Source organism: Neoarius graeffei, chromosome 9, assembly GCF_027579695.1.
Source record: "Neoarius graeffei isolate fNeoGra1 chromosome 9, fNeoGra1.pri, whole genome shotgun sequence".
Taxonomy (NCBI): domain Eukaryota; kingdom Metazoa; phylum Chordata; class Actinopteri; order Siluriformes; family Ariidae; genus Neoarius; species Neoarius graeffei.
In genome coordinates this window covers 76565967-76638055 of record NC_083577.1, presented here as the reverse complement: position 1 = coordinate 76638055, position 72089 = coordinate 76565967, and the positions used below count along the sequence as shown (strand labels likewise).

Here is a 72089-nt window from a genome sequence, read left to right as displayed (position 1 = left end):
CCAGCATATTCCAGTGTCTGATAAATGACATTCTACAGGACATGTTAGGCAAATATGCCATAGCCTACATCGATGATCTCCTCATCTACTCCCCAGACGAAGCAACCCACGAGGGTCACATTAGAGCAGTTCTCAATCGCCTGCTCAAGAGCCACCTCTATGTCAAAGCTGAAAAATATGAGTTCAACCGGAAATGTATCTCCTTCTTAGGCTATGTCATCAGTGCTGAGGGGGTTACTATGGACTCTTCCAAGGTTTCAGCGGCCACCTCATGGCCCACTCCCAAGTCCATCAAGGACCTACAACGTTTCTTGGGTTTTGCAAACTTCTATCGCCATTTAATTAGGGGTTTCAGCACGACTGCCACTCCCTTAACCACCTTGCTCAAGAAGGGACCCAAGCGGCTCCAGTGGAACCCCGCGGTAGAAGAAACCTTCAGTCGTCTGAAGCAAGCTTTCACTTCAGCCCCAGTGTTACAGCATCCTGACCCTTCAAAGCCATACATTCTTGAGGTAGATGCATCCGACACTGGAGTAGGGGCCATTCTGTCACAACATTTTGAGGAGAAATTGAAAACTCATCCTAGCCTTCTTTTCCAGAAAACTCTTGCCTGCAGAAAGAAATTATGACATGGGTAACAGAGAGCTGCTTGCCATCAAACTTGCCCTTGAAGAGTGGTGACACTGGTTAGAGGGAGCTACTCATCTGTTTATCATCCTCACGGATCATAAGAATCTGGAGTACCTCAAAAGAGCCAAGAGATTAAACCCTCGTCAGGCCAGGTGGGTGCTTTTCTTTACTCGCTTTGACTTCACCATATGTGACCCCTCACCGAATCCAGGGACACATGTCGGCCGAAACGAAGCCAAGATAATCGCAAAAGAAGCATTTTTTTTTTTCGAAATTTGTGATTTTTGTTTTTTTCCATCATGTGCAAGTTGAGATCTTGAAGAATGCAATCAGTATTTCAGATAATAGATTGTTTTGTTGGAAAAGCATACATTTTTTTGTTGCAAATTGTCTCGTTTTTGTCAGGACTGTAGCCTGCTGGGGGGTGTGGGTAAATTACCATATGGGCCATTCACATGATGATTTAAGTCTTTTTTTTTTTTTTTTTCGCGAATCAGCTGTATGATACGGGCTGAGCGCATGGCTACTTAGCTGCATACAGGCATGTAATTTCACTATGGAATGAGGAAGTTAAACAGAGCGCAGAGGAGCTGAAACACCGCGAAGCAAACAGACACATGGTATTTACATCGGAGATGACCATTTCTAGCAAAAAAAACGCAACCTCGTTTTCCTGATTGAATGGAATACTTGAATGATCGGATGATACACGGACCGTTCTAGGACTACATTCCATCGGAGGCATTGGTGTGTGCAAGGCGCCGTTTCTCTTTCTGATGGGGTAAGTTTATTAATCTAAGGCTGTGTGGTTATTTTTGCATGTAACGGAGAGTGTTGTGGTTTGGTTAAGCCCAGGTCACAACCGGACATACGATTTTTTGGCCGTGTGATTTTTGGCGTTTCCCAAATCGCTGCGTTTTTTTTGTTGTTGTTGTTCACGGAGAAAGGCGTGTTGGCCATCAGTTTGTCTTGCAACCTGAAAAAAACGTAAGCGCCCGTAGAGTTTGTTTGACATGACAAAGAATCTCTGCGGCCGGTCTGCGGCTCGAAAATCCGCACATCACACGCGCGCTCTTGTGCGTTTCACGCGCGCTCTCGTGCGTTTTTTGCATGTAGACCGGCCATAGGAGCACGTACTGTATGGTCGGTTGTGACCGAGGCTTTACATGAAACTAGCGTTGTGTTAGTTGTGTCATCATTGTGCTATCTTTCTTTCTTACAGTGTAATTTTTCAACCACAAAACACTAAAGTATACTTTAGGACTTATTTTTGTACTTCATAATTGTTTTGGGCATACTTTGCATGGAAGGAAAATTGACGTGGTGATCTTTGTTTACATGAAAGTAGCATCATGCTAGCTAGTAGGGGGTAGGGCTTTCCTTAATGTCATGCAGATGAGCACCATTATGTGCCCACCCTACACCCAGAGTAGCTGAGATGGAAAACTTTGAGGGCGATTTTCTCCCTTTTCTGTTTTAAGAAGTATACACTTTCAAAAGGCCACACATTCTTCAAATATTGTCAGATCTCCACATGGAAGGCATCATCGGAAAGCTTAGAAACTGTACTTTCTGAATATGTCAATAACTCAAAATGCCCAAGGGCAGACATGTGTCCCTGGATTCTGTTTTCTGAGACATATCATTCTGTCCAGGCTCTAAGAACACCAAAGCCGATGCACTATCACAAATCTTTACCCCACCACATCAAGACTCTATCACATACTCAATTCTCCCACAGCAATGTTTTGTACAGTCTATCACCTGGGACCTCGATAAGGAAATAATGGAATCCCAACCTCAGACTCAACCTCTCAATCTCCACCAGGGTTACTATATGTACCAAATCACCTCAGAGGTAGACTCATCACGTGGGCTCATGCATCTCCTGCCACTGGACACCCCGGCAGTCAGCACACCCATCAGCTGTTGAAGAACAAGTATTGGTGGGAGAGCATGATCACAGACATCAACCATTTCATTGCTTCATGCTCCATTTGTGCCCAAGCCAAAGTGCCAAAACCCCACCAGCAGGCAAGCTCTGTCCCCTTCCTGTGCCTCAGAGACCCTGGTCCCACATAGCTATTGATTTCATCACCAACCTCCCCCCCTCTCAAGGCAATACAACCATTATGGTCACCATCAACCATAGCCCTTAAACTTATCCTGTTACCTGGCATCCCCACAGCAACTCAAACTGCAGAATTACTGTTCCAGCATGTTTTTAGATATTATGGCCTTCCTGAAGACATTGTCAGTGATCGGGGCCCTCAGTTCATCTCAGACTTTTGGACATGCTTCATGGAAAGACTGGGGATATCAGTAAGTCTCACATCAGGGTATCATCCCTAGTCAAATGGTCAAGTTGAAAGAGCTAATCAAGAAATCTGCTGCTTCTTGAGGATTTTCTGCATGTGCAACCAGGGGAACTGGGCACGTTTCCTTGCATAGGCTGAGTATGCACAGAATTCCCTGAAACATTCTGCAACTCAGTTAACACCATTTCAGTGCATACTCAGCTACCAACCACCCTTGTTCCCCTGGGACAATGCACCCAGCCATGTACAAGCAGTAGAAGACTGATTTTCACACAGCCAGATGATATGGGAGGAGGTCCACCAATGTCTGGAAACCGTCAATGCCTGGTATAAGGAGTATCAAGTCAAGTCAACTTTATTGTCAAATATGCTATACATGCTCGACATACAGCACAGATGAAATATCAGTCCTCTCTGACCCACGGTGCAAACTGGCAATGCAATAAATAAAAATAGAATAATTGAAAAAAACAAACAATATAAACAGTATAAACACACTAGATAGGAACTAGACATAGACTAAACACTCAAACAATATAAACAGTATAAATAAACAGTATAAACACTAGATAAGAACAAGACAGACTAAACACTCAAACAGACAATATAAACAGTATAAACACTCTAGATATGAACTAGACTAAACACACTCTCTCTCTCTCTCTCTCTCTATATATATATATATATATATATATATATATATATACATATACACATACACACACACACACACACACACACATTATATATAAATTGGTACAAATAACCAAACAGTCAAGGGCACTTGAGGTATAGCAGGTAAACATGAAACATGAAATAAGCAGTATAAACAAACTAGCAGCTGTTAAGGTGAGGTAGTGCAGAATAGTGCAAATGAGTGAGGTAAAGTGAGATGTGCGGTCCCTGAGTTCAGTGCATTAATGAACGAGGTAAAGTGAGATGTGCGGTCCCTGAGTTCAGTGTGTTAATGAACGATGAGATGTATGTATGTATGTATGTATGTATGTATGTATGTATGTATGTATGTGTGTTGGGGGGGAAACTGTGAGGATGACATGTCAGATGCTGAAGGGGGGGCAGGGGGGTGTGCAAGCAGAATCTGTGGCAGGGGGCAGAGGGGGGAGGAGGGGCAGAACAGGGAGGGAGTTGAGCCTCCTGACCGCCTGGTGAAAGAAACTGTTCTTGAGCCTGCTGGTTTTGGCCCGGAGACTCTGCAGTCTCCTCCCCGATGGCAGCAGGCTGAAGAGGCTGTGAGAAGGGTGGGTGGGGTCACCTGCGATCCTGATGGCTTTGCGGGTGAGGCGGGAGTTATAAATATCCATAAGAGAAGGGAGAGGGACACCAATGATCCTCTCAGCTGCTCTCATGATGCACTGTAGAGTCTTGCAGCAGGAAACGGTGCAGGCACCATACCACACGGTGATGCAGCTGGTCAGGATGTTCTCGATGGTGCCTCTGTAGAGTGTATGCATGATGGGGGCCGGGACTCTTGCTCTCCTCAGTTTGTGGAGGAAGTACAGATGCTGTTCGGCTTTTTTGGCCAGTGATGCAGTGTTGTTGTTCCAGGACAGGTCTTCAGAGATGTGCACACCCAGAAACTTGGTGCTGCTCACCCTCTCCACTGCAGCACCGTTGATAGTTAGTGGAGCATGCTGGGTGTGCTCTCTCCTGAAGTCCACAACAATCTCCTTCATCTTCTCCACGTTCAGATGGAGATTGTTGTCCTTGCACCACATGGCCAAGCGGCTCACCTCACTCCTGTAGATTGTCTCATCACCATTGTTGATGAGACCCACCACAGTCGTGACAAGCAGCAGGCAAACAGTCCAGACTTTTCTCCAGGTGACAGAGTATGGGTGGCAAATAGGAACCTCAGAACCCAACACCTGTAAGAAGCTCCAGCCACAATACATTGGACCATTCAAGGTCATTCACCGCATAAAAGAGGTCTCATACCATCTGGAACGCCCCCTCACAGCAGGCTAGCACCCACATTTCACGTCTCCAGTCTAAAACCTACGATCCCAGGGCCCCTTGCTGCGAATGCACCAGTCCAGGAACACCCAGCTCTTGACATAGAGAGTGAACCAGTCTACCAGGTAAATAAGATCCTCAACTCAAGATGAAGAGGAGGACAAATCGAGTACCTGGTAGATTGGGAGGGTTATGGCCCTTAAGAACAGAGCTGGGTCACTGCCAAGGATGTTCTAGACCTGCTCCTCAAGCAAGAATTCCACACCCTACATTCTGACAAACTAGCACCCAGAGGTAAGGAGCCTCCCAGGAAGAATGTAGCTCCCAGAGGGAGTTCCTTGGGGGGGGGGGGGGGGTTCTGTCAGTAAATCAGCTGAGAACGCTTTGACTACAAACATGGACACCTCGAATTACAATCCCCAAGTCTCACAGCGCCCCCTGTCTCCTGACTACTGATCTCAGCTGACACTCATTTCCCTAATCACTGCTCTCCCCATTTAAGCCTCACACACACGCCACTTCAGCGCGAAGTATCGTTCTGCTCCATTCAGTTCATACCAAGCCAATTTTTATTCTGACTGCCTCTATATTTCTGACCTTTGCTTACTCTCTCATGTTTTCACCCTTTTGTCTTTCCTCCACCACGTTGTTCGCCGATCGCCCAACCCTCATTTGCTACCAACCACGACTTCTGTCTCTCAATTTGGATTTGTCTACAGTTTACTTCACGCCTTCTTCTGCACTTATGTAAGTGCCTGCACTCTGACAGCAGTCTGTTAAACCTGAATAACATCTGCCAACAATATCATGAGGGACATGATTCACCCTAGCACTGGCATGAAAGATGTTCAGAGATTACCTACAGATTCACATCACTGGGAGGTTCAATGTTAACATTTAAATCTGTAGAAGTTCTATATATCTGCATAGCAGCAGCGCAGGCCTTCTGGAGAGGTACACCTTCAGGTAAGACCCATTCGGATGTTCCTTGTAAAGTGACATGTCAGTATAGGTGTCAGAAGTCCAGCCTGTTCATAGGCGAAGCTGAAAATCATCCAATGAAACCAATGGTTAGACAAGGGAGTAGCCCTGTCTTACCCCCAAAGTCGCCAGTCTGTGGTTTGAATGGTTGCTGTCCAGTTCAAATAACACAAGATATGCATTGGGCACAGCAAGCAATGGTCTACAAATTCACCTTATTGAAAGCTACAAGATCAATAAATTGATTCATGAATTAGGCAAAATGATCTTTAGTAGAAAACCTAGATATAACTATAAAGTAATTACAGTGTCTTCTGGCCTCCAACATATACAAGACAATCTTAATGCCAGAGCATGCATCTTGAGAACTCTTAGGTAGCAACAACAGAATTATCACTGATAGCCACTTCAAGTCAACTTCACACATAGGTTCATAATTAAAATCCTTGAGAGACTCCAACACAAGATGGAGGTCTCGCATGGAGATCCAAGTGAGACCAGTGCAGACCAGTGCAGATGGAGATAGTTTACCCCATTTAGAAAGACAGAAATAAGCCTTTGGGACTCCAGAAAGATGCTATATACAGTGCTACAGTGGTGCTTGAAAGTTTGTGAACCATTTAGAATTTTCTATATTTCTGCATTAATATAACCTAAAACATCATCAGATTTTCACACAAGTCCTAAAAGTAGATAAAGAGAACCCAGTTAAACAAATGAGACAAAAATATTATACTTGGTCATTAATTTATTGAGGAAAATGATCCAATATTACATATCTGTGAGTGGCAAAAGTATGTGAACCTTTGCTTTCAGTATCTGGTGTGACCCTCTTGTGCAGCAATAACTGCAAATAAATGTTTCCGGTAACGGTTGATCAGTCCTGCACACTGGCTTGGAGGAATTTTAGCCCATTCCTCCATACAGAACAGCTTCAACTCTGGGATGTTGGTGGGTTTCCTCACATGGACTGCTCGCTTCAGGTCCTTCCACAACATTTCAATTGGATTAAGGTCAGGACTTTGACTTGGCCATTCCAAAACATTAACTTTATTCTTCTTTAACCATTCTTTGGTAGAATGACTTGTGTGCTTAGGGTCATTGTCTTGCTGCATGACCCATCTTGTCTTGAAATTCAGTTCATGGACAGATGTCCTGACATTTTCCTTTAGAATTCGCTGGCATAATTCAGAATTCATTGTTCCATCAATGATGGCAAGCCGTCCTGGCCCAGATGCAGCAAAACAGGCCCAAACCATGATACTATCACCACCATGTTTCACAGATGGGATAAGGTTCTTATGCTGGAATGCAGTGTTTTCCTTTCTCCAAACATAACGGTTCTCATTTAAACCAAAAAGATCTATTTTGGTCTCATTCATCCACAAAACATTTTTCCAATAGCCTTCTGGCTTGTCCACATGATCTTCAGCAAACTGCAGATGAGCAGCAATGTTCATTTTGGAGAGCAGTGGCTTTCTCCTTGCAACCCTGCCATGCACACCATTGTTGTTCAGTGTTCTCCTGATGGTGGACTCACAAACATTAAGATTAGCCAATGTGAGAGAGGCCTTCAGTTGCTTAGAAGTTACCCTGGGGTCCTTTGTGACCTCGCTGACTATTGCATGCCTTGCTCTTGGAGTGATCTTTGTTGGTCAACCACTCCTGGGGAGGGTAACAATAGTCTTGAATTTCCTCCATTTGTACACAATCTGTCTGACTATGGATTGGTGGAGTCCAAACTTTTTAGAGATGGTTTTTATAACCTTTTCCAGCCTGATGAGCATCAACAATGCTTTTTCTGAGGTCCTCAGAAATCTCCTTTGTTTGTGCCATGATCCAACTCCACAAACATGTGTTGTGAAGATCAGACTTTGATAGATCCCTGTTCTTTAAATAAAGCAGGGTGCCCACTCACACCTGATTGTCATCCCATTGATTGAAAACACCTGACTAATTTCATCTTCAAATTAACTGCTAATCCTTGAGGCTCGCATATGTTTGCCACTCACAGATATGTAATATTGGATCATTTTCCTCAATAAATAAATGACCAAGTATAATATTTTTGTCTCATTTGTTTAACTGGGTTCTCTTTATCTACTTTTAGGACTTGTGTGAAAATCTGATGATGTTTTAAGTCATATTTATGCAGAAATATAGAAAATTCTAAAGGGTTCACAAAATTTCAAGCACCACTGTATGGTGTGCAATAATAGTTGCCATATACAGCTTCAGGGCAAAAGAACACTTACTGCTTTTCAGAAATCCCTGAAGATATTAAAGGTCCTATAACTTGAACAATGCAAACAGAAAAAGAAAAGATATATAATAGGTGGTGAGGCCAATCATGTGCCAGAGCATCCTAGAGATCCCATCTCTGCCAGGGAGAACCACAGCTAGCAATGCATTAAAATGGCATGAGGAAAGAGCCTGGCCAAACCGGCCCAAACCTGGATCTGGGTTAACAACTAGATTTATACTCAATTCCTCTTGACTTATGTACAGTCTTGACACTACAGTATGTCCCTTACAGAAAAACCACATGAACTTCACATGTGATTTCTCACATGTGAAATATGTGGAAAATGGAGTCACTAGGAGTCACGGCTGAACAGTTTCCACCTTAGGTGTTTGAGGTGAATCCTGGGAATCACCTGGAAGGACACGGTGACAAAGAAAGAAGTCCTCCAAAGAGCCAAGGTCCCCAGCTTGTTTGCAACACTGTCCCTGTGTCGTCTCCATTGGCTTGGCCATGTTAGAAGACTTGACGATGGCAGAATTCCCAAAGACATACTGTATGGCGAACTAGCTGAAGGAACAAGACCAAGGGGGCGCCCACATCTGAGATACAAGGATGTGTGCAAGAGGGACATGAAGGCCTGTAACATCTCAGTAAATGAATGGGAAGATTTGGCAGAGGACAGGGTAGCCTGGAGAAGCAGTATAAGGAAAGGTGTCCTGGAATCTGAGATAGCGAGAGCTGAGAAAGCAGCAGAGAAGTGGAGATTGAGGAAACTGGCTATAACAGCCCAGGAGTGCTCCACCTTCACCTGTCAGAAGTGCGGGAAGGACTGCCACTTATGCATTGGTTTGTTCAGCCACAGCAGACGTTGCAACCCTACAAGTCCACAACAGGCGAGATGACCCATCGTCTAGTAAGACGGACGGATGCCGACGACGACATGTGGGAATGTTTTACACATGTGGTAACATGTTTTCCACATGTGCTCTACATGGTAACACGTTACAAATTTTGATACCGTGTATTCCACATGTGGTAACATGTGATCACATGTGAAATACATGGGAAATTCATGTGTAAGGGGTCTGATGCATCATTTTCAGTCTTGGCAGATGAATAACTCTCATTGAGTCCAGTTGTCATTAAGCTCACCTGAGGAGGTCCTGCACAAGGCAATGTGATCCACTTAAAAAAAAAAATCCCTGATGATTGATGTAACTGACTGTCAACCTCCAGGTGGATCAAAGCTTGGTAATGGCTGGGAATCATCAAGAATGATTACCTTACAAGAGGTAAGGTAATCATTCTTGATGATACATACTCTGCTTGTATGGCAGAGCATGTAGCACAGGGTGGCATGGTGGTGTAGTGGATAGCACTGTCACCTCACAGTAAGAAGGTTCTGGGTTCGAGCCCAGTGGCCGATAGAGGAGTTTGTGTGGAGTTTGCATGTTCTCCCTGTGTCTGTGTGGGTTTCCTCCAGGTGCTTTGATTTCCCCCACAGTTCAAAGACATGCAGTTAGGTTAACATGGGCATGGCCTTGGGCTGTAGTGCCCTTGAGCAAGGCACCTAATGTCACAGTTTTGGCTGAGATGGGGATTGAACATCTTAGACCACAAGGCCACCCTCGGGAGGAGAGAGATTCAGGACAGAGATGCAGAGAATTAACGTTTTCAAAATGGAAGTCTTTACTGAGAGCACCAGATCAAATTACAAAAAATCCAAATAAATCTTTAGCATGTATAACTCCAAATCCAATAAGGCAAAAAAGGTCAGTAATTAAAATGCACAAAAAAATTAGGAATCCAAAAAAATGGCAAAACAGTTCTTGGCACAAAAGTTCAAAGTTCAAAAATCATACATAATTGGCAGTCCATGGTAATCTAAACGATCAAGTCCCAGGTTACAAAATCCAACAGAAAAATCATAGGCTTCTAAGTGTCCAAAAAATAAGTCAGAGTTCAAAGTTTATGTCCAAAGCAAAACAATCCTCTTCTTAGCAAAAACAGATGCAGTGGTCAAAAAAGGCAGTTCAGAACAGTGGAGCAAACAGCTATAGTGAAAAACAAGAACAAGTACTCACATGGTGGCTCACAGGAGAACTCAGCAGCGTGAAAAGAAAACAGACTCATATATAGGCCAACCAATCAACTACTCACCATCAATGATTCAATTAACCAATAGCATGAAGACAAGTGTAACCCAAGAAAAACAAGGGTAAAAGAAAATACAATGCTGAATGGTGACATCTAGTGGCCAGGTAAATGAACAGCAGGCTAAAATGTCCACAGAACCTCCCCCCTAAGATCGTCTCCTGACGATCCCGGGCCGATCAGGACGCAAGCGATGGAAGTCTCTAACCAAGGAGCAGTCAAGTATGTCTCTGGACGGCACCCAGGAGCGCTCCTCTGACCCATACCCCTCCCAGTCCACCAGATACTGAAGAGACCCACGGACACGGCGGGAATCCAGGAGCCAGTTGACCATGTACGTGGCCTGGCCATCGATGAGCCGAGGAGGAGGCAGTGGCCGAGGAGCAGGAGACAGCGGTGAAGTGACCACTGGGCGGAGACGGGAGACATGGAAGGTCGGGTGGACCCTCATGGAGTGGGGCAGCTGTAGAGTGTAGGCCACAGGGTTGACCCAGCAGAGCACCTTGAAGGGACCAATGAACCTCGGCGCCAGCTTCCGGTTCTCCACCCTCAGAGGAAGATCCTGAGCCGAAAGCCAGACCCTCTGGCCAGGTCGGAAGGTGACCAACCTCTGACAGCAATTGGACTGCTGCTGGTACTGTCGGGAGGCTTTCAGCAAGGCACGTCTGGCTCTACCCCACGTACGCCGACACCGCCACACAAACTGCTGGGCAGACGGGACCCCTGCATCCACCTCCTGTTCAGGGAACAAAGGCGGTTGGTAGCCAAACTGACACTCAAAGGGCAACATACCTATAGCTGAGCATTTCAGCATGTTGTGAGCGTATTCAGCCCATGGGAGTTGGGAGCACCAGGAGGTGGGATTGGTCGAGACCATGCATCTCAAGGTGGCTTCAAGGTCTTGATTCAGTCTCTGTCTGCCCATTAGACTGGGGATGGAAGCCAGATGAGAGGCTCGCAGTTGCCCCAATTAGCTTGCAGAAGGCTCGCCAGAAGCAGGAGGTAAACTGGGGTCCACGGTCTGAGACAACATCCTGGGGGAGGCCAAAGACTCAGAACACATGGTCACATTAGTCTGGCAGTTTCAGAGGCAGAGGGCAATTTGGGCAAAGGCAAGAAGCGACAGGCTTTAGAGACTCTATCAATAATAACAAGAATGGTGGCGTTACCTTCAGACGTAGGCAGGCCAGTGATAAAGTCAAGGGAGATGTGCGACCAAGGTCTGCGAGGAATGGGCAAGGGGTGGAGCAGGCCCTGGGTCCTCTGGCGTGGATCCTTTCCCTGGACGCAGTTGGGACAGCTGGCCACGAAGATCTGCACATCCTCCTTCATATCTGGCCACCAGAAGCGATGCTGAAGGAACTCCAGTGTTCGAGATGACCCAGGATGGACTGCCAGTTGGGAGGAGTGACTCCACTGGAGAACTTGACCATGTGCAGACCTGGGAACAAACAAGAGACCTGCAGGAACATTATCAGGGCCAGGGTCATTGCGCAGTGCTTGCTGAACTATAGATGTTATGCCCCAGCGGACTGGTGCAATGAGCCGTGAACTTGGGATGATTGTCTCAGGGGGGCTCTCTAGACTGCCTGGCTGGAATTGGTGTGAAAGTGCATTAGGTTTGAGATTCTTAGAGCCTGGTCTGTAGGAGAGCATGAAGTCGAATCTGTTGAAGAGAGCCCATCTTGCCTGGCAAGGGTTAAGCCGCTTCGCCTGCTGGATATATTGCAGATTCTTATGGTCAGTCCACACTAGGAAGGGATGATGAGCCCCCTCTAGCCACTGTCTCCACTCTTCCAATGCCAGCTTAACTGCCAGGAGTTCCCGGTTGCCAATATCATAGTTCTTCTCTGACAGACAATTTGCGAGAAAAATCGGCACAAGGGTGGACTTTGCCATCTGAGCATCTCTGGGATAAGACTGCTCCAACCCCTACATTCAAGGCATCCACCTCTACAATGAATGGTCGAGTGGGGTCAGGATGACGGAGGATGGGAATGGAGGTGAAGCACTGCTTGAGAGCCCTGAATGCCTGGCCAGCCTCAGGAGTCCATGAGAAGGGGGAGTGGCATTTTCAAGTGAGCGCAGAGATGGGGGCAACAATGGAGCTGAAGTTACGGATGAACCTCTGGTAGAAATTTGCAAAGCCCAAGAATCTCTGCATCTCCTTGATTGTGTTGGGGACAGGCCAATCCTGTACTGCTTCCACCTTCTTAGGGTCCATGAGAATCCTCCCCTCAGAGACGACATAGCCGAGAAAGGACACCTTGGGAACATGAAATTCACATTTCTCAACTTTAACAAAAAGGTTGTTCTTGAAGAGGCGACTGAGAACCTGTCGGACATGCTGGACGTGCTCAGAGGGGGTCTTAGAAAAAAATCAAAATGTCATCTAAATAACCAAAAACAAATCTGTCCAGCATGTCATGAAGGACATCATTAATTAGGGCCTGGAACACAGCAGGGGCGTTTGTGAGTCCAAAGGGCATGACCTGGTATTCATAGTGGCCAGTTGGGGTGTTAAACGCAGTCTTCCACTCATCTCCTTCACGAATTTGGACCAGATGGTAGGCATTGCGAAGATCCAATTTGGTAAAGATGGTGGCACTTTTCAGGAGTTTGAAAACTGATGACATTAGTGGCAGGGGGTAACGGTTACGGATAGTAATCTTGTTGAGTCTTCTGTAATCGATGCAAGGCCTCAGGCCTCCATCCTTCTTGCCCACATAGAAGAAGCCAGCTCCAGCTGGAGAAGAGGAGGATCGAATGAAGCCTGAGGACAGTGACTCCTTGATGTACTGTTCCATGGCTAGGCGTTCTGGCACAGAGTGAGAAGATGTGACCCCTAGGTGGACAAGTGCCAGGCAGCAGGTCAATGGCACAATCATAGGGTCTGTGAGGTGGTAGGGCCGCTGCTTTTCCTTTGCAGAACACTTCTCTCAAGTCATGATACTCGGGAGGCACTCGGGACAACTCAGGAGGGGCTTGGGACAACTAGAGAGGCTTGAGAAACTTGGGACAGGTACTTGAGACAAGACAGCTGGCATGGCAAGTGGGGCCCCACTGGAGGATCATGTGTGAGCCCCAATCTAGATGAGGGTTGTGGCGAGTCAGCCAGGGGAATCCAAGGACTATGGGAAACTCTGGGGACTGGATTAAATGGAATGACAGTTCCTCCTGGCGACTGTCGATCCGTACATGAACAGTAGAGGTCATTAGATCTACAAGACCCCCACCCAAAGGCCATCCATCTAAGGCAGTCACTGACAGAGGGGGATCCAGGCCAGATGTGGGAATCCCAAGATGTTGTGCTAGAGAGAGATCCATGAAATTGCCAGCAGCACCAGAGTCAATAAAGGCCTGGAGAGAGTGCAGCTGGTGATCCCAGGAGAGAGTTACAGGAACAAAGAATCCAGTGGACGGGAGATCAGGAGACGATGTCACCCCGTCACAGATCTGGGGCTGGACGGGGTTTGGCTTTTCCCAGGAGTTCTGGGCAGGTGCTGCGAAAAATGTACAGGCTTACCGCAGTAAATGCAGCAACGCTCCCTCATTTGCCTATCATGTTCTGCCTGAGACAGTCGAGTTCCCCCCAGCTGCATGGGCTCCGGTCCTCCATCAGAGGAGTCGACTGCTGGGCTACTACAGACTGGAACTGCTTGCTAAAAGGAGCTTTTCGGGGCTTTGTTTCATTCCTGCAGCCGATTGTCCAACCGGATGACTCGAGAGATCAATGACTCGAGGTCTTCAGCCTCCTCCCATGAAGTTAGCTCATCCTTGATGCGGTCAGCCAATCCACTGTAGAAGGTAGCGAGCAAGGCCTGCTCTCCCTAGCCGCTTTCCGCTGCTAGGGTGCAGAACTGAATGGCATAGTCCGCTGCCTTGGTGAAGTTGGAGAAGTTTGTTGGCTGCTGTGCAACCGCTGACTTCTGGGGAGAAGACCTTCAACATCTCCTTGGAGAAGGACAAGAAGGAAGCGCAAACAGGGCTATTGCTTTCATAGAGGGCTGTGGCCCAGGCCAGGGCTCTTCCAGTCAAGAGTGTGATGACGTAGGCCACTCGGGAATGCTCTGTTGGGTAGGCAGCAGGCTGGAGGTCGAAGGACAGACGGCACTGGGTTAGAAAGCCCCTGCAACCTTTAGGGTCTCCACTGTACCTCTCTGGGGCAGGCAGGCGGGGCTCACAGCTGGGCACAGGAAGAGACCCTGTTGGCTCGTTGGAAGATGTGGCTGTAGGGGCTGAAGGGGCTTATTATGTAGGTTGACGAAGTTGGAGGGCCTGGTGGATCTTGGTCAGCATGCCAGCTTGTCTTCCCATTTCAGCCCCCCACTGGGCTAAGACCTCTTCATGACGGCGCATGGTGTCCTCTTGGCTGGTGATGGCTGCTACCAGGTGCTGGAGGGTGAGTGCCGGGTCGTATGCAGGGGCAGTTGCTGGTAAGGGGTCAGGCACTGGAAAGAATCGGATTCGGGAAGTGGTATATCCTCTGCTCCATCCATTGCTGGCTGAGTTCTTCTGTCACGGTTTTGGTTGAGATGGGGATTGAACATCTTAGACCACAAGGCCACCCTCGGGAGGAGAGAGATTCAGGACAGAGATGCAGAGAATTAGCATTTTCAAAATGGAAGTCTTTACTGAGAGCACCAGATCAAATTACAAAAAATCCAAATAAATCTTTAGCATGTATAACTCCAAATCCAATAAGGCAAAAAGGTCAGTAATTAAAACATACAAAAAATTAGGAATCCAAAAAATGGCAAAACAGTTCTTGGCACAAAAGTTCAAAAATCATACATAATCAGCAGTCCATGGTAATCTAAATGATCAAGTCCCAGGTTACAAAATCCAACAGAAAAATCACAGGCTTCTAAGTGTCCAAAAAATAAGTCAGAGTTCAAAGTTTATGTCCAAAGCAAAACAATCCTCTTCTTAGCAAAAACAGATGCAGTGGTCAAAAAAGGCAGTTCAGAACAGTGGAGCAAATAGCTATAGTGAAAAACAAGAACAAGTACTCACATTGTGGCTCACAGGAGAACTCAGCAAAGTGAAAAGAAAACAGACTCATATATATATAGGCCAACCAATCAACTACTCGCCATCAATGATTCAATTAACCAATAGCATGAAGACAAGTGTAACCCAAGAAAAACAAGGGTAAAAGAAAATACAATGCTGAATGGTGACATCTAGTGGCCAGGTAAATGAACAGCAGGCTAAAATGTCCACAGAACCTGGCACCTAATCCCCAACTGCTCCCTGGGCACAATTTCAAATTGAAATCTCTGAACATGCAGGGGGAAAGCATCAGAAATATGTGTTGTGGCAACAAAACCATAAAAATAAGCACTGCACATGATGTGAAACAGTCCTGTGTCTTCATTCCTTGAACAACACTTACCACTTATAAAAATTGGGAGGGGCTTCAGGAACCAGTTCAACCCTTTCAAATCTAAAAGTGGATAGACACTAACCTGTGTTTTCTCTCCCTCTCCCTCCCCCTCTCCCCCCAAATCTGTCCTGCTGAGTTACATGTTGGTCCTGGGATCGAGATGCTGACCTCTTCTGCTCCTTGGACCTGCTTGATCCATCCTGGTGCCCTGTGTCTGGTTGGAGTCTCATCGCATCACTCCTGTGGAGGACGGCCCCATGAGGACAGTTGAAAGTCACACCTGGAGGACGCTCTGGACTCTTACAGTCATGCTTTTATGGCTGAGGACTATAGTTGACTTGCTAACTTTAGGACTGCAGTTGTCATGAACAGTTTTGCACTCAAGTTTCCATCAATGAAGAGTTTAACATTGTAGCGGTTCGTGTGGATGGGTGGAGCACAGAAGATGGCAGGACAGAGATCGGGTTGACAGAGCATTTTATTGCCACACATTTCAGTCTAACAACTGGTATGCACTTTACAGACACACACATACACTCGGCATCTGGTTAGGGAAGAGCTCCCCTGCTCTCTGCTCTCCCTCTTTAAATAGGGCGCGGTCACTGGGAAGACACACACAAACACAGGTTAATTGACATCAGGTGTAGTGATTCTGCCAGTTACCTTCCCTGACTCCGCCCTCCTGTCACAGACTGGCGCTTGACCACGCCCCCGCTGCCACATAACCCCACCGCCCGACTCAGGCCGGGCGGCCGTCCGGCCTGCAGCCGACTCCCCCCCCCCCCCCCCCCTTGACGGGAGAGGAAGTCCACCATGTCCATCTGCACCCCCGGCCTGTGGACCACCTTGAAATTAAAGGGTTGGAGTGCCAGATACCAACGGGTGATCTGCACGTTGGCATCCTTCATGCGGTGGAGCCACTGGAGGGGCACATGGTCCGAACAGAGGGGGAAAGGGCGCCCCAGCAGGTAGTAACGGAGGGCGAGGACTGCCCACTTGATGGCCAGACACTCTTTTTCTATGGTGCTGTAGTGCCCCTCATGCACCGACAGATTCCTACTGATGTATAGGACTGGGCGGTCCTCCTCCTCCACCTCCTGGGACAAAACTGCCCCCAGCCCTCTGTCTGACGCATCGGTCTGCAACATAAAGGGGAGAGAAAAGTCAGGGGAGTGTAAAAGTGGCACCTCACACAGTGCAGCCTTTACCTCAGAGAAAGCCCGCTGGCATTGCTCCGTCCACTGGACCGGATCTGGTGCCCCCTTTTTAGTCAGATCAGTCAGCAGGCTGGTGACGTCCGAATAATTAGGTATAAACCTACGGTAATAGCCAGCCAGCCAGCCCCAGGAACTATCTCACTCCCTTTTTGGTCTTGGGCCTCGGGCAAGCCGCAATTGCTGCCGTCTTATTAATTTGGGGACGCACCTGCACGTTGCCCAAGTGGAAGCCCAGATACTGTACTTCCACCCGCCCAATCGCACACTTCTTTGGGTTGGCTGTGAGCCCCGCTCACCTCAGCGACCTAAGGACGGCCCTCAGATGTTCGAGGTGCCTTGGCCAGTCATTATTATAGACGATGATGTCATCTAGGTAAGTGGCCGCATAAGTGGCGTGGGGGCGGAGGACCCTGTCTATCAGCCGCTGAAACGTAGCGGGCACCCCAAACAGCCCAAAAGGAAGTGTGATGAATTTGTGTAATCCGAACGGTGTGGAAAAGGCCGTTTTTTCTTGGGATAGTGGAGTCAAGGGGATCTGCCAGTATCCCTTCATCAAATCCAGTGTCGAATAAAAGAGAGCTGTGCCTAGTCGATCGAGCAACTCATCAATCCGAGGCATTGGGTACGCGTCAAATTTAGACACCGCGTTGACTTTTCTATAGTCCACACAGAAACGGACCGACCCGTCGGCCTTGGGTACCAAGACCACCGGGCTGCTCCAGTCACTGTGGGACTCCTCGACGATGCCCATTTCGAGCATGGCCTCGAGTTCTTCCCGAACCACCTTTTTTTGTGTTTGGGTAGCCTGTAAGGGCAGCTATGCACTACCACCCCCGGGGGCATCTCTATGTGGTGCTCTATGAGGTTAGTGCGGCCGGGCAGGGGCGAGAACACATCCGAAAACTCGGTCTGCAACTGGGCGACCTCCGTGAGTTGGGTCGGGGAGAGGTGGTCTCCACAGGGGACTGGAGGGATACATGACGCCAATGCCCCTTTTTGAACCTCCAGCCCCAGCTCTGCCTTCTCCGGAACCACCGACACTAACACCATGGGGACCTCCTCATTCCAAAGTTTAAGCAGATTGAGGTGGTAAATCTGTAGCGCCCCACCCCTGTCCGTTCGCCTCACCTCGTAGTCGACGTCCCCGACTCGCCGTGTGACCTCAAAGGGTCCTTGCCACTTGGCGACCAATTTGGAGCTCGATGTGGGCAACAGTATGAGTACTTTATCTCCCGGTGTGAACTCTCTAAGGCGTGTACCCTTGTTGTACAGGCGGGTTTGCCGTTCTTGGGCCTGCCGCAAATTCTCCTGGGTTAGGTGGGTGAGGGTGTGGAGTTTTGCACGCAGGTCCATAACATATTGAATTTTGTTTTTGCTTTGTGAAGGTCCCTCCTCCCAATTTTACCGCAGCACATCTAGAATGCCGTGTGGCTTACGCCCATATAATAATTCGAATGGGGAGAACCCCGTGGAGGCTTGGGGGACCTCTCGCACTGAAAACAGCAAGGGCTTGAGCCACTTATCCCAATTACGTGCGTCCTCACGAATTTTTTAATTATATTCTTGAGGGTGCGATTGGACCGTTCAACTAAACCGTCCGTTTGTGGGTGATACACGCTGGTGCGGATCGGCTTAATCCCCAATAACCCATACAGTTCGCGCGGTGTCCGTAACATAAACGTGGTGCCTTGATCAGTCAGAATCTCTTTCGGGATTCCCACTCGGGAGATAACGCAGAAGAGCGCCTCCGCAATACTGCGTGCTGAGATATTGCGCAGAGGCACTGCTTCCGGGTATCGCATTGCATAGTCCACCAGAACTAATATAAAGTGGTACCCTCGCGTCGACTGATCTAATGGCCCGACGAGATCCATCCCAACTCTTTCAAACGGGGTCTCGATTAAAGGTAGAGGGTGCAAAGGCGCTTCTGGAATGGCCGCTGGATTTACTAACTGGCATTCGTGGCATGCCGTACACCACCTACGAATGTCGCCGCGAATCCCCGGCCAATAGAATCGGGCCATTATTCGGGCTAGTGTCTTATCCTGCCCTAGGTGTCCAGCCATGGGATTAAAGTGAGGCGCCTGGAATACCAATTCCCGCCGGCTCTTTGGAATTAAAAGTTGCGTGACTTGCTCTTTCGTCTGAGTGTCCTGCGTCACTCGGTATAATCTATCCTTCATAATAGAGAAATAGGGGAAGGACGGGGTGGCGTTCAGCGGGAGCGTTTGACCATCAATTACTCTCACTTGGTCAAACGCATGCCGCAGAGTCTCATCTCATGACTGTTCCAACGGGAAATCCGAGAGGGATTCCCCGAGAGAGAGAGGAGGAGCCTGTGGCTCCTCACTCTGACGCGGAGATGACATAGACGGCTCTGTGACAGCTGCTCCAGCCAAGGCGACACCAGGACCTCCCCCTGCTGAAGTATGGCAGGACCCACTCTCCACTAAACGGCTCATCAACTCCCCGAATCCCGGCCAATCAGTCCCCAAAATTATCGAGTGGGTGAGGAGAGGATTAACCGCTGCCTTGACTATGAATTTTTCCCCTCGGAAAAAAATGTGGACCGATACCAAAGGGTAGCTGTGAACATCCCCGTGCACACACAACACCATCACCCCTTGTGCTCCCCCCAGTACCTCGTTTTGCACCAGGCTTTGGTGAATTGAGGTTTGATTACACCCAGAATCCACCAACGCCTGATATGTATCCCCTTAAATACTCACCGGTATGCGATACGCTCCGGCCTGATCGAGGGCGGCTTCTGGCGTGTCGGGGATCCGAACCACCATGCCCACCTCCATTGCCGTGCACTGCTGTTGGAGGTGGCCCGGCTCCCTGCAGCGCCAGCAAACCGGCCCGGGCTTCCTCTCTGCACCAGTGTTCTGGGGCTCACTCACCTGAGGGGGGGAGAGACAGACACAGAAGGGAGAAATGGGAGGGCACCACGGGTGCGGCAGGCCGGCTGGAGTGGTGCCAGCCCCTGCCTCCACGGTGGGGGAATGGGGCAAGGACGGGACACAGGAGGAGGGGGAGAGAGAGAGAGAGGAGGAGAGAAGAGAAGAGGCTGTCTGCTGTCCTGCTGCCGGAACAGCCGCCAAATGGTCCTCCGCCAGCTCGATGGCTTGATCCAGCGACGCCGGGCGGTGGCACTGGACCCACTCCACGGTTCCTGTTGGCAAGCGCGAGATGAACTGCTCCAGCACCACCTGGTCGACGATCCCCTCGGCGTCGCAGTTGTCGGCCCTCAGCCACTGCCAGCAGGCGTCCCGGAGTTGCTGGCCAAACGCGAACGGCCGGCCGACTTCCTCCAAGCGCAAAGTGCGGAAGCACTGGCACTGCTGTTCGGAGGTGCGCCCCACACGCTGGAGGATGGCCCAGCAAAGGTCCGCGTAGGCCAGCCGGCGGTCGGCGGGGAGCTGTAGCGCGGCCAGCTGCACCTCTCTCGTTAGCAGGGGGAGGAGGCGCGCCGCACGCTGATCCATCGGCCACCCCGAGGTCTCCACGACTTGCTCAAAGAGCGTGATGAAAGCCTCGGGGTCATCCTGCGGGCCCATCTTTGTCAGGGTGAGGGGGGACGGGCCCGCGGTGGAAGCGTCGGTAGTCCCCGCCGACACGAGGAGGTGCCAGAATGCCCGACGATCCTCTTGCTGGGCCAATGCTAGGGCCTCGAAACGCTGCTCCTGCTCCTTACGGAGAGTGACTAGCACCTGGTGCTGGCTTTGCTGGGCAGTGGCGAGGGCATGGATCAGGTCGGCGAACTGGGAAGACTCCATGGGGCGGTTCGGCATCGGTGCTCTAGGTCCCGGGTTTCAGCACCACTGTAGCGGTTCGTGTGGATGGGTGGAGCACAGAAGACGGCAGGACAGAGATCGGGTTGACAGAGCGTTTTATTGCCACACTTTTCAGTCTAACAACTGGTATGCACTTTACAGACACACACACACACACACTCGGCGTCTGGTTAAGGAAGAGCTCCCCTGCTCTCTGCTCTCCCTCTTTAAATAGGGCGCGGTCACTGGGAAGACACACACAAACACAGGTTAATTGACATCAGGTGTAGTGATTCTGCCACTTACCTTCCCTGACTCCACCCTCCTGTCACAGACCGGCACTTGACCACGCCCCCGCTGCCACAAACATCAACGAAACTGACTTCATGTTAAAACTGTTAATATTACAGTCATGCTGTCTGTTGTTGCCTAAATGAGGATGGGTTCCCTTTTGAGTCTGGTTCCTCTTGAGGTTTCTTCCTCATGTCGTCTGAGGGAGTTTTTCCTTGCCACCATCACCACAGGCTTGCTCATTGGGAATAGATCAGGGATAAAATTAGCTCATGTTTTAAGTCGTTCAAATTCTGTAAAGCTGCTTTGCGACAATGTTTATTGTTAAAAGCGCTATACAAATAAACTTGACTTGATTTGACTAATATCATTCAGAGGAAATAAGTTGAATAGAACTCCTGATTTGAACTGTGGGGTCTGTTTTTCTCTGCTCAAAAGAGAGTGAACTTTCTTGGTTTCTAAAACCAGTGGACTCTTTACTCACTATAGACCCATTTCAAGCTAACAAGCAAGATTACAATATACATAAAATATCAAAAAAGGATGAAATCTAAAATGTGGTTATGTAGAATAATAAGCTACAAAGTGAAATATAGTACAAAATGAAAGTGTGTGATCTATAAATAATTCTGTTATACAATCTGATATGCTAACTAAGGATGGAGTTCAATATCCTGATGGCTTCAGGACAAAAACTGTCCCTGAGCCTGCTGGTTCTGGACTGGATGCTCCGGTACCTTCTGTTGGATAATAGTAGGGTAACCGGTCCATGGCTGGGGTGGCTGGGATCCCTGATTATCCTTAGGGCCTTCCTTCTGCTCCTTTGAGTGTATTGGTCCAGTATGGTTGGCAGTTTGACCCCAGTGATGCACTCTACAGCTCTTACCACTCTCTGGATAGCTTTGCAATCCTGCTCAGAACTGCTCCCATACCAGGCCATGATGGCCCAGCCAGGATACTCTTGATGGTACACAGGTAGAAGTTTCACAGTATCCTGGAGTACACGTTGAATCTCTTCAGTCTGTGGAGGAAGAAGATGTGCTGTCTGGCTGATTTCACCACAGCATCCATTTCAGGTCCTTGCTGATCTATACCCCAAGGTATCTGAAACTGATGACCCTCTCCATTGCCATCCCCTGTATAAAGATGGGTCTGTGTGTTCTCAGTTCAATAAGAGATGTTAGTTGTAGGATTGTCCATTCAGACACATGTGCAGGGAGCACAGATCAGAGCCCTTTCTATAAGATAGAAGTAGGGTACGCAAACTCTTAACAGGATTATAACACAAATATTGACAACAGGCATATGTACTATACAAGGCCTGCTCATCTTTTTATTCTTTCATCTGCTCCTATTAGGGGTCACTACAGTGGATCTGTTCTGCATATTTGATTTGGCTTAGGTTTTACACCAGATGTTCTTCCTGACACAACCCTGCCTAATTTATCTGGGCTTAAGTATGCACTGGGCTTAAGACTAACACTAAGTATGCACTGGCTTGTGCAAGTGGAACCTGAGTGGCTGGGTATTTTTTACCTAATCTGCATGTCTTTGAACTGTGGGGGAAACCAGAGCACCCAGAGGAAACCCATGGAGACATGGGAAGAACATGCAAACTCCGCACAGAAAAGCCCCCATCAGCCATGAGGTTTAAACCCAGAACCTTCTTGCTGTGAGGTGACAGTGCTAACCACTGCACCACTGTGTTGCCTTACAAGGTCTGCTCATAATCTATAATATTAGCCAGATCTCATTGCACAGAGCCAGTATGTAGATGAACTTGGTTCCACCAAGAATAGTGGGCTTGAATGTCATGATGTAACTTGAAGGTCATCAGCAGGATGAATGCTCAATGATGTACAGTGCTGAGGCTATGCTGAGGAATGTAGGACTCCAAGTAACTCAGTTTCTGGATCATTGATTTCTGCTTAGCCATGTCTGCTGCCATGGCAGTTATTCATCTAACAACTCAGATTGCTTTCTGGGTTTTTTGGGGCTCTTCCTGGATGTCTGAGCATGGGTAATTGCAAAGAAAAGGCTGAGGACCCTGGGTCAGATTCAATTCTGACAAAGGACTCGACTTTCCCAGTCAAAGGAGAGATTGGCATTATTGCATGTTCACCATAGGAGGAGTCAGAAACAGTGTCCTTAGTATGGTCATTGCTAAGATAGTGGGCACATGAGCTGATGTCCATCATTGTTTTCCAAGTGAGTCAGGCATTGTCTGCACAAACATAAACCCTGTACCATGGTTAGCAGTTGCCAAGTACTCTGTAATATGTAGACTATTGGGTAATTCAACTCAAGTAGAGAAAAAAAAAACAGATGTCTGCAGAGGGAATACTTTCTGCAAATTAGTGATAACTCCAGATAAAAACAGGAGACCTAGCATTTAATGGTGTGGAGTATGAATTGTGTATATTTGGAAATACCAACTTTATGATGCTTAGCTGCATGTTAGCCTTGTTAACTAGTAGAACATGCCAGAACATGGAATATTTTCATGGAGAAAACACAGAGGGAGGACCAGCTCAGCAGGAATAACATGCAGTATTGTACCACTCACTCAACACGGAATCACTCATCTCACTAGATGCAGTCCAAAGTAAACAATGTATAACATCACACATTAAAACAGGGGGAAAACCAACTCACTGAAAATACATTTTAAATATACCACACTAAGTAGCACAGAACAGGTCATGACACTGTGCAAAAGCATTCAGTTAGAAGCAGGCAACAGAAATGCAAACAAACAGTGAGTGCTAAGTGTCCAGCATGGGATAAAACTCAATTCAAGGAAAGCAGACATTATGGTGCTCAGTAGCATTTTAAAATAATGCTTGTAACAACAAAAAAATAGAACACCCTCACAAATGAAGAATGAAAATAAGAAGGGGCTGTCCACAACTTTAAAGGACGGGACAACTGTAGCACCCAACAATCACTACGTTTACATGCACGTCCAAATCGAGCTGCTGTTGGTAATCGAGCAAAGGGTCCCAGCAGGGGTGCCAGAGAAATCCAATCCTACATGCACAAGTGAAATCGGGCTATTGTGCAAGGTGCATTGTGCACCCGAGCCACACGTGGCGCTACACGCCCCATCGTGTTGGTACACTTCCGGTTGTCGTCATGAAGAAGAGCTTTAGTGTTGCCAGATACTGCTGACGTTTTCCAGCCCAAAACATGTTCAAATCCGCTAAAATGCACTTAAAACCCCCAATCTGGCAACACTAGCAGTTCCGTGTTCAAGCTGTTAAGCTTGCTCTAACAGACTATGGCTACAAACTATCTGGCGCAGACCACTGTTTTGTAAGACAACTTATTTTGCACAATAATATTTTTCTAAAGTCCATTTTTTGCTTACAAAATTTTTTTTTTTGCTTACAATTTAACTTATGTCTTAATAAACACACAAAAAGTTAAATTGTTTTGTTTTTATTGACATTCTTCAGATGTTGGACATATATATATATATATATATATATATATATATATATATACACACACACACAAATACAATGACTTGTTTATGTACACAATTCACAGCTATGCAACAGCTGTACAGATGTATTTGGTGATACAGTAAGTGAGCTACATTTTAACAGTGCAAACAATGCCACAAAAAGAAAAGATTCATGCCGTTGTCATGATTCGTTGTCATGCCGACCGAGGCTGTTGTGTTTCCCGCTTGTGGTCTCGTCACTCGTCACTTCCGGAAGTAGCTCGACAAGTAGCTCGATAGGGTATACATGCACAAAGTAGCTCGGCAGAAATCGCATAAACTAGGTCGTGTAGCTCGATTCCGAGAAATAAAGTTCGGTTCAATTTCAGCCGAATTAAGGTGTATACATGGCATTTTGAACTTCGATTTCAGTCGAGCAACGGCAGAAATTCGATTCTCTCTATGTGCATGTAAACGTGATAAAATGCTGCTAAGCAGATAGCTCCAGACCATATTCATGTAGGCATGCAGGCAAAAAGGTAAAAGGGATGTTTATTGTGTCATAGCAGTATTTATTGTAAATATTGTGTTTTACACTACCCCTGGCAGTTAAGATTGGTAAAATAGCACCTTTTTTTCTGAGTGTCATAAATGAATACAAATCAATTAATCTTTTATGTTTAAGAGCGCTAAGGTCACCTTTTCTGGGGATTTTGTGTTATCTCCCTTACACAGACAGGTACCTGAAACTTCTGTATACCATTCACATAAATGACTCCTCTCACAAAGAAAAGATAACACCATTTGTCCTTCACACAGACTTCTTACACATTTGTACAAACTGAACATTTGTTGACAAATTTAATTGTGTGCACAGACCGATTTAATTATTATCTTTTAAAGGCTGCACTATAATTCACTTGGAGTGTATCTGCCAGCTCTTTGCTTCACACTGACTGACAAAACAGAACAGTTGGCTCCTGTTCTCTGTTACTGGTTTTTTTTGCCCTCTCTCTCTCTCTCTCTCTCTCTCTGACTCTCTCAACTCACTGAAAAAGGTGTAAGAAGACAAAGGTTATCATTCAAGGAGCAAGAAGGTCAAGTTAATATATTGTTCATCACCTAAAATAGAAACTACACTGACAGTGTTGAGGCACCTTGTCTGTCAGTTGTTTAAGAAGCTATAATATATACTTCTGTCTTTTCAGTGCCTGTGATTGCATGGCCAGCTCACAGGTCTTGAATCAAACAACAGGGCACTGAAACCATAATGAGGAAAATGGTTACAAAAAAAAACAGCATCTTCTTGCAACTTAATGTTTGAGTTGTAACCATTGCAAAATAAATAAATAAATAAATAAATAATGTAATTTGCATTCTACAATGGAATATGTTTAATGCCTAACATACACTTAGTGGTGTTGCTGTTGTAATAATTATGGTGTTTATTCTGACCATCAAGATAAAGTTTCATGTGAGAGATGCAAACGAGATCCATGCCAGGTTTATAGCTGATAGCGTTTGGTCAAACTGTTAGCTTAACCCTTTGCTGAGAGGGGAGCTGCTAGTATGTGGGTTTTGGAAATGAAGGCCTTCCACAAATTCCCTTCTTGCCTGAGGAAAATTTACTACATAATTATACACTATGAAAAACCCTCCCATGTCTTCTCTGAGCCTATTTGAGTGTCTCTGCAGAATTGTGGACACAATGAGGTCCTTGACTAAATCAAAAATTTTACCCACCCTCTAATCAAAAAGTGGGAACCTAGAACTACATTAGAACTCTATCTGCTCCGAAATGAAAACCTCAAAACTAACAATTTAGGTGTAATTCTCAACTCAGTCAACGTTTTTATTTTGGCTCAGGACAACAGAACGCTGTTGTTGCTGGTCGGTATGAAACAAGTCACGCCGTTCCACTGAACGAGGTCATGGAGAGCAAAAACAGAATGTGGCTACAACTGAGTCCTGGTTGTGGTTGAAGCACAACTACCTTTCTAAATGTGTGATTCCAACATAGACACTAACAATACTCCCATTGTAGTGTACATAACACATATTTTTGGTGGCGCACCATGAAAGAAGAGAGATTGCTAGAAGAAGAAAAAACAGTCGCACATAAATAGTGACACTACCATGAATGACAGCAGGGCATGTTGAGCATGCATCAATTGAGTTGGGCAAGGTGCCTGACTTTGCAGAAAGAAATATTTTGAAATGTGAAACACAATAATCAGACTAGCACTACATCAGTAAAGTGCTAATACTATTTGGTTAACAGTAATGGTTGGGCACTAACATGGTGGTATCTATGCACATTAATAGTTTACGTAGTAAAATATATTTAAAAAAAAAAACAGTCCTGCCCCCCCCAGAAAAAAAAATGGGCGATTCAAATGAATTGTGGGTGGTAAAAGAGAGCAACTGGACTTGCTTGAAGATTCTTGAAGACGTTTCACCTCTCATCTGAAAGGCTTCTTCAGTTCTGTCTGACTGGTAGGGAGTATCAGGTATTTATCCTCTCATGGATGAAAAGCTCATCTAAGGAGCCATTGAGTCACCCTGTCTGAGTCAATCAAGACTGAGAATCTTCACAGACATGATTCAAATTAATCTTTTTTAATGTGATTCTTTTTAATAGAATTGGAAAGAAATTAAATATTGTATACATTTATATCCAGTGAAAAGCTATGTGCTTGAGATCATTGTGTGAATAACATTTTTGTAATGACTGCAATAAGATTATAGCTACAGAATACAGTTTGTATTGCAATTCTTTTGTGAAAACTTATTTTATTTCCAGGTATTCTGTCAGAATAGAAACTTCAAAATTGAAACATCACAAACACTCCCCAGAGCACAGAGGACTAGTACTCACTGTATTTTAAGTATTGTCTGGATAAAATGTACAATGATGATTCATATTATGCTTGATAATGTGATGTGATGGTTCATGGCAAGTTCTAAACAATCAGAGACCATTCATTTGGCTAAAGCATCTACATTTCTATTGATGATTGGAGTAAATGAGAAACATGAAAATATTATAAGTTAAAATGCATTGCAGTTTTACCTATATGGTCAAGCTAGGCCAATAGAGAAGGAAAAGGGTGGCAGACTAAGGAATAACTAAGAGAGGGAGAGGATTTGAAAGAAGAATGACCAGTGTGATTGTAAAGTCCTTGGCAGCTGCAGAGTTTCATTCATCAGCCAGACTGTTTAATCCCAGGAGATGGGCCTGGATGAGTTAGGCAAACAGGGATCCCTGAAACCCAGCACCACGTCCTGCTCTTGGGGCTTAACACACTAGCTGTGCCCAGATCTTTCTGCAAACAGGCTGCCATAGGCCACTAATGGAAATATAATTTATGAATATTGCCAACTGCTTGCTCTTAACCAGTGTCCAAAATAGAGGGTTGGGGTTACTTGGTCTCCCTTCCCACTCTCACCTTTTTGTGTCTTGCTACATTTTAGACTGCAAAGAGAAGCAAACATTAAATAATTGAAGAGCAGATGTTTTAGCCTTGAAACTTAGATGACTGAAATCAATTCTGCAACTGCAGGTTTTATTATGGAATGTAATGAAAGTTGATCACCAACAATCACTTCTAGTCTCCTTGGGTTTCCTTATTTGACCAAAGAGACAAAAAGACACAAAACATAATATAATATAATATAATATAATATAATATAATATAATATAATATAATATAATATAATATAATATAATATAATACATTCTGAGTGTATGTATCAAATCATAACTTTATTACCTGTGTACCTAACGGGTTTTAGATGTGTTGCATCTGAGGTCATAGAGCCTCCATAAATTCTTTCAATAAGCATGTTATTGCAAACAGCAGGGAGATTTTAAAGTTTAAACTCGAAGACAAAACATGGAATGGTTATACATATTCACTAACAATCTGATGGACACTTCTTTTGCTGACATCTAGTGTTTTTGGCTCTTCGTTTGCCTGTTCTTGTGTATGTGAGCTAGCAGGAGGGAGTCATCTATGTGGGTGACTGTATACAAAAGTTGAAGAGCATGAAAATAACATTTTCAAGTAGAGTAAATATTCCAGAGACACAAGTAATCAAAATGACTGACACTGGTGGCGCCTATATCAAGATTTAAATAGTGTAAAGTTGTTTCTAATTAAGCGGTGTTTGTCAGGTCCCCTTACACAAAGGAGATTAAGTGAAAGCATTGAATTACATTGAACACTACATACATACTACACTGAATTTAGTTTGTGCTGCATTATGTCAGAAGGCTATAAAAACCCAAATGATATTTTCTACAAGATTATCCACTAGAGCTGACATTTACACTGGAAAGATATTCTCTCGGAGTAACATATTTGGTCCACAAGAACATGTAGTATCCTGAAAGTGCATAATATATTTTTTTGTCATTTAAAACTGTAGACGTAGACAAGAACAGGTGAGTCTCCAAAATAACGAGCAATGAGCTTTTGTGTCAAACCATTAGGCTCATGTATAATTACACAAATATACACACAGTGTTGGTCTAGCTGTGAACTTAGGCCAGTAATTGTGACCGTTTTCCTCCTCATTAGCAAGTGGATTATATTTCCAGCATGTTTCCAATGACTTCTGTAACCTGTATCCTCTGAACTATTTTTTTCCCCCCAAGTTAAAGAACTGGGAAGCAGACCAGGGCAATTTGACACCTCGCATGACCTGAAAGGAGTCCATGTTCAAATTCAGAACTGTAGCCTCAGAAGGAAGGGAAAATGTAGAAAAAATGCCTAGCATAAAAAATACATAATCAAGCAGTCAGTATCATTATATATATATATATATATATATATATATATATATATATATATATATATATATATATATATATATAATAGATCTCACTTCAGCGTTTTAGTAAGTTCACAGTCAGAAAATTGTAGCATCTAGGTCACACGACAAGACAGAAGATGTGATGCAGATCGAATAACTATTATCATGAAGTTTCTCTAATGTAAAGTGCTTGTTTTGAATGTACATAACATTTTAATAATAATATTCAAAACTTTAAAACTTACTATTTGCTTTTGCAGTGTTTTGAAATACTATGTTGACTATGGCATCGGATAAGTGACATAGTGGTCCTATTTCTATGAAAATATTGAGTGTGGAATACTTTCAGAGGCCCACTTTTACAGCGTGGAAAGCTTCAAGAATCGTCGACTCCACCACCAGCAGCTCTAATCATTGCTAACAGCTCCTTCTACTGGGCATCCAGCAAACTACCCAAAACTCTTATGCACTGAATACACATCTGCCTTAACTATAGACTGGCAAAGCCAGTAGGACAATGGGAAAACCCAGCATGAGAGGTATTTAGGAAGTTACTTGGGAAGTAAAGATGTTAAATGCATAAATATTTTTGACTCAGGAATACAGGCTTGCTGAAAGACAGCACTGAGAAAGACAGCACACTTGACCTTCTCATAAGCTTCACATGTAAAAGTCATCACTGAACAGTCTGTACGGTAAATGAGGGGCAAAAGGGTAGACTTCCGAATCAGGGCAGCTGCTAGAGCACATGCAGAGCGGTTTTTTAAATTATTATTTTTATTAATTTTTTTTAAGGCTGCAACACAGTAATAGCCTATTTCCAGCGCTATTATCCTATTGCTTTTGAATTAATCATTAACCACTCAAATAGATTCTCAGTGAGGGAAATTATGCTTTGTTTTTGTCCCTTTCATATGAAAGTAGATAAATATAGAAACAAGAAATAAATCTATATTTTAACACAACTGATACAACTTTCTCTGTTCAAGACTGCTTTTCAGTACTCATCATCTTCCACACTACCAGTGAAGGAATTTTCTCAATCAGGGATGACAGGCTCATGCAATATGTAGCCACACAAAAGCAATTCAACTTTTATTCTACCCTGGTGCGCCGTGTGCACTTTTACGCACCTTGAACGAATTTGCACTGCTTCCCATGCACACAGATCACTCATCATCATCATCATCATCAATATAAATGGCTTTTGGATTAGATATTTAGCATTGCCCTTGGAGATTAACCAAGACACGTGCATGCCGAGGCTATAATTCCTGAAAACGAAAAAGGGAGGAAAAAAACCCACGGTCTCGTCATTTATTAGGGCGTCGGGTCTCTTTGCGTTTCGAACCCCTGTAAACTTGGTATCACTTTAGCCATCAGCGTGAAAGGCGTGATTCTGTTGCTGGAGAGAAAGCGAGAGGGAGGGAATAAAACACGGTGGCGTGTTGCCAAGATGTGGCAAGTGCGCCTCCCTCCAGCGCCGCTCGGTTTCGGCCGTTTTTAAAAAGGCAGGGCGGCCCGCACTCGCTCAGTGTGCTCGCCAAAACTTGTGAAGACGCAGGGAAGAGATCAAGAGCGCAGCCGCAGAAGATAAAACGGCTGCGGGTTCTGGACAGGCTTGCGCGCACGCTGGACCTTACTGGTGCTATCATTATAAACGGAGAATGATCAGAATAGACAGTCTGTTGTAACGTTGTGCAAACAGATCTGCGGATGCTTTTAAAGTGCAACATTTAATGACCTTTCTTTGTGACTTTGGATGCGGACTTTTTTTCTTACAAAGTTTCTAATTGTATTGTAAAATCCGATGACCTGAAGCAAAGGTGCGTCGGAGAGAGTAATTACGAATTGTTCGGAGGTTCTGATCTTATTGGAAAAATAAGAATAAACAATCCTTGACAAAATGCTCCTCAACTTTGTATTCGTGATGGTGCCGTTTCTGTCGGCTGTGTCCCAGTGCTCGGGCTCATATGTGCCATGCGAGCCGTGCGACCAGAAGGCGCTGTCCATGTGCCCTCCCGAGCCCAAAGGCTGTCAGCTGGTGAAGGAGCCCGGCTGCGGCTGTTGCCTCACCTGCGCGCTCGCCGAGAATCAGCCGTGTGGCGTCTACACCAGCACGTGTGCGCACGGACTCCGTTGCCTGCCGCGCGACGGAGAGGAGAAACCACTACACGCACTGCTGCACGGCAGAGGGCTGTGCACCAACGAGAAGGGCTACAAGGCGTCTCATCCGCCTGTGGGTAAGTGCTGGGTCGCTTAGTGCTCCAACCTGAGTGTGATGAGTTCTTAATAGGCACTGGGTGTTAATAATGGCAGTTGGATGCATCAGAGATCACTTGCAACAAAAAAAAATGTTACCAAGCTGTTGACAGATCATGAATACACATTAACGTGTAACATCACTTACTTTGATAGCAGACTATTTCCAAGCCAAATATGGCTGACTTTTGGTGCATAAGTACCAGTTATTTAAATGTGCATAATAATCAGTCAAGAGTGGCCCAGTTATGCGTATTTAAGACTTAAAGGCATTTCGATTGCAGATGGCTCAACTGCAAGTTATACAAGAAAGTGGAATGAAAGCTCCATATGGTCTTATCAAGGTTGAGTTGTGATTAAATATCATTCCACAGCAATATCTGGGCATTGGGCTGTTACTAATTTGCAGTCAGGGATATTGCATATCAATCAGAATCAGATCATTTGTAGTTATTATTGATTTTTGGGACCAGTCATCGCTGTTAAAAATAAATGACGTTGAAAAATTTTGAATGCATTGCCACTCGTTGCCACTTCCATTGCACATTCCATTGCACATTTGGCATTCCTGTATGCTAATAGAATGCAAATGTGTTCTTTGAGCTTCACCTAGATATCCTGAACCTATCCAAACAGTTGACAAATGCACTGCTTTGGCACTTTGCCACAGGGTCAACATACATGAAGCAGAGTTGATATAATAGCCCAGTCCTCAATCCTGGTCCTGCACTCTTCTTGACCTGCACCTGTCTGTTTTTCCCTGTTCTAACACACCCAAATTAACACACAATTTGCTCAGTAATGACATGATGTGGTGAGTCATGTGTGTTGGAGATGAGAAAACACTAAAATATGCAGCAGATGTTGTTGAACCATCCAATGCAAGACCAATTGCAATGGGTGTCTCTTTCCTAGAATGGAAATGCGACTTTCATAGTCGTTCTGTTGATGGAATATTTAGTTTACTTGCAATATATGAAGTATTATGCACTAAAGCTCATTCTTTGGCATTTTGTTCATTATTTAATTACCTGCAGCTGAAGACAGTGAAAACTGTAGGGGGAAGATTTATGGGGCAGCAGATCTTGGTTAGTCTGAATTTAGGTTTACATCTGGGGGTGGTGCAGAGAGTCAGATTACTGTTTAAAGATTAAATCTGACGGGAGGCAGACAACCATGGTTTGGGCATGTGTGCCCAGTGCAGCTGAAAGCTTCAACATGCTCTTTTACACTTTACCTCTTCCCCAGTCTGCATTCTATATATGTTACATATATGAATTATTGTTGTTAGTGTATGGAGCCTGTATTAATATGGGTTTATTTCAACTTGTTGGTTTTATTGTTAAACCATCCCCATCCCACTGCTCCCTGAGGCCATATAAATCCACGAGACAGCATGTGAATGGAATTTGCTCTGTTCTTTAGCAATTGTTTGTAAAAGGGAAGGATAGTTCACAATTTCTTACAAAATGGGAAACAGAAATATGGTTATACTCTACGGTTATGGCTTTGCAGGTTACACACATGCACACCCACGCACATGTGTCAGGGGCTTGACGTGAGTGTGTGTGGAACAGTGCTGTAACAGGAGCAGCTCTTCCCCAGTGTGTGATTGCACAGGGCGCTTGGTCATGCCACAGTGATTCAGCAAAACACATTTGGAGCCACTGTCTAAAGAGCTATAAAAGCACTGGGTAGATTTAGATGGGTGCTTCTTGTCTACTGTAGTGTTTGGTTTCAGCCCATTTTTACCAGATGGACAGGACAGACATTAACGGAGAGGTCAATCATTCTTGACCACAACAGGTTTAGGAGCCTCTGTCTCCTAGTTACCCAATTTTCATTCTTCTAAAGCAATAATTTCACCTCAGGATCACCAAGAAGAAAGAAAATACCAAACTATTTCCACATTATAGGGCAAACCGGAGCATCCTATCTTACACAGTGTAATGAGTCTCTCATATTCACTCTGCTTACAGCACCAAGCAGAACAGTTTTCAGTAATCTGTGTTAGTTCTGACACTGTAAATTACTAATGATAAATGTATATACCAAAGTTTTTTAGTGTTCTGTAAAAAGCTAAAGATTTTTTGTCATCATAAGCCATGCAGGTGTAGCTTATTTGTCAAATCTAACCATAAGTACTTCACCACAGATATCAAATTATGAAATTTATGGGGGTGGGGAGATTGGTGGTGCTCATAACAGCCTACAAAATTTTGATGCCAGATAATAAAAACACTATATCAAGCCATGTATGAAATCAGTATTGCTAGATTATTAGCCATCTACTTTGACATAGTATTTCTTCACATGATTTGCAAGGTCGGGCAGCACGGTGGTGTAGTGGTTAGCGCTGTCGCCTCACAGCAAGAAGGTCCTGGGTTCGATCCCCGTGGCCGGCGAGGGCCTTTCTGTGCGGAGTTTGCATGTTCTCCTCGTGTCCGCGTGGGTTTCCTCCGGGTGCTCCGGTTTCCCCCACAGTCCAAAGACATGCAGGTTAGGTTAACTGGTGACTCTAAATTGACTGTAGGTGTGAATGTGAGTGTGAATGGTTGTCTGTGTCTATGTGTCAGCCCTGTGATGACCTGGCGACTTGTCCAGGGTGTACCCCGCCTTTCGCCCGTAGTCAGCTGGTATAGGCTCCAGCTTGCCTGCGACCCTGTAGAAGGATAAAGCGGCTAGAGATAATGAGATGAGATGAGATGAGATTTGCAAGGTCTTGCCCTGTGTTTGACCATAAATTAGTTGTATTCCTGCTAAAAAATAAAAATCCTGGCATTGAAAAATAAAGGCATCACTGTCTATTAATGTCTAAATTAGCCTAAAACAATGTTTGCTCTTCAAAATTGCTGTCATCTTTTTACAGCCAAAACAAATCCCGTATCAGCACACTATATAGTATGCCAAAACTGTAGCATGTCCTACATTATCTGTTACCATAGAAGGGATAGTATTCTTGGGTTTCAGTCATGTGACTTTTCTTAGCAATTTCACTTCCGGTAAAACAGGTGGTGGTCAAGCAAACCAAAATAGCTGCCGTAGTGCAAACAACTAACGATAATTTATCAGAGTATGCTCGTAATCTAGAAGCCGTTGCTGGCTTTAGATATATTCAGAAGATTGCTATGTGCAATGGAATCGACCCCTACAGTCTGGGAAAGAAGGATTTGTCATATGATCTCGAAAACTACCCTTTAGTCGAGTTCCCCGACATCTCGAACTATCTGGTGTTGCAGACATCCTTCTACACCGCAAAACAGATGAAAGGGTGGAAGAGTATGGAGGCTTACAATTTTTTTGTATATGGCTGGGTAAAGAACCTCGGTTTCAAGTCGCTGACAAATGAATCCTGTATTGTTTTTGCCCGTGTAAGTATGTTTTTTTAAGCTTTTTGTTTGCGTCTTTACAATGAAGCGCTGCAAGTTGAAGTGTAAACAAACAACAGTTTGCTTGATTCTCACTTGTGTTCACTCTTACTAAAAAAAGGACTGTAAAATAACATGGCAAAAAAAGTATTTGGAAAACACTAAGGACATAGCTGAGAGGGATATACAAACCTTTCACGAAGTGGTCACTGCAAACTTGAGCATGCTTCAACTTGGCTTGATTTCAGTGAGAAGTTCAAAAGCCACCTTTCTCGACATCTTTTTGTGAAATCCTGTGTTCATTCACCCTTTTTTTATTAGTTCACTGGGAACCCTGAAGAAACTTTTATCAGTTTCACGGTTTGATTGATTCGAACAACCTAAAACAATGCAAGCATAAGGCATTTTTCATGCGAGCAATGCACCTTCTTCATACAAACGCTTTGTCAATTGAGCTTTGGTTGACCACCAGCTAAAGTTTTGAATAACTAATGAGGCAGATGTGACGTCACATGAAACCCAAGAAGAAAACCCAAAAACAACTATGCTAACACAGTCTTCTGACACAGTCTTGAAATCATCAGCTCACATCACTGATGGTGTAAATGGTCAGTATAGAAGATTGCAGTTGTGTCTAAAACACACTTAATAGTGCTGTTATTACACTTCAGCAGTTGTCATTCTTACCAAAACAGGACATTTAGCATAAGAAGTATGTTTAAATAACTATGCAATGTTTAAGAGATAGGATTTTACCCTGAAATTTTGGAAGTGCTCTCGCTATTGGTGCCTACTGTATGTTTCTGTCCATGGTTACGTTCATCATGTGTGAACCCCTACTTCATAGCAACTGAGGATTTTGAACATAATTTGTTGGACATTTCAGCAGGCAACATAAAGCTTTGACACATCAGAAACTTCACACTTGCCATAAAATATGACTAAATGGTAGCTTGCTACTTGTCCTCTGATCCTCATGAAGGACCTTTGTGTTATATTTCAGCAGACTTCTCTGTCAGAGTTCACAAACAATAATTAAACATGGCTCAAATTTTAAAAGTATGAGCTGCACATGAACAAGCATGTTGTGCACTGACAACCCAGTCTTAACTAATGGACCTTCACCCAAGGCAAAAAAAAAAAAAAAGTCAGAACTTGACATTTGGATGTAGTTTGGTTTTGTACTACTTATTTATGGGTACCTTATGTAATTCCTGGAGGTTGTCCATATTTTAACTGCAATCATGAAGCAACAAAAAGAAGGCAGTTACTTGTACAGCACTAATCGGTGCGTGCTGTGACACTGGAAGGAGCCTTGTGCATACAAGTAGCACTGAAAGCAGCACCCAGATTTCCATCATTAAGATTGGTTTTCATTGCTATATTTCATTGCATAGTTCTACCAAAGTCAGGCTCCAACACATGTCTCAGACAGCCATTCACCTTCTCATACTCAGAGTATGCAAAAGGAGATCCTATTTGGCAAGCTTGAACGCTTTCTTGTAATAAAGTTTAACAGCAATTTGTGCAGTCCACATTTGTCAGCAACACTGGGAAGGCTAGTGGGAAACAGCTGTGCAGGAACTCAGCTACAGAGGTCTGTTCTCCTGAGAATCAAGCAATTGTTGGTTTGTGACATTCATATATTGGTCTTTAAGTGGGAGGCTGTGTAGCTGTTCGAAACAACTGAGCGTTTGCTCTGCTTCCTTTCTATCACTATGACAGGTTATTATAATTCATAGGGACATAAATACAAGTAGAAAACAATCAACTTGACAGGAACAGCATGAGGTTTAGGTGTCAACCTGTTGAAACATCCTGCTCTAAGTTAGAGGATGCACACTTCATACTTTTTCCAAGGAAGGGAAACAAAAGGTGGTTAGTTTCTTGACTATAGCACAGGTTTAACACTAATGAAAATGCATGGAGGAGTTGCACCATGGGCCTAAAAGATAACTTTTGTGCCCATCAATGGAAATTTGAGACAAACCAGCTTCTGACATTTTTTTTTTTAACAAGACCCAAACACAAATGCTTGGTGAGACCACAGACCAAAATTAGGTTTGCATAGGATTACAGTTGCTTATGTCTGCTTGTGAGTTTTTAAATACATGTGACAATAAATCTATGGCAAGTTTGCCTCCTCAGATCATTCATCAGCATTTAATATAGTATTATTCTTTATGCTGTTGCATGGGGAAAAATAGTCTGTATGAAGAAGCTGATAGTGTGGCTATACTTACAGATTCAGAGTGGGATATAATAAGGGATAAAAACTTATACGAGGGATTTTCTGTCATTTGTGTAAAGAAATATTAACATCAGACATCATTTATGTGGCTATGAAAATGCTTTCTGGTGAACAGGTGCCATTTATGCTACGCATGTTGAATTATAATTGTTGTTTCATAGTCTGAATAATATTAACAGGTTACATAGTTTAGGCATGCACTTAATAGAACCAGAGTGACTATAGGGTAAGTTAATGTTTTTTTTTTTTTTTAATTTCACTAAATACACTACAGATCAATGCCAGTCCAGTGTCATATGCATCTTTTCACCCATTATAATGTCATTTTTGTTGTACATTGGCCTGTAGAGAGTAGCTTCTCTCTGGCCTTCTTTGGCCCTTTGTCTGCCTGCTGCTCTGTTTCAGTTGTACAATCATGCTGTGAATTTGGGCCAGCTTTTAAATATTGAGCAGCGGAATCTGGCTTAGGATGTCATGGCTGGCCAGTGACTTGAACAAAGCAATGAATGTAGAGTGACAGATTAGGCCAGTAGTATGCACTCTTTAACAATTATACACTTGTGGACAACTTGCCTTAATAGACTGCAACAACAAAATGGTGCTATGAAGTTGTAATGCTTTGTGCAAAGGGCAGATGGGATTAAAAGCAAAAATTAACTCTGTATAACATAATCAACACAGCAATTCGTAAAGTTAGTAAATCCGCAATTATTAGTCAAGTATAGGAAAATAAATAAAATTTATTTAATTATTAGTCATGAGACAGCAAAAAACTTTGGATATTGATGAAGTATAACTGCCTCATGCATATGTTAATATTTAAACAGAGCCCTATCAAATGCCCCTTGTATTCTTGCTCAGGTCCTCTCGCCTTAATGAAAACTTTGCAAGGCTAAGCATAGAGTCACCAATACCTCTTTCCCATTCATTCCAAAGCTCATTTGAATAGAGGGGCTGCATGTGACATGTCTGGCTTGGCCATGCTCCAGTGTCTTGGCCAGGGCTCAGATATTAAACAGAGACAGTGTAGCCCATCCCAAGCAATTCACTCAGTTAAGGCAGGTTTTCACAACTCAGTGTAATTTTAATATCATAAATACCTTGTTTTGACATTCAAATCTTTTGTGTATCAAGCCTTTTGAAATTTTGAATTTAAATGAAAAGTGTAATTTATTATTATTATTATTATTATTATTATTATTATTATTATTAATACAGACTTGGGTCTATAACTAGCGAGGTACACTGAGCATGGAAAATGTTTGCTTTGCCCACATGTTGAAAAGAAAATAAGATGCACTGGTAGTAAAAAAGTTTAAAACTCTGTCTATTGTTGATTTTTAAACTAAACATACCTGGATATGTGCTCCTTGCTGGCATGCAAAGCCAAATGTGGCACAGTATCATAAACATCAGTCATCAGTCATTTTTATAACTCTAAAAGATGTTCTAAGTATGAGGTTGACTGTGATAGATGCGATTCAGGCCTGCTGGCCTGTCATGAAGCCTGGCTACCAGGAACATTTCAGTGCAGAATTTAGTCTGCCAAGTCATGAGTTGCAAGATTAATTTCAAAGAGTGAACCACTGATCTGATAGCAACTTCAGAAGCCAGGAACCTGGTTCCAGTAATCACCCTTCCCCCATGTCCCTATCCATGGCTGCAGTGTCAGACAAACTCTTTCAACACCAGTCTGCTTGGAACACCCCTCTCTTATACAGAGTGTCACTGTAAACCAGACATTATATAAGAGAAACTAAACCATATAAGCCCCACCTCTTCCACCTTCCCAAAACTAGCTAATGGTGCTGAATGTGGTATGCTATCACATGGCAGTGTCCTTAACAATACTTGACAAATTCCCATTCCAACATTTGACCTGAAACACCTTCTGTTATATTTTTCTTGGATAAATATAGCCACATGTTCATAGTAATGCCTAAATCTGCTGTGTTCAGGGATTATTTATATACTTACTCTACTGTAAAACCTGCTGGCGAAATTATGTCTGGTTTAGGTTTAGGTCTTGAGAACTCAGCCAGATCTTTTTTGCAGTAAAATATTTACTTTCATGAAATGCTCTTGGCCTGTTTTTCCTCAACATCATTAGCTGCAGGTTTGCTGTAGACATTATATTAAGTAGTAGACCTCCCTTCAAAATGCGTTGGTTCTCTGAGCAGTTCACGCCATACAGAACATGGCTGCTGAGACTTTAAAGGATCTAAGTATAGTTTAAAAGACTACCAAGCCTTTGGGAAGTTCCATTCTTCAACTAAAAGTGCTACAGTTATGGCTGAAATTTGTTATCAAATAAATGGAAAATATCTTGCAAATTCAACTCTCAAGCATGTGGTACACTAAGAAAGTAAATCAAGTAAAGTGGATTATTATTATTGGCCTTTTGTAGGTAGTCTCAGTTTCATTTGCATGTTCTGCCAAATGCTTGCCTTGATTTGTAATTCTCATAAAGCAGCATTTAATGATGATTTAATGCTATTTGGCCACATTGGTGGCTATTGGCTGTTTACGTAATAATGAAGTGAAGTCCCAGTGAGAGTAAAACTCCATTTCAGGCACCTTGTTCAGTTTTGGGTAGGAATTTAGGGATTTGTATGGGAGGGATCAGGGCTTGTCATCACCTGCTGATCCCTTTCCACCTCTGTAAACAAATGCAAAGGAAACATTTAGCAGGAAAGCAGTTGGTTTCAGGTTTAAAACACCAATCAGACTGTGAAATTGGAATTGGTCTCAAGACTTTTTTTTTTTTTTGTCAAATTTCATTCCTCTGAGCTAGGGCATGCAGGTTTGCTAAAAGTGTTAGTTGTGAGAAGTGAAGTTCATCATTTGTTGATCACTGTGTTCTCTGCAGATCGTGAGTCTAAAGAGCATGATGAGGCAATAAAGATTGACACAACAGAGGAGCAGCTGCCCCCAGCCAAAGTGCCCATTAATCCTAAGCAAGACCTAATCACCAGCAAGAAGCAGGCTGCCATGCGCAAGGACAGGAAGAAGCAGCAGGAGAAGCTGAGGTCCATGGGTTCGCCGGACTACTCACCACTTCCAGTTGACAAGCACGAAACTGAATTTGTAAGTTACAGTGAGGGAATGGAAAATGGGAAGAATGTCACTGATTGCTAATGACTAACTGATTGTTGTTACATGTGTGTTGTGCTGAATTATAAAGGGTCCATGTAGAAGAAAGCTGGACGGGATCATAAGGGGACTGAAAGACACCTCCCGCATTGTGGCTCTCTCTCTTTATCTGCCCAACTGTGACAAGAAGGGCTTCTTCAAACGCAAGCAGGTGTGGATTTAGTCTTTAAGGGTTTTGATGTCATACAAGTTATGTCAACTTACAGATTAATAGAATAATAATTTAAAAGAATATTAACTTAAAGTAATGAGTGTCTGGTATTTGTTACAGATAGTTATTTAACACCTCTTTCAATCTCTCCCTCCCACTCAATCCACATTTAGTGTAAGCCCTCACGTGGTCGGAAACGGGGAATATGCTGGTGCGTGGACAAATATGGAGTGCAGTTGCCAGGGACTGACTACAGTGGAGGAAACATCCAGTGCAAAGACATGGAGCCTGGCAACAACAACGAGTGAGGAGGGATACACCATGATCACCTAAGCCGAGGCTCACCTCCTTCTTTCCTTCCCACCTGTCCTCCCGCCAGTCACTCTATGATTTTGATCCAAAAAGAAGAAACAAAACACAAACAAATTTGAACAAAAACAAATGATAAACTTTTTTTGACTGAGCGCTCATCTCTAACTTGGGGTACCCAGTTAATCAGAGGGCCTCTGCTGTGTTAAGAGCTGGGTCCCAGCAAAAGATTTTTAAAAATATATACATTCAATTATATATTTTTATAGAGGCTGGGGTTTGAGTACCATACTTGTTAACATACAGGAAAAAAGAGCATATGGTATGTTAATTATTACCAGCGCTATCTTGATCTTTTACATCTTTGAGGTTGAGGTGTCAGAGGAAATAGCTCAAACTCTTATTATTGAAAGAACTATAAAATGTTTAGTTTGTTTTCCAAAAAAGAAATAATAATAATAATGTCATAGGGATGTGCTGATAGAGCTCTCTCTATATGGCTATTTGGTCCTGTTAGAGCACTTATTGGGAAAACCTTGGAAATGTGTAACTTCACCAAGTTCAGTGTATGTGTGTGTGTGTGTGTGTGAATATATATGTATGTCTTTGTATGTGTGAATGTGAATGTGCAGCTGCATGAAAGAGAAACATGGTGGACACTTTTTTTGGAATATGTCCCTTTTTTCCACCACATGAGTGTGTGGCAAAATCCCCATGCCCCCTGAGAGCAGTTATTGAGTAGGCTCATTGCTAGTTGCTAGCATTCTCTCACTGGCCCACTCTTTGGGAGAACGATGGTGTAGGAATTGAAATTCCAAGTAAGTTTGACATACTTGTCTCAGTGACTCTGTGACTGTGTAGCTTGCCTAAAATGCCAACTGTGCCTATGTAACCTGATGCTGGCGTGCAGACTGATCCAGGTGAATGGATAGTTGATGTGTTGGCTGTGGCCTGAGGTCCTGTCATGTCCAACGTCTTCACAGATTCTTTGGTCGAAGAGCATAAAAGAAATGTCCACATCCAAACTCATCTGGCACCCATTTTGCAGCACAAGTAACAGTATCCAAACTGGGACACTTGGTGTTATGGTCTGAGACAGATTTCAATGGTCTGACACTAACTTTCCCAGAATTTGGACTTGAAGTAACTTGACTTTGATGGACATTCACTTTTGAAAGTGGTGGCTTCTTTCTCAGCCTGTGACAAGTTTTTAGAATAGTCTTCTTTTATTATTTTTGCCTTCAGTGAAGTATCAACTTATCCGCTTATGAGCCATTTCCTAGACCAAGTGCTTTCACTGAACTGAGTGACACCTTGGCGTAGTATAATACCGTTAACTGTAGATTGATGAATGTTTTATGAGGAACCATTATCAGGAATTGCTGCTTGGAAAACACAGTGCTTGGAAAACACAGTGCATTTTAGCATGTTTTCATTGTTACAACCTTTGGTGTAATCTGTTTTCATTGTTACAGCCACCAAGGTCTTCCCCAGTCCTCCCCAACCATCCCACCCCTAACTTTTTTTTTTTCCCCAAGCCACACAACTACTGTGTGTTGTTCTTGAAATTCTATCTTCAGCATGACATAAGTGTACCTTTTGCTTTTTAAAGGGTTTCATTTGAAAAAGAAGGCACATTTAACTACCATTGTCATTCAGTGCATTGAGAGTTTTATGTGAGTCTGTGTGTGTTTTAGTGCCTTTCTACATACAAATACATTTGAATAGTGACGTGAACGTTACACAATAGCCAAGGGGATAAAATTGGTTAATCATTATGTACTGACGAGGGTCCTCAGTCTCTTTCAGATGTATATGTCAAAGATATTTCTGTCATGCCATGACTATTTTAAATCATTATGTAAAATCCCTAGCTGTGAAAGGGAAGCTAGTGGGTACACCTATGTCTCTCATTGATTGTTTTTATTATTATTTTTTATCTCAAAGAATAAGCTGAATTTTGAGACTGCAAGTATATGTAATTGCTTGAGATAGTAGTTCGAGTTGTTTTCAGTCAAGCTACATATGAACAGGGATACACAGAGGCCTTCACGGCCTGCACAGGCTGGTGATTCTTTAGCAGAAAAATCAGCAAGAAAAGCCATTCCCTGCCACAGTGGTTCTGCTCAGATCTTATTACAGAGCTCATGTGATCGTAGTTTCATGGCTGGGAGGGGGCCAGTAATGCTTGACACAATAAGATAGATGAGACGCTACTCCACTAAGCTTGCCTCTAGTGCTGCTGCTTCTCTCTGCTATTGATAGCTACACCATTATCAAAAAGAAGACAAAGAACCACAGGTCGACAGAAAGTCCCAACGGCATGTCTAAATGGAAAAATGAGTGATGAGAGACTCTCAAAGTATGGAGAGAAAAGAGAGAGAGTTTTTCGGGGTGAAGGTTATAAACAGTCCTTCACAGGTGTTTTAAATGAGTTATTGAGGAGGTGTTGTTCACTATTATTGCACAAATGGCCTCTGAGGAGGAGGCTAGAGCATTTGCCAGCATTATCCAGGTCCTGATTTGTGCTCAGAGCCCCCTCCCACTTTTTTCTTTCTTTCTTTTTTTTTTTTTTAAGCAGCTTGCACTTATGTATTTACAATTTTTTTTATTATTGCCATATGACAGCTTCCTCCTAGCAGTGCTGACTCCAAAGCACATCTCAGATCAGGTGTAGGAGAAGCAGGAACAGGCCTCAGATACAAACCCTGCCTGGGGACTTTTGACAGGGGCTTTAGTGGCCCAAGCCTGACAACCACCTCTTCATCTGGTGGGGGAAAAATGACAACATTAAAATACACAGCTATTGATCTCAGTCCAATCTCTACTCATCTACTCTTACAGCTACTGGACTATGTGCCTCAGTGGCACCCAGGGAGAGGGAGGGAAGGTGAGAGCCCCAGGCCATGTTCAAGTGGGGCCCAACAAGAATACACACCACAAGACACATCACAATAGATACCATTAGCAGGCTAGGCAATGGGGGTCTCAGAATCTGTGAGGCAGGTACAAGCAGCGAGTGGTAAATCAGTGACTGCTCTTCTGGTCTTGGAACTGACATCAAAGGATGTAGGAAATGCTTTCTCATAGCTTAGATGTGGTTCATGATTGAATCATGTGCATAGAAGTGATACAGCCAAGGGCCTGTTGATTTGTTTTGTGTTTTACTACAAAATTCTAAACAGTGAATTGCAAAAAATGGTGGTTTTTTTCCGCATCAACCAAAGACAATAGACTAAAACAAATGTCACTTCATTCTGAATCACCATTATAGACTAAATCTCATCATAGAGATAAGATGCTACTCTCATTTACTGAGATGCTTTAATAATATGTAAAGTGTTTATAAAGAAGAATAGTCACATCAAGCCAATATAAGCCACTGTGACGTTGCTTGGTGCCTTCGCCAGATTCCGAATCTTCAAAATGGTTAGATGAATACAATATTCACAACTCATCATACAGTAGTATTACAGCTTTCTTTCTGAATCACTAACAGTTTCTTCTTCTTCTTGTTTTTCTTTTTTGTGGATGAGAAGACTTGATGATTGACATTGACACGTGGCCTAACATGGCGTTTTGAAAGAAAAAAAAAACACAGATAAACAAAAAACACCCATTTGTGGCAGGAGGACCGTGAAAATGTTCAGCATTTGGAACTCTTAATAAACAGATAAAAAGAAAAAAAAACTCAAATTATTAAGAAAGTAAATATCACTGTAATATTTATTCAACTTGTAATTTATGTACTCTTTTAACCTTTGTCTTTTTTTGTTATGACAAAGCATTTATTTAAATAAAGTTATGTATTCATTTAAACTCCTGTGTTCTACACATTCTTCTTATTATTGAAAACTTATTTGTGTGCATTCTATCACATCTGTTTGTTCAAAATGGAACATTAATTATATGTTCACCATACATGAAACTTAATTTACAATAGGCAAATAAGATATGAATGTGCATGCTAGTATGTCTTGGTATATAAACGAGTCATGACATATCAATCATTTCAACACAACATTCTTTGCTTTTTTGTATAAACAATACAAGTTATTGTTGGTGGATATGTTTATTGTTGAGAGATGAAACACTGCAGATTGTAGGTTTATTTTGAATGCAGACTTTACATTAAAGTCCTGCCCCAAGGCCAGTCACCTGGTTTTGTCCAAAAAGGCTGCACAGGAACTCCTAGGAAGTCATTTAATAGGAGCCCCAACTTCAAGGAGAAACAGACCAACACAATGAAAAAAGTGATTCAAATTATGACAGTATCCAACATCACAGAGTGATTCTGCAGGGTGATATTCCAGAAATACCACCTTCAACTACAGGGAAAGTGTGTCAGAGCAAGTTAGCATAAATTCATGCCACATGGCTTCAGTGTGATCCATAGCTGTTAAAGTCAGTGGTGGCTATGAGAGACAAATCTCAAGCTAATTTACCAAACAGAAACATCTGCTAAACACAAACACTGAGGGTTTTTTTTAATTGTTTTTGTTTTGTTTATTTTTAGTAATACTTTTTTTTTACTGTAATTCAACAGCTATACTTCCTGGAATAAGTGGAAAGCATAACCGATAAGTAGGTATCCAGATGTGACTCACACACTTATGCTAAGATGGGCTAGTATTCTTTCAAAAGAGTCACAGGAAGGAAGCAGATTCAGCAAAACGTGCTTAATCTGATTTGATTTGTGAGTCAGTGAACATGACAATTACAGTTGCCTTCAAAAAAAAAATCTAACAATGCACATTAGTTTTCAAAACGTGTGCCCTGTCAGGTGGCAGAGATGGCAGCACTTGTGCAAAATGCTTCTTTATTAAAACTGGCAGATAGCAAATAACAAATCCAAAAATGCTAGGCTTAAACATAGCCAAGGACAGGCAGTAGTTCAGGTGATACACAAAGAGAATGTCAGAGGCAAAGACAAAAATCACAAAATCCAAAAAACAGACCAGAACAAAAAACATGCCCAAGAATACTGAGACAAATGCTTCGTATGTCAGCTGTGAAACACAGAGTTGAATGAATACTTAGCAAAGTCCTAATGTGGTAAGAGTGCTTACACAGTGTGGGTAATTGAATCCAGGTGTGTGCAATTAGTAATCAAGTGAATTTGAACATGTGAGCTGGGAGTTGGAGTCCATAGAGACCATAGTTGAAGGCAGAGGTACATTCTGGGGAATAGATTTTGATGCCAAATTCAGCATAGACGTGGCAGAAGCCCCCCTTCCCCCTTCCCAAAGAGCTACCTCTCGGAGCAGAGATGTTCCTAGGTCTACCCCATGCTAATTGCATGGGTTTGTCAGGATATAGGACATGAAAGTCATTCATAAGTAGTGGGTCTAAAATACTGTAGGCTGGGATCCAGCATCTTTTGTCAGGGCCTCTCAGTAGATCACATACTGGAGTTTACCCTCTATGTGGCATAAATCCAGGATAGCTTTAAATAGATAAGCTGGCTATCCTTTGATCAATAGGGGTTCTGGTAGCATGGGCCATAGAACTCCATCAGCCCTTAGACAGCTGGTTTGAGGCATGAGAGTCTGCCATCTTTGGGTAGTTCTAACCCATACATAACCTTATTGGTGCATTGAAAAACCTTGTATGGACTGATGTAGCCATTCATGAGCTTTTGACAGTTCTGTGGGTTTCTCAAGTCCTTGGTGGAAAGCCTGACCAGGTTCTCTGGCTGGAATTCTGTTGCTGCTGTTTGATGTTGGTTGGTAAATTCCTTGTTTTGTAGTGCCACTTGTTCTAACATCTGATGTGTGATTTCCCATACCTATTAGCTCCACCTGAACCACTCATCCACTGCAGGAGAATCAATAGGGGTGGCATCTCACTGAACAAGGGAGTTTGGTAACACTGGAAAGGAGTAAGCTGAGTAGCTGAATGCCTGACAGAGTTCTGGGCATACTCCCCCCATGGAATGAAGCAAGCCCAGTCTTCCTGATAGTGGACACAAAGAGTGGAGGACTCTTCTGATCAGGGGCGTAGCCATCATTTTAGAAGTGAGGGGGACAAATTGTTCAGAGGTCTATTGAGTGATTTATCATCCTCTCGCATTCAATTGCATCTCTCCTTAGCAGCTAAAGAACCACATAACCACAAACAGCACAGCACCAGGGAACCGACTTTAGTTCTTTAAAATGATATACTATCAAATTATTATCTTATGTATATTTCTTTAGCCAGTTACAATTTCTCCTACAATTTCTCCTACAATAATATAGATAGTAAATGTGTGAAGTAAAATGTATAAATAGAATTAAGAATAGTAGCAGTGACATAGCTAGTTATATTCTTTTCTCACCTGTGACCCTGCATAATCATCCCTGTTGGCCTCTGGCTGTCTCCTCTCTCACCCTTCTCTTTCTATTGTGGCAATAAAGATAAAAAAATATGTGGAAAGCAACATTTTGAAATAGAATTAGGAATACAGTAATAATAATCAGCAAATTCATGTACTTTAAACTTTACCACAAAAATAAATTAAATCTTTACAAAAATAACAGTCAGAGGAACGCAAATACATTTATATTCTTATTTTCTACCTAGAAGTGAGTAATCTTAGAGTAGCCAAAATAGTAACATTACTCAAGTAAGAGTATTGTTACTTTAGAATAATATTACTCAAGTAAAAGTAAAATGTATTTTGCAACAAAACAACTCTTAAGAGTACAATTTATTCAAAAAGTTACTCAAGTAAATGTAACGGAGTAAATGTAACTAGTTACTACTGCCTCTAAGTTAGCTAGCTAGCTTAACTAACTAAATTAACATCTATTTGTCATCTTTTAGCTAAACATTATCTACATTCAACAGCATTACTCAACTTACACGGTTTGTTTAGAAAAAACTGTCTAAAAAGTCTTTAGCCTCTTGGCTGGTTTGCTGAACATACAGAAGCACTGCCCAGATCTGAATCACACCAAAGATACTCATACAATATTTTCTAAAGCGTCTCAGATCACACACGACAGCGGTGTTTGTTTGCCGCCTTAGCTCCGCCTGCTCATGATGCTTTTAGAGGCAGCTCAGAAAAACGCGTTTCCACATGTTAAAAATGAATTGAGTGGTTGTAATGGCTGTAAAAAGTGTGGGGGACAGAGGGCACAAATACGGGAAGTGCGGGGGACATGTCCCCCGCATACCCCGTGTCTGCTACGCCCATGCTTCTGATCTCCTGGTTGGCTTACGCCAACTGACCATTGGCTTGCAGATGATAGCCCCATGTGAGGCTAACGGCAACTCTCAACTTCTCCATGAAACTTTTTTAAAGATGTGAGATGTGAACTACGCTTTTTGGTCACTCGCAATGTCCTCAGGCAAGCCAAAGTACCTGAATACATGATTAAACAGCAGTTCAACTGTTTCAAAGGCCATGGGTAGCTTTGGAAGTGGTATCAGGTAGAGGCACTTGGAGATGTCCAAGACTACTGTGTTTCCTTGAGAGGGTGGTAGGTTAGTCATGAAATCCTGAGCTAGATAAGAACAGATAAGGCATTGAGGCACAGGAAATGAGACTAGTTTACCTGCAGGTAGTATGTAAGGGCTCTTGGACTGGGCACATACAGTGCAGGATGAGATGAACTAGTGAATATTTGTGAGTATGTTAGGTCACCAGCACTTGTGATGGAGAAGATCGTAGGTCTTATGGATACTCGTGAAGGTGTCTGGTTGCCAGGGATGTATGTGTCCAAGAGATTACCTTCAGTCTCAGATACAGCAGGATGAAAGTTCTCCTACTTGGACAATTGGGATCTGAGCTCGGGTTGAGTGCACAATGTCACTTGTTCACAGGCAAGTATGCCCACAAAGTAGGATTCAGAGAGTATCGGTTCTTCTTGGGTCTGATGTGGGGATGCTAGGTAAATACATGATAGGGAGTCTACTTTACCATTCTTGGATCCAGGTCAATACAATATGCTGTATCTAAACTGTGTGAAGAATAGAGCCCACTGGGTTTGACATGAGGTGAGGTGCTTCTAAGGTACTTGAGGTTCTTCTGGTCAGTGAACATGATGAATGGGTGTAATTCTCCCTCTAGCCAGTGCTTCCATTCCTCTAGTGTCAGCTTTACAGAGAGTAGTTCTCTATTCCCCATATCATAGTTCCTTTCTGCTGGTGTCAATTTCTTTAAGAAAAATGCAGCTGGGTGGAGTTTGGGTTTCTCCCCTACCCTCTGTGACAAGATGGTACCCATTCCATTGTCTGAGTCATCCACTTTGATCACCAATGGTTTCATGGGGTGTTTAAGGGTGGGTGCAGACATGAAAGCATCTTTAAGTCTTTGTAGGGCATGATCTGCTTCCAGATTCCAGTATAGTTTCTTAAGGCCCTTCTTTAGGACAGATGTGAGGGGACTAGCAGTGGCACTAAAATCACAAATGAATCTACGTACAGTAAAAGTTTGCAAAGCGCAGAAATATAGGAGCTCTTTGACTATGGTGGGAATCAGCCATCCTTTAACTGCTGCCACCTTGTTCTTATCCATGAAAACCCCTCCCAGGCTGATGACGTAGCCTAAGAATGAGACTTGTCTGACATGAAACTAACACTTCTCTCCTTTAACATTTATAAATGATTGTCCAAGTCTCTGCAGTAATTGATTTACGCGAATGATGTTGTTTTCTTGGAACAGAGTAAATCAATATGTTGTCTATGTAGACTATTACAAACTTTCTCAATATATCCCTGAGCACATCATTAATCAAACACTGGAACCCTGAGGGAGCACAAGAGAGCCCATATGGCATTACATCTCTGTCATAGAGGGCCAGAAGTGGTGCTAAAGGCAGTCTTCCACTCATCTCCTTCTCAAATGTGGACAAGGTTGTATGCACTATGCAGGGAGAGTTTAGAGAAAATGTTGGTTTCTCAAAGCTTTTCGAGAGCAAAGGTGATTAAAGACAGTAATTATCAATACTTGATGGAAATGTGATTCAAATCCTGATAGTCAATATAGGGCCTGAGGCCTTCTCTTTTTGTCTCCATGAAGAAGCAGCCAGCTGATGCTGGTGACATAGAGGGGCAAATGTACCCCTGTGCTAGGGCTTCAGTGATATATCCCTGCATGGCTTGGTTTTCTATGACAGAGAGGGGATAAACATGACTGTCAGGGAGTATGGCTCTGGGCATGAAGTTAATGATGCAGTCATAGGGTTGGTGAGGAGGCAGGCCCCTGGCTTTGTCTTTGTTGAAAACCTCTCAGAAGTGGTGATGTTTGGGAAGAATATTAACTTAGCATGGATTTTCTGGGCTTTCAGTCGAGGTAGATATGGTCATCACTGCTGATACATGGAGACATGAACAGAGGCAAAGTGTTGACCAGCTGAGAATTTCTTACTTGGTCCAGGAGGTACAGAGGTCATGCTTCTGCATCCAGGGAAGCCCAAGGACAATGGTGTATTTGGTGGCGACAGTGATCAACAGCAAAATGGTTTCATGGTGGAGAACACTGGCTTGAAGCTGAATGGGTTTGGTGATGTATAAGATAGGTCCAATGGGGCCTCCAATTAGGGCATGGACATGGAGAGGGTGCTGAAGTGGAGACATCAGGAGGTTGAGTCCTTCTGCTGTGGTCAGGTCAATTAAAGGGCATATTCTGGACCAATTTAGTTTTGTTTGTTTTTTTATATGAAAGTATGTCCCTTTACACACTCATCCAGAAGGGTAATTTTTCACAAGGCCATCTGTCTACAGCAGAAAAAAATAAAATAACAAAATGCATCTGGAAAAATCCCAAGGGAGTCTGGAGCCAGATTCGTGACGTTACCTGCGGAAGCGTGAGCAGGCTGCGCGAGCTTTGCACAATTTAAATGCACAGCCCGTGTAGACCAAGTGCTCCCATTTCTCTCTCATTGTCCAGTCTTTTGGAAAACGATAACTACTAATCCCATCATGATTGGTGTTGCTACACCCCTCCTACAATACATCTGTTAACCATTTTAATAATTACGTGATAATGTTGAAGAAATTTGCAGAAAACCACCAGGTCGTTTTCTCATAAACAAACCAGCGCTGATGTAGGATTCAGAGGGAGGCGTCCTGCAGATGACATCACGAAAATCAATGTTTCTCGGGAAATTCAAATGCAAAGTTTTTTCAGAGGCAGACCAATTCGCCTCAAATAGCTTGATTTCAACTGAATTTTTCTGGTATTGCGCAAGGTAAAAAAATTGCAGAGAATGCAGAATGTTACAGATATTTGACCAAAGTTTAATATAAAATAGGAGAATTACATTGGTCTTGCTCCTGAATTTAGCCATGATATGCCCTTTAAGTTTCTGGCAGCAAACAGAGTCAATCAGAACTGAAAGTGTGGAAACACCTTCGGAGTGCCTTATCTGAGCTGGAATTAATGCTTGAGCAGATAAATATTTAGATGGACACCCAGGTGTAACTAGGCATACTGAACACTGGGCAACTTGTGTTTCTCACTACCGTAATCGAAGCAGAGTCCAGAGCCATCACTGGTGCTCCGGAGTTGTAACTTGACTTGGCTGATCTTCATGTTTTCAGTGGGGTTCATTTCAGTACACTCAGGTGACTTGGATGCAGGATGGTTTTGTAGCAGATGATCAATATGGATGGAAAGCTCAGTGAGTGAACATCATGGCGGCTCTGTGTACACTTTTGGACCCAATCTCACTGCTCAGGTTACTGCATTCCTTATGAGCAGATTGATAAACTGTGCCATTTTACATTGCTGTGAGGTCCCTTCTTGCTCAGAGAAATACAGGAGAGCACTGTAAGAATAACCCTTTGCACTGAGCAGGGTCACGCAAGTATTTATTGGGGCCTACGATAAGTGGGGGAGCTGAAAAAGATCATGCTGCCACATGGACAATACCAGCATGGTAATCAGCTAGGAGATTTGAGCAGTTAGCATGGCTTTTTACTGTTGCTGCTCCCCTATAAGGCGACCTTGAGCCACGATTGCTTGTTGCCAAACAAACCCGCTGTCTCCATGTTGATGGTGAAGTATACGGTCAGGTGACAGAGATGGTGACCGTTATGGGAAATGCTTCTTTATTAAAACTGGCAGATAGCAAATAACAGGTTCAAAAATGCTAGGCTTAAACATAGTCAAGGGCAGGCAGTAGTTCGGTTGATACACAAGCAGGATGTCAGGAGCAAAGGCAAAAATCACAAAATCAAAAAAAAAAAAAAAACCACACCAGATACAAAACCCTGAACAAGAACAGTTACAAAGGTTTGGTATGTCAGTTGTGAAACACAAAGTTGAACAAATACTTTGCAAAGTCCTCGTGTGGTGAATGTGCTTATACAGTGTGGGTAACTGAGACCAGGGTGTGTGCAAGCAGTAATTGGGTGAACTTGAGCATGTGAGCTGGGAGTTGGAGTCCGTGGTGACCATAGCTGTAGGCAGAGGTGCATTCTGGGGAATGGAGATCAATGCCACATTCGGCATAGATGTGACAGAAACCCCCCTCCCCCTTCCCAAAGAGCTACCTCTGGGAGCAAAGTTGCTCCTCAGTTTCCCCCGTACTAGTTGCCTGGGTTTGTCAGGATATCAGGCATGAAAGTTGTTCGTCAGTAGTGGGTCCAAAATGTTACAGGCTGGAATCCAGCTTCTTTCATCAGGGCCATAGGACTCCCAATAGATCACATGCTGGAGTTTACCCTCTCTGTGGCATGAATCCAGGATACCTTTTATTATTTATTTTTATTACTCAATTTTTTCATTATTTCCTTTTATTACTGAATTATGCCAATAATTATGGATGACTGAATGTGCCAGTTTAAGTCAAACCTTAAAGAATGATTATTCTTGAATGATTATGTTGCTAGCACACACAGTTTAATGAACAAATTGCACAAAATTTTTATTAAAAAAAAATTAAACACCATATTTTATGTATTATCTTCTCAAAAGATGTTCTGGGGACCCCAGAGGTCTGTGGTGTATATCCAGTTGGTCCCTGATAGTAATACTTTTTTAAAATCACGTCTGGTTGAAGATTAGTATCAAATGGTGTGAATGTTGCTATGGGTTTATTTAATTATTTTAGTTGTAAGACTAATTGACTGGTCACGTGAAAGGAAAAGGGTTAATCTAAGACACAAATGAAAAAACAAGTACAGAGTAAATAATGTTAATTTTAATCTAACTGCAATTTAAAAATTAAAACAAGGAAGTGGTGTGAATAAGAAAAACAGTGTTTCATATATGCATCTGATCAAATGCAAGGTTCAGGAATAAAAAAGCACTAATGGCTTGAATAATTGAAAATTATGGTAAGTATTTGCCCTGTTGCTCTAAAAATAAAATCTGTGCCATGGTCAAAGATCCTTGGAAAAGGGTCCTTGGAAATTATTTTACTTTGGAAGCGAGGCCTGTCTACAAAACATTTGAAAACAACTGTTGCATACAACCAAGGTATAATTATTGTGAGTAATTTAATCAATCAGTCAGTCTTCAGAAACCACTTCATCCCAGTCATGGTCATGGAAGAATGAGAGTCTATCAAGGTAACACAGGGCACAAGGCAGGAAAACTCACTCAAGATTAGATGCCAGTTGATTGCAGGGCACCACACACACAAATCTGGGAGGAAACTGGAGAACCCAGAGACAAACCACACAAATACTGGGAAAGTATGCAAAACTCCACACCGACAGTAACCTGAGCTCAGGATCACACTTGGAGCTGTGAAACTGCAATGCTATCTATCTATCTATCTATCTATCTATCTATCTATCTATCTATCTATCTATCTATCTATCTATCTATCTATCTATCTGTCTGTCTGTCTGTCTGTCTGTCTGTCTGTCTGTTTGTCTGTCTGTCTGTCTTTTCCCAGAAAGTTCCAGTTTATTATTCATTTATTTCTCTGAAGGCACATTATTCAGTAACTACTATGAATTATTCAGTAACTTCAATAAAATTACCAGGAAAGTTACTGAGTTATAAGAGTGAGGGAATGTAACTTTGGACCCACCATGGATCCTGGAAGTTAAGACTTTAGGGACAAACCAACAGGGTTCTAGCTCTAACATTTTTCTTCCCTAAGAGTATAGTATTATTTCTATGTCACATAGCCATAAACAAAAGAAATACAAAAGAAGCCAGTGTTTTCTTCTTGATTGTTTTCAAGGACTGTTTTTGTCTTGCAGATCTCTTTTTTAAGGAAAAAAAAATCCCTTGGGGTAGTTTTGTGCCAATGTCATGGCAGCCAACCCAACACATACAATGTACAGTTCAACCACAATGAGTGCTGTCTCTATGGAAGAGCTCAAAACAAAAACAACTCACTTTCAGTCTGTTGTGTCATGTATGTATATATATATATATATATATATATATATATATATATATTAGTTTAATGAAATAAACACAACAATTGGGCTGAAAGTAACATGTTTAATCATATTGTCATTTATTACAGGCCTTTAAAAATATCTTTGTTGGTCGGCATGCATTTATGGCTTTCACAATCCCTTTTTGAATTGCAAGCAGGCACTTTAATTCCAGTGAGAAAAGATACAAGAAGCATGCTGCGCTAGTGGTCACCAGTAAATTTTACTATCTGATGCTGGTGTGCCTCCCGATACTCGGTGGTATGCAATGCAACAACAACAAGAAAAATAGAAACTGAAAGTGTGTGAGGCTAGTATATTGTGTGCTGTGCAGGATTTGCTTAAGAAATTTGTCCTGTCGCCTGTCCGAGGCTGTCCAAACAGCACACAGCTTTGACACTTTTACACTGCAGCAGATGGCAAACACCACTTCCCTCCATCCTCTGGCTACAGGCATGGCACAGTAACCCCTTCTGCATACACAAAACCAAATTCTTTCACTCCTTCAGCTCAGGCAAATCAATATGCTCAAAAAAACATAGGAATTGGTTTTGCTTTGTTTTAAAACTAGGTCAGACTCAAACTACCATAAAATTTACTGTACCACCAGAGGGGAGGCAGTAATCTATTTTGGAAGCCAGCCCAAATGGAAAACTCGTAGCCAGAGCCTCAGCAGCCTATGTGCTGGCCCCAAAACCCTACATGGGGGAGCAGGGTTTTGGAGAGCCAGGCTGTAGCACCATAATACACTCTAAAAAAAGAAAATCTATGAAAGCTAATTTTAAAGGCGAGCTGGACATGGCAATACCATGTGAGCTATTGAAGGTTAATATGTTATCTGAGAGGCAAAGCTCACAGAAGTCTCCAAACAGAGTAGAACAGTTTTTAGCTGAGCTCTTGGGCCTACACACCATTTGTTTACAATCGATCAGCTTAATCTCAGCTGCTATTTATGAATCCTGTCTATTTCATCTGTCCAATGCTACACTCCAGAGAGAGGGAGAAAAGGGAAGAGAGAACAAGAGAGACAAAGATGGAAAGACAGACAGACAAGCATGATCATACTTCACAGACCAAATAAAATGTAACTATAGCTTTCAAGGACAATCACTGGCCTAGAGCACAACATTTACACAAAATGAATCACACCAGGTGGGAAAGCTCTTGACACAGCAAGCTTAACAGCCCCCCTCAACCTGTGCACCAACTGGCATCCTTTCACACATCTCGAGACCCCCCTAAACCAACCACTAAATCTTCCAAATGCCAAACAGGCCCTTCACTCATCCCTAGCCATGGAAAATGTGAAATAGCAAAAAGTAAAGTACAGTCCATCTGCATTACAAGCATATATTTGCAAAACTGTGTTTATTTATAGGTACTTAACCCACTTAATATTGCATTTGTCATTGTCAGCTTTGTGTCCTAATTTTGACCTCTGTCAGCACATCATTAGTAAGCACTTTTGCTCCAAACCTACCACTCCACCCGTATTTTCCCCCATATGACTGGATGGAAAGAATAGGGGGAGAAGTCTATTAGTTGCCAACATTGGCTACACTCTGCTACACATACACACACAACTGTGGACCGAGTAACCCCGTGGACACCCCGCAGACATTAGACAAGGCAAGTACAGAGAATGCAGCTCCACATGGCTCAGTAGGGTGAGTCAAAGAGAGGAGGCGGTTTTGAATACAAGTAAACACCACTGATGGTGTCCGTGCACATGGAACAACCACAGAAAGGAGGGACAAACATAGAAAACAAATCCATGCAAATAAAGTACATTGTTTGCAGGACACTGCTTAAAATTATACATTAGCATTCCTACTTTGGTGCATGTTTAGTGTTTGAAAAGCAGCAGCACAGGAGTGGTTATAGCTTATGTTAGCCTGGCTCTAAATGGAAGTTGGGAATGGGACCAAATAGAGGAAGCTGCACGAACTGTTACATACTGGGATTTGTACTGTAGCTACACTAAAAGATAGTCACAGAATGAGAAGAGCCTGTTTAGACTTACTGTGTTAAAGTACAGGCTATAATAAGAGGACACAACACCAGTCTACTGTTATTAAATTTAGCATATATGTAGTTCACTTTTGTCTGAATGTGGTGCTTTCTTTTTGATTATTTAAATGAGATTAAAATTCAAATCATAATGGGTCTGAAATTATTCCACATACAGACACACAGGTATATATGCTTGCACACTTGTCTCTCTAGCTTTGTCTCTCATTGTTCTGTCGCTCCACTTATCCACGTCTATTTGGTCTATTTGTACAGGCTGGTAGTGGACTTGAGCTCAGGTGTGCCATAGTACTGGCTGCAGTTGGGGTCACCCCTCACTCTGATGGAAGAGGGAATCTGAATACCAGTGTGGGGGTTCACGCACCAGCATTCACCCCTTTGCCCGTGGGTGGACATGTGGCACTGGAACACAAAGAGACAGGAAGAGAGGGTAAGGGCAGGGGTGGTGTTTCCAGGGTTAATGAAGTACTCAGTACAGTGATCAGAAGAGAAGCATGAAGGGTGGAGCCAAACCCCAGCAATGACAGTACCCGCCTCACTGGTCACAGCACAGCTCTCCGACCCCCCACTGAGCATTCCCAAAATGAGGTCATAATTGAATCGGACACAGCTTAAACAGGGACCCCGAAAAAAACATTCAAGAAAACAGACTTTCCAATTTTTTCCTTCAGTAAGAAAGAACAAAGCCCTGACAGTTAAATTAATTGCACAAGGAACAAGATGTTTTACAGAACAATTTAGGGTGGAGAGGTAAAGTTTTTCAAGCCCTGGGAAAACTGAGCTTTTGTATCAAAACAAGGCAATCATTTTATTTGTACCAGTTGAGGTTGGCCTTGTTTTAGTTCTATCATGTCAATGTGCTAAGAAAGATTGTGCATATCATTGTTTTGGCTCTAAAAATAAGTGGGTCTTAGTCAAGGACATGCAAGAGATGGAGAGGTTAAAAAAAAGAATGTAACTGCAAAACATAAGTGTCTAACTTCCCACAGGCTGGAGACAGTAAGCAAACATACTTTTGACCTTGTAACTTGCAGCTTAGACTTTGTCACTGCTTTGACAGAACATCATTACTTCCGAAAGTTTGGAAGCTTTTTCCAATTATTTTAATCCCCATGTTATTCCAGTTCATTTTAGAGCAGACTATGCAACCAATGTGGATGAGAGGTTATATATTGCTTCATGTTAAGATTGCAAGATGTCGTGTTGCCTTTTCTATCCTGACTGGATAAAGTATTGACAGTCTTGGGGATGCCTTCACTTGATTTTATTTCTTGTTCCAGGAGAGCAGCTGAACAATCATTGGGCCCTAGAGCAATGTCCTCAACTCTTAACTGCTCAGCTGCATGCTTTGAACATATCCTGTCTCAGGTTACTTTGAATAAATTTAAATCTAATGTTCTGTGGAACCCAAATATCATGACCAAAGATTTCTGCTCGGATTGTATTTTGACTCAAATGCAAAATGAATACAAGTGTAAAGTTAAATGTTTACCTTGCAACCTGCACAAGATTTTATTGAAAAGCTCTGTTTGATCACTTGGGTAATAGAGTAAGATGTTCCATAATGGATGACTCTTAGTGTAACTTGGGTAAAATAATGAAACTCCACCAGTTAGGTCAGGAATACATCCCAATAATAAGTTCATGTTATGGCATACCTGTTTTACATTATATTGTCCATTACTGTCACAGTTGGGAAACGTTAGTTCATACAGGTTCTCTAGGTGTCCTTTGTTGTCATGGAAGGTCATTTTAGAGATCTCTTCCAGCACCTTATCCAGCTCCTGCTGACACTGACTCTGTTCAGCCAGAAACACACATAAACACACACAAATATAAACAGTAGACAAGACAGAAAGCAAGATAAGAACCAGTTTGGCAGCTTCATGAAACATAGCTGATACTCATCTCACCAACTTTTTTTCCTTCTCTCTCTTCCACCACAAGTAAAGGTGCCTCTTTATTATTCTCTCTCTCTCTCTCTCTCTCTCTCACTCGCTCATTCTGGCTGCTTGTTACTTGGCCCAGGATAAGAGGGTACCAAAAGCGAGCTCTGCCAGGGATCTTATCCATATCATTTGGATGAATAATTCTGCAGATGAGCACTTACTGTTCTCAGGTCCTGACTCTCAACATGTCAATCTAATTCATAGGGTTTCTGCTGTTTGTTTGAGATGGGTGCTGAATGATCATTAGCAATTTCTCAATCTTTCCTTCATGCTAAAGCCAGCTCCAGGTTTCTGGATTCCCTGTTTTCTCCCTTGTACATTAACACCAGTGATATTGTTGAATCTGCAGTTGTCCTCTAATACTCTCATTGCATGCATGTCTTTATGCTTGGACAGTTCTTGTTAACAGCCATCATACACAGAGTTAAATGAAGGAAAAATTTGGCAAAGTATAGCATTTTTTTTATATGTCCGATAAATCTCACAGCTTTGTAAGATAAATTTTATAGTGGCTATGCTAATTTGTGGGTGCAGAATTGGCAGCTTCAAAGCTACTTTATGTAAAATGACTAATTGTAATAATAATAATAATAATAATAATAATAGAAGAAGAAGAAGAAGAAGAAGAAGAAGAAGAAGTTTCCAGGAAATATTTTCTAATGTGCTGAACTGTGTCCTATCTCAGAAACTAAACAGTGGGGGAACCTAGGGTCTTGTTGGCCAGATAACAGTAATGGTAGATTGAGAATGCTGTTTTAGGATGAAGTCATGCAGCAGTGGTCAGCTGGCTGAAGACTTAGACAATCCAGGTAGGACATGGTACATTTCCAAGAAAAGTTAATTAACTTGTCGTAGATATAAATGATGGCCACATCTGATAAGGGTAAGCTGCAGAAATACCAATGTGATAAGGGATAGCTCATATAAATTCACCAAAGATGCCAAGCGTTTGTTCTCTCTCGGCAATGCATTTGTCACTGTCTGCTGTCACCAGTCAGTGAGTAATGATGGCCGCCCCAAAACATTTTATAGAGTACGATCATTTCTGCCATCTTAGCCATCTAAAGACCACATACAACTGCTTTAACTGCACATGCATTGTCCAGTGCTCATCTGTTAAACTCTTCAATCTTTAATGTAAATTGAAATGTATTCATCACACAAACAATGCATCCAGTACAATGCATCATATAATTGAATATATTATTTATCAGACTATTTAACTTGTAGGTGTGTTGTGATGTATGTTAGTGTGATAACCAGAAGATGGCACTGCTGTACTAAACACCATGTTAGCCAAGCTCAGTGTAGAATTTTGCATGAAATGTGCCACTCAGTCTATGCCACTAGAATCTAGTGATGTGTCCAGGTTATTAGACAGTAGCAAAGGTAGGGCAAGAGCAAATTGTGGCACAGCCACCTAGGTACACATAGGACACGGCTGCATTTGCAAAATACATAATGACTGGCTTCATAAAGACATTACAGTGTTGGTTTCATAGGTGCTATGTATCATATACATACATGTATATAGTTGCTCTACATAAGAGATTTGGTCAAAATTCCCACAAGATTATATATATATATATATATATATATATATATATATATATATATATATATATATATATATATGGATGGGTGACAAAAGAAAATGTCACCAGATCTCAGTGTAATTGAACGCCTATGGGAGATTTTTGAGTGATGCGTTAGATGGCGCTCTCTACTACCATCATCAAAACATCAATCATGGAAATATCTTTGGGAAGAATGGCATTCATCCTTCCAGTACAGATCCAGAGACTTCAAACAGCTCCAAAGTATTCTGAAGCTGTTCTGGTGACTTGTAGTGGCCCAGTGCCTTACTAAGACCCTTTATGTTGATCAACTGAAGCAGCGCCTCTGTTCTAAGCCTCTCTCAGATTGTCATCCTATCATGGAAAGTAAGTCCAGCCACTATGTGGCAAAAACCTCATTTAAGTAAGTCTGCAATTAAGTAAGTCTCAATTAAGTAAGTCTGCATGAATTGCTTTGTAATAATAGGGCTCTTATTATTCTCTCTAGCCTCTCAAAGATCACAGATGGCACCCTGTACCACCCCTATGGTCATGCCCCTGTATGTATGGATAACTGGGATCTGAGTCGTGTAAGAGATTATGACCAGTGCTGTTAACATCAACCCTGACAGGATCTTACCATTCTGGGACGAGGGTTTTGGGGCTCATCCACACGGTTCATCATCCTGGCTTTTTGCTCAATCTTGTGATGCTTGAACATAGTCTCCCTCATATGCCAGTAGTTGGCATCTTTGTTTGGCTTCCTCAGGATTGGAGGCCTTGTGGCATCTGGATCTCCTAATAGAAGTAAAGTGTGCTGCTTATACACTCCAAGTAGAGAAATAATCAAACAGGCCAACATGGATTCACAATTGAAAATTAATTTAAAAAAAAAAAAATCACACACAGTGCCTCAAGTTGTATGAAAAGATATGAAGCCTCAAATAAGGGTTAGAGATAAGGCTTGGCTTTGTAACTTGCAACTCCAAATACATTACCCTTATTTGTTCAAATTCATGGAGATTTCTCATGAGAATGTGCTGTAAAAAGCATGTCAGCATATTGTGGTTCCAAAAATAACAATGAAGTGGAAGCTTTTTTTTTTTTTTAAATCAGTGTTAGAGGGGTTAGAAGATAACAGCCATGTCATAATTACATATCCTAAAGGGCTTTTGTCACCTTCAGAATGGGACAAAGTAATTTAGAAAAGTAATTATTCTTACTCACTCACTTTCAGTAATCGCTTTATACCAGTCAGAGTTGCTGTGGATCTGGAGGCTATCCCAGTAACTCTGAGCACAAGACAGACAATTCACCCAGGATGGGATGCCACTCCATCTCGGGAACCATTTCTCACACACACACACACACACACACACACACACACACACACACACACACACACACACACACACACACACAGGGGTAATTTAGTGTAGCCAATCTGCCTACCTGCATGTTTTTGGACAGTGGGAGGAAACCAGAAAGTCTGGTGAAACCTTTGTGAACACAGGGACAATATGTGAAATTCAACAAAGATAGGGCCAGGATTGCTTAGGATTGAACCCAGGACCCTGGACCTGTGAATCAGTTATGGCACAGCTGCGCCGCTGTGCCTCCCAAAATCATTATTTGAAGTGAAAAATGTCTGAGCAGGCCACCCACCTCCATAGCAACTTGCCAGTAATATGAAAGGTATTGGAATTCATGGGAGCATCACCTGAGATGATTTCAAGATGATCACAGCTGAGAATTTGTGGTTGAGGTTGTTTAAAGTAGGCATTTGAATCACAACAAGTATTATTACATTACAAGCTATTACATTCCATTAATTACTTGACAAAACAGAGTAGCTTTCTTCTTCTAATGAACAATTTAAAGTAAGAAGACTTGATTATTTTTAAGACAGATCAAAGAGATGTGGTTATTTTCAGAAACCACATCCTGCTAGTCACAAAAGGTACACTCACAGTTATATCTCCTACTTATAAACATCTACTCCTATCATTCCAATACAGGAGGTACCAGTGTGTTTTATGATCCCATATGTGTATGACCTCATTCGTGGTCCCTTTCTGCCAGTGGCAGATCACATGTGAATGCTTATTTTTTTTTGTCCTCTATAATCAGTGTACTATCATGGTGCAATTACCATCATTTCCATCAAATGATCCCTTCCTTCTTTCTGTTTATCCTGGCATTCAAAGGACTCCCTTGAGGGACTACACTGGGGAATGTCACTCTCAGTAAATGTCAATTCTACTGTGGGTGAGTCGTTCAGTGGCTGTTTGGCTACCTCACTAACATTACTTGGCTCCATGATCTCATCATTTTCTGTAGTGTGCACAGTTGAAGGAATGGGTGCCATGGAGAGTAGCACCCGTAGGCCAGGTGCCCAGTTTTGGGTGCTGAAACAGCGGCTGGCTTGACATCAGAATGGGCCCAAATACTGGATCTGATACAGCTGAAGGAGGATGACTGCTCTGTGTATTGCCCAGCCATAGCTGCTTCAGTCTTGAATTTCATGAGGAACAGGCCTAAGAATAGTCTCCAGAAACTGCTGGGCAACTGTTCCAGAGCTTGCCTCATTTTAGAAATTGCTGGTGGGTGTGCTTTGTAGCGGACACCTGCAGTTACGTAGACACTAAAGCATCCTCTCTCCTTGGTCACATTCCTGGGTCAGTCCCAGCAACACCTCCTACTCAAAGTCCCTTCTTCTTTACTTCTTTCTTTCCTCTTTCCACTCAGTGTGTGGGCTATGCTGGATGTTTCATGTTTTGATCCACAGTACATATGCAGGCACCACATACAAATGTACAACGTAATACAATTTCCTTTCTCTGGTGGAACTGAGCCTCTGCCTGTGGAAGATATTCTCTTGGAAGAGTGTCTATGTGTCATATCCTTGAGATGCTTTGGAAATTTACATTTGTCATGACATCCATCTTACCCACTGGACTTCAGCATTGTTTTAACATGATGCACACTGCAGCATCTGGGTTTCAATTTAAAGTACACTATTGTATTCTGCAAAGTTTTGCCTTTGATGACTGTAGGGGTTGGTATACTATATTTCCAGTAGAGGTAGTGAAAAAGCTGACAAGAAAAACAGAAATAACAAATTGCAGCTCTAGATGGCAAGTTTAAAGAAGTTGTATAAGCATGCATCATCAAATTCAATTTGATTGGATTTCAAAAGTACATTCAACAGTAGATATAGTCATAAAACAGCTTTATAGAAGTCTGTGGAAAGGAAAAACTCCCTGAGACAACATGAAATAGAATCCTTGAGAGGAACCAGACTCAAAAGGGAACACATCCTCTTGTGTGTGACACCTAGTAGTGGGAGTATTATTTGCAGGTTTGTAGAATGCTATGATTTGCAAATCATGAGAATGCTATATTTCATTGAAAACAGTACAAAGACAACATATCAAATGTTGAAACTGAGAAATTTTATTGTTTTTTGAAAAAATATATGCTCATTTTGAATTTAGTGTCAACAACATGTTTTGAAAAAATTGGGACAGGGGCATCAAAAGACTGGAAACGTTGTGTAATATAAAAACAAACAAACAAACAAAAAACCTAATTAGGTTAATTGGCAACAGATGGGCGGCACGGTGGTGTAGTGGTTAGCATGGTCGCCTCGCAGCAAGAAGGTTCTGGGTTCAAACCCAGCGGCCAGCAAGGGCCTTTCTGTGTGGAGTTTGCATGTTCTCCCCGTGTCTGCGTGGGTTTCCTCCGGGCGCTCCGGTTTCCCCCACAATCCAAAGACATGCAGTTAGGTTGATGTGGGGTGGCCTTGGGCTGAGGTGCCCTTGAGCAAGGTACCGAACCCCTGACTGCTCCCCGGGCGCTCTGGGCTGCCCACTGCTCTGGGTGTGTGCGCGTGTGTGTTCACTGCTTCAGATGGGTTAAATGCAGAGGATGAATTTCACTGTGCTTGAAGTGTGCATGTGACGAATAATAAAGGGTTCTCATTTCTTTTTCAGTTACATTACTGTCTTTGTGTATTTGTACTATTTTCAATTAAATATAGAGTTTCTGTGATTCGCAAAGTGGCAGCACGGTGGTATAGTGGTTAGCACTGTTGTCTCACAGCAAGAAGGTTCTGGGTTTGAGCCCAGTGGCCGATGGGGGTCTTTCTGTGTGGAGTTTGCATGTTCTCCGCATGTCTGTGTGGGTTTCCTCTGGATGCTCTGGTTTCCCCCACAGTCCAAAGACATGCAGGTTAGGCTAACTGGTGGCTCTAAATTGACCATAGGTGTGAATGTAAGTGTAAATGGTTGTTTGTCTCTATGTGTCAGCCCTGCAATGATCTGGCGACTTGTCCAGGGTGTACCCTGCATCTCACCCATAGTCAGCTGGGATAGGCTCCAGCTTGCCTGTGACCCTGCACATGATAAGGATGGATGGATGATTTGCAAATCATCATATTCTGTTTTTATTTATATTTTACACAGTGTCCCACCTTTTTTGGAATTGGGGTTGTACTAAACATCCATCCATTATCTGTAACCGCTTATCCTGTGCAGGGTCACAGGCAAGCTGGAGCCTATCCCAGCTGACAATGGGCGAGAGGTAGGGTACACCCTGGACAAGTCGCCAGGTCATCACAGGGCTGACACATAAGAGACATGCAACCATTCACACTCACACCTAGGGTCAATTTAGGCCAAGTTTGCATTAGACCGTATCTGTCTCATTTTCTTTGCGGATGCACTGTCTGTTTACATTAAACCGCCTGGAAACGCCGGGAAACGGGAATCCGCCAGGGTCCACGTATTCAATCCAGATCGTGTCAGCTCCGGTGCTGTGTAAACATTGAGAATACGCGGATACGCTGTGCTGAGCTCTAGCTGGCGTCGTCATTGGACAACGTCACTGTGACATCCACCTTCCTGATTCGCTGGCGTTGGTCATGTGACGCGACTGCTGAAAAACGGCGCGGACTTCCGCCTTGTATCACCTTTCATTAAAGAGTATAAAAGTATGAAAATACTGCAAATACTGATGCAAATACTGCCCATTGTGTAGTTATGATTGTCTTTAGGCTTGCCATCCTTCCACTTGCAAGTGGTAAGTGATATGCGCTGGGATCACACACACAGCGGCTCAGTCCCGAATCACAGCTTGTGCACTTCACTTGCGCGCTCTGTGAGCTGCGCAGGGCCGGAGTGCGCACCCTCAGGAGGGCACTCGCTGTTCAGGGCGGAGTGATTTGGAGCGCAGGATGCCTGCGGAGCCGAGCGTATCCGTGTATTGGTGTTGCTGTGTGCACACTAATCGTTTTAAAAACGTTAATCTGATGATCCGCTGATACGGTCTAATGTAAACATGGGCTTAGAGCCACCAATTAGTCTAACCTGCATGTCTTTGACCTGTGGGGGAAACCAGACCACCCAGAGGAAACCCATGCAGACATAGGGAACATGCAAGCTCCACACAGAAAGGCCCCCGTCAGCCACTGGGCTTGGACCCAGAACCTTCTTGCTGTGAGGCGACAGTGCTAACCACTACACCACCCTGTACTAAACATGTTCCAAATAAATAACTAGAGAAAATATATCCCATCACCACTTCTAGAACTAACTCAGTAACCCTGTTTTTACTTTTTGTCTTCAAATGAAGGCAAATGATAGGAAATGAAGAAGTGTAGTGATGTTTCCACATACAGTACCAGTCAAAAGTCTGGTCATACTTATTCATTCATAGTAATGAGTAACTGTGTCTGACATTTTGACTGGTACTGTATGTCCCCCTACAGCAGCAGTACAGGAAGCCCTCCTGCTGTGGCTAATGGACTTTTCTGACATTACATACCCCAGCTTATAACTCAAATGTAAAATATAAAAATGGCTGGGCCTTAAGGCTACAATTAAGATATGTTGTTAGCAAAATTCCATGCAGCTTGGTTATACTGGTGGTAGTTGTTGATCATTCTGCATTTTTCTGTTTCCTCAAACATGAAACAGACATGGTATGGGAAAAAAATAGAGAAACACTTCCTGTATAACACTGTAGAGCATTCATGTTCTAGATTAAATTTATCAAAGTGAATGATGTTAAAGAAATATCAAGCGGGCTGAAAAGTATCTATGGCCACTTTTTCTGCCATTTTCATATAAAAACAGAAATCAATGAAACAAAAGATGTGCATTCCAGACTGTAAATGGTTAAAAATATAGGTCCGAAGAACAAAATGCCTGTGCTTCATGCTGAATTTACGAATTAGCTGTTGGAAAAGAGCCAGTCTCTGGTGAGCATTCCTAAGAGTGCTGTGGAATTTGCATAACACTTTGAGAGTAGCTCACAGTACTACCTAATAATCAAATCAAATCAAATCAAGTTTATTTGTACAGCGCTTTTAACAATAAACATTGTCGCAAAGCAGCTTTACAGAATTTGAACGACTTAAAACATGAGCTAATTTTATCCCTAATCTATCCCCAATGAGCAAGCCTGTGGCGACGGTGGCAAGGAAAAACTCCCTCAGACGACATGAGGAAGAAACCTCGAGAGGAACCAGACTCAAAAGGGAACCCATCCTCATTTGGGCAACAACAGACAGCCTGACTATAATATTAACAGTTTTAACAGGTATAAACCTATAATAGCTGATAACCTGTAAATGGGGGGGGGGCACCCTCTCACTAAAGTTCTCCACCAGAGACAATGTCTTAAATAAATATTCACCCCAGTTGGTGTGAAACCCCTAAATCAGTTCTGATACAATCAGTTCCCATGAAATATCACATAATTAGTACAATACACCTGTTAATGGAAGGCCCCATAGTTTGTTAGAGAAAATGCTGTACCTAAACAAACAGAATCATAAAGATCAAGGAGCTATTAAAAAAATCCCAAGGCAAACTTCTGAAAAAGACTCAATCAGCAATTGAAGCATCATTAAAATCTTTTTTTAAAAGGAATGAATATGTCAAGTATTGACCCAAGGATGTTACTTATTCAACCACACAATGTCTGCTTTTTTTTTGTATTAATTAACCTTTGTGTCACAAAATATTTTTCACCTTCAAAAATTTGGTAAAAATCCCAGTGAAGTCCATTAATTTCCAAGCTCTAACACCTCAAAATGTCGAAAAAGGGGTGAATACTTATGCAAGGTTGACTTAGTCTTGGTTATTAGTCTCTAGTTTGGAGATTAAACACTATGTTACTAACCGAAGTATTTGTTTAAATTAATGTCAGATATTAAATCTAAGCTAATTGTTTAATTTGTATATTTTTATATGTTATTCAAATAGAATATAGGATACAAAAGAAAGTTTTAAAATATTGCTTTTATCAAGCATACACCTTGTGAGCTACCTCCTAAGCAGTAAGCACCTGCTGTCCTGTTTGTCTTTTCTGTAATTATAAATGTAAAGTTGAGACAGCAGTGTTGTGTTGTAAATCAGAAGCTTACTGGAAGGAGAAATGATGAGTCAGCAAACATCAGTGTGCACAAGAAAATGCTTGCAGGCCCATAATGTGCATATTCTGTGTTGGTATGTTTTTCTATCTTGTCGGGTACCAAATATCCCCACAAGGCATATCTGACAGACTTTGTTACAACATCTGGCTAGTTCCCATGAGGAAAAAAATGGCATAGCGTTAATTTACTGCATTAATAATTATATCCGTTGAAGGTCCTCACAAGGGTAGTAAGACAAATATGTATTTAAAAGCATGCAAAATTAAATGAAATCATTTCACTATTTCGCTATTATCCTCTGTTATTCAGGAGATGCTCTTGTTACATATTAAAGGGTAAACACAAGGCTTTTAGTGCTTTTCAATAAAAAAACAGAATCACAATAAGACATGTCTTACGGTTTCAGCTTTAGAGACAACAAAGGAGCTTTGCGTTTTCCTGGCGATGTTGCTAAAACCAAATGGTATCAAACAACTTGGATTCATTTTGTAGCATGGTGTTGATCACTTTCTGACACCATGGCAACAATATTTTACCTACTGAAGGCTGCCAAAGCTCAGGCTTTTACCAAGCTGTTGAGCAACAGCAACTGTGTCACACCCACCTAGCATTTGACATTTTAGACAGAGATTGCCATATATACCAGATCTAAATAAAGAATGTTACAAACATTGGCTCACCCTTTCCTCAAAGAAGCATAAGAACAAGCAAAGTTTAACAGCTTCCAAGTGCAAAACCACTTAAAATACCCAACAATATGAGAGTGGATACTCTTTATGTGGGAAGACATCATAAATGCACTGTTTTTCATATTGTGTTGCTTTGAAGGTCAAAATGGCAGAACTGAGAATCAAACAGCACCAAGCACCACAAACACTAGCTACTAAACACAAACATACACCTTCAATCATCCATCACAGTTCTTACCACATGAACCTCATGTTTCCGACATGCACACAAGACTGGTCTCCAACACCACCCGTTGTGTTTAAGAACACACACAGACACATTGTTTCAGGCTTGTGGCTATATTCTTTGCCTGAGCTGAGAAAAGGTAGTTTTTACAGTAAATGCAAACTGCTCATCTGTTTACAGTTCATCTGTCTAACTTTTCTCTCTCAGTTTAGGTACGGTAAACACCACCTAAGGCCTCACATCAGTTTGTCTTTTAACATGAGGTGAAAAACAGTCGGACGTGACGATCTGAAATTGCTGCTTTGAACTCAACCATTCTGCTCCCTTCTGTAAGCTGTACAGAGTAGTGGGCTCAGGGAGCACAAGCATTTATTTCCACCATCTGGCTGACACCCTTGACGCTTCTGATGCCCTCACCTTGCCCTCAGGCGCATGTAAAAGAAATTAAAAAAAGACGAGCTGGCCACAAGGAGCCTCTCTGGGGTCACAGGTGCCGACATGCAGTCACCACCTTAGGCATCCCCACTCTAATTAGGCTCTGTTGGGGTGCTAGAAAGGGGGGGGGGGTAGGACAGGTCCAAGCACATCACACTCCCTCAGGCCTCTGAAGACAAGCAGCATAGTCATGCCTCAATGGAGGAAATGAAATACAAACAGACGTGTTTAAAAGATAAACCTAAAGCTGAGACATATCAGAGTGAGAGGTGCAAGAGACAGAAAAAAAATGGTTCTTACTGGGGATTTGCGAAAAATCTATTTACACATTAAACTCATTTATATCCCCTGAACAGTTCTAGCTGACGCCTACAACTTTTAATTCCCCCAACTTTCCAGTGAGCTTTATCATTAAAAAAAAAAAACAGTATTACATCATTTCCACTACCAAATATTGATCAATTCAGGGTATGCACTAAAACTGAGGCCTCAAGATGCAAACATAACTCAAAAAAATTTCATGGATAAAGAAGCTAAATAATGGTTATAAACAAACGTTATACCAGACCAAGGCCCAAAAAGCACACTATTAAAATCCCTGAACAATATGTTTCATGATTATGTTTTCTATTGTGCCAATCTACACTGAGAGCACTGCATGGATAATCCAGGACACATCTGCAAAATTACTATCAAGGCTTAGTCAGAATTCTCATGTTCCCTGCAAGAGGAAGGCTGTGATGAAGAGTTAGTTGAAGTGCAAATATACTGTTGATGACAGAACACACAAGCCACACAAAACTTTAGAAAACACTGCTACAGATGAAGGCACCTGAAATTGCAGTGAAATTACAAAATAATTATAAAGTATATGATGCTAACAGTTGATGTTACTGAACACAACTCCATGAAAACTCGACTCTGTTTCATGGTTGGACCAGTGCAACAGCAAATCTGAGTCATCGAGTCTGATGTGGCCAGATTATTCACCCCTGGTGGTTTGGCAGCTCCAGTTTTCAAATTCTTGGGCATCACAAAATACAATGTTTTGTGCAGAAACATCAAACCAATCCAGCCAGGCAGATTCACATGAGAGAATGGAGCAAGCTCAAAGTTCAGTATGCTAATCGTTGGCAAACTACATTAGCCTTTCTCCCCCTTTGATTTCCTGGAAATTTAGCGGCAAGTTACGATAATCGCAGCCAATTTGTTTCAAAGCAAATGCCTCTGGTAAACTGTAGTTGTTGTGATTATTAAAAAAGAGCCTTTCTAAGAATCCAAAATCAAGGTCATGTGGTTAACTAGTCTGATAATGTGAGATAATGAAAGAAACAGGCAGAATCCCCCTATCAACAGTTCAACAGGTAATGTTTTGTTTACTGGAAGGCGATGGCCTCCCAGTCAGCCGGTGGCTAACCAGGAGCTTCAATAATCCAACGTTTTGAATGTTTCTCGCAGAACGTGTAGCACTATATGCATTATAAGTTTGATTATGACCAAACAAATAACTGAGCACTCCAACATGATCTGACAAAGTACTCATATACTCATGCCAAATACCAAGAGGAAGATTTAATGTAGTAAGGGCAGCAGCAACTTTCATAGCTTTGTAAACATGCGTGTAATAACAAGTACAATGAACACAGCAAAAACCTGTGCTAAATTAACATGTCAGTTCTGCATTAACTATGAGTGTCAAAATACCACCCATTGTGTTAATGTAATGATTTGACATGTTCGATGAACTCCTATCGTGTCAAAACACTAATTTAAGCATTCAAATGGAATAATACAAAAACTCAGTTGCTTCAATGGTCTTTTTTTTTCAGCAATGGACTTCTAAGGTAAAATAAATTTATTTTATAACAGAAGTACAGATTTATTTTGAGGAAAACACTCCAACTTTTCAAATATTAGGCACATTAACTCTGTACCATATTATTTTATTAATTGGTGCCATTAGAGGTTTTGGGTTTTTTTTTAAATCCCTGAACATTCAACTGTTGGAACTCAACCATGTTAAGGCATTTTGTGTCACATGAACAGTTCTTTTACTTGTTTATCATTTGATCATAATGAACGCCAGATGATATTATTTCTATTTGTTTTCAAGAAGCTTGGATCAAACCCATTCATTTCAACTAGGCAGTAAATCAGTATTATAAGTATAATAACCAAATAATATCCACCTGGAACAATTATTACAAATTTGACTGTGAGTTCCAGAATGTCACTGTTTTTTTTGTGTGTGTGTGTGTGTGTTTGTTTGTTTTTTGTGGACCTCCTTTGCTTTATGGACCCCTGAGGGCAGATAGCCATTATGAATTTTGGCCCCCTGACAGGTTAATGCAGTGGGTCTCTCAACTCAGACCATTTGTGTTCTCTTGGGGTCTATTTAGGCCCACTGTCTACTCAGGGCTTTTGAAGTCAACCCCACCTTCCTTTATTTCATGAAACCTCTGCCTGGGGTTCCTCAGACCCCACACTGAGAAACATACGCTTTGAGGAGCATGGATATATTCTATACCCCTCTTTGCGCATGCTCAGTGCACGCAAGTCGTCGGATGTCGTCGGATTACGTTTGAAAGAAGTCGTAAACCAAGTAACCAGTTGTAACTTTTTTATAATACGAAGTGAGTCCGATCAGCTGTTGACAAAAGCTGCATGTGTAAGACTGTGCACCAAGTACGCTTTATGGACGCACTAATGCACTTTACGCGTAACTCACCGTTATCAGGCTCGAGGTTGCGCTCAACGTGCGTGTCCGTGTTCTCAGTTCTGACCTGGCAGCTCCCGAGTCCCCTCACCAGCTCGTCCAGCGGCATCTCGGCGCCCTCGCTCGGGGAACAGCGCAGGCCGCTCCCGCAGCGCGCCGTGTAAACCCCGCACGGCTCTCCGAGCTGCAGCGCGCACACGGGACAGCAGCCACATCCCGGCTCCCGCACCAGCTCCGTGCATGGGGTCGGGGGTTTGGGACACGCTGCCTGCTGCTCCGCTGTACAGCTCGGACAGCGGAATACGACCTCAGCGTTGGAGGAGGAGGAGGAGTTGGAGGATGAGAAGAGCAGCGCCAAGGAGGCGAGCAACAAAGCGCGCACGCACCGCGACCGCATCGCGTTCTGACGAGGCAGCACTGAGTTTATGTAGCACGAGAACACAAACCAGATAACGGTTTTCCGTTACGGTCAGCTTCAGGTGGGGGGAAAAGCTCAAAGAATCGGCTACGGACAGGTGAGGTTTGCCAAGTCTGTCTGCTGGGTCCTATCTGCTGCCATGTTCCTCAAACACCACGGCTGGAGGAAAAAAAAAGGCAGACAAAATACCCCAACAGGCAAATAAGAGCACTTTGAGTCCTGCTTCAGTGCACACAAGCGGACACACGTGACAATGTTTTGGAGGACAGTCCACGAGAAATACAGTACGAGGTTCCAAACCAAAAATATAGCTACGGTGCAATAGACTTCAGCCTGCTTTTCTACTGTATTTTGGTAGAGGTTACCGGTGGCATGTGAAGGTCTCTTCAGGGGGAAATGCATGATGATGAAGTCCTCCTGGTGACGCCACAGAGCTGAATATTCATTGCATGGTCATGATTATTTACCTATCAAACCGTGTTTTATGAAGAAGGGAGGTTTTCTGAATACAATACAGGGTGTTTCAAAAACTTTGATCTGTCAGAAGCATTTTTAATGTGG

The 72089-nt window shown here is 42.8% G+C and overlaps 2 protein-coding genes across 2 annotated transcripts; one reads left to right on the top strand and one right to left on the bottom strand.

The window, feature by feature from the left end:
• The first annotated feature begins 30769 nt into the window (after positions 1-30769).
• Positions 30770-44554, top strand: igfbp5b (insulin-like growth factor binding protein 5b). Its single transcript, XM_060930304.1, has 4 exons — positions 30770-31484; positions 39992-40209; positions 40307-40426; positions 40600-44554. Exons 1-4 carry the CDS (start codon positions 31148-31150, stop codon positions 40732-40734), a joined length of 810 nt encoding a protein of 269 aa, XP_060786287.1. The 5' UTR covers positions 30770-31147; the 3' UTR covers positions 40735-44554.
• Positions 44555-54117: 9563 nt separating this feature from the next.
• On the bottom strand, positions 54118-71853 carry igfbp2b (insulin-like growth factor binding protein 2b). The gene is made up of 4 exons (XM_060930303.1): positions 71123-71853; positions 60244-60401; positions 57757-57897; positions 54118-56500 (listed from the first exon to the last, which is right to left on the bottom strand). The coding sequence occupies exons 1-4, from the start codon at positions 71505-71507 to the stop codon at positions 56342-56344; spliced, it is 843 nt and encodes a 280-aa protein (XP_060786286.1). The 5' UTR covers positions 71508-71853; the 3' UTR covers positions 54118-56341.
• Between the last annotated feature and the right edge of the window lie 236 nt (positions 71854-72089).

What these genes read in the sequence shown, in the direction of transcription:
- igfbp5b (XM_060930304.1), top strand. Translation starts at nt 31,148, where the DNA reads ATGCTCCTCAACTTTGTATTCGTGATGGTGCCGTTTCTGTCGGCTGTG. An exon ending in GGCGTCTCATCCGCCTGTGG is followed by an intron (nt 31,485 to 39,991) that starts GTAAGTGCTGGG and finishes TGTTCTCTGCAG; the next exon opens with ATCGTGAGTCTAAAGAGCAT. An exon ending in ACAAGCACGAAACTGAATTT is followed by an intron (nt 40,210 to 40,306) that starts GTAAGTTACAGT and finishes TGAATTATAAAG; the next exon opens with GGTCCATGTAGAAGAAAGCT.
- igfbp2b (XM_060930303.1), bottom strand. Translation starts at nt 71,507, where the DNA reads ATGCGGTCGCGGTGCGTGCGCGCTTTGTTGCTCGCCTCCTTGGCGCTG. An exon ending in CAACCTCGAGCCTGATAACG is followed by an intron (nt 60,402 to 71,122) that starts GTGAGTTACGCG and finishes TACTTCTATTAG; the next exon opens with GAGATCCAGATGCCACAAGG. An exon ending in GACAATATAATGTAAAACAG is followed by an intron (nt 56,501 to 57,756) that starts GTATGCCATAAC and finishes TTTGTGTTCCAG; the next exon opens with TGCCACATGTCCACCCACGG.